Source organism: Poecilia formosa, unplaced genomic scaffold (genome assembly GCF_000485575.1).
Source record: "Poecilia formosa unplaced genomic scaffold, Poecilia_formosa-5.1.2 Scaffold128, whole genome shotgun sequence".
Classification (NCBI taxonomy): domain Eukaryota; kingdom Metazoa; phylum Chordata; class Actinopteri; order Cyprinodontiformes; family Poeciliidae; genus Poecilia; species Poecilia formosa.
Window position 1 is genome coordinate 331,993 of NW_006800067.1, and position 72,089 is coordinate 404,081.

A 72,089-nucleotide genomic window follows, 5' to 3' on the forward strand; every position below is an offset into this window, starting at 1 on the left:
GTCCATCCAGCAAAGCAGTGGGCTTTCTCTGAAACTGTAATGTTTTACTGAAAATTAGCTTTCAAGAACCTAAGAAGTAATGCAAGCAATGAATAATAATAAGCTGATGGTCAGACATTGCTGGCCAAAGAGTAATACTGATTTCTTTGGCATGTACCCGTGGTGCTTGAAGCATAGCAGAGATGTGACAGGTGCTAATCCACTCCTCAATGCCGTTTGATCACCGAACATCTGAAGGAAGACTTTATTTCACCGATATCCTCCAGACAAGAGAAAGCCATCTGAAAACTAGCCCACTGTGGTCATCAGGAGTCCGCCATGGACAGCAGCAACACTCAGGCCAGCTGCAGTTCAACTTGTAAGAGACCCAACGTGTGCTATGAACTCCCAAACACCTTTATACATTAGCAGCAGTCTGAACTGTTGCTGCAAGGCAGGACGGATCTGTGTTTTTATGTTGATTACACCAAATTCTGACCCTTCCATCCGAATATCACAGCTGAAGTTGAGCATCATCAGACATGGTAGCTCTTTGCTAATCTGTTACATCTCAATTTGGTGAGTCTGTGTGAAAAGCAGTCTCGTTTTCCTGATCCTGGCTGACAGGAGTGTCTGAGGTATGGAGTTCTGCTGCTCTAGCAGATTCACTTCAAGTTGCTGTGCATTCAGATATGGTATTCTACACACCCTGGTTGCAATTTGAGCTACTGTCTGCATTTCACTGTCTTCATCCAGCATGCCCATTTTTCTCTGAGCTCATACATCAGCATGGCATTTTCTCCACATACCTGATGCTCACTGGAAATTTTCTTTACCATTTTCTGTAAATCTGTGGAAAGCTTGTAAAAGATAATATCCTAGTAGATCAGGAGTTTCCGACATGCATAGACCAGTCCGTCTGGCACCAACAACCATGTTCAAAATCTCTTAAATCTCCATTGAGTTGCTCAGTTTGAGCTTTAGAAAGTGTCGAGATTCCTACACGCATAAAGTTTCTGCCACTTAACGCTTTGTGTTAAGCAGTTACAGATGTGCCTAATAAAGTGTCCAGTAAGTGCACATAAAATGACAATGTTGCTAATTATTATAAAAGATAATTATTGCTAACTCTATCACATCAAAGTTTAATGCCATTTTTCTTGCCAATAAAACATTCTCAGATTAAGGTTTGAATTTAGTGCATTTGGATTATTTCTGTCTGTGTTCTTTTTTTTTTTTTTTCTAAAATATATGCTTGTTTTATAAATCTGAAATCTAAAGAATCTCATAATGATGCTTTTGTTCTCTCAAATAGTGGCAGCAAAAATAAAATAAAAAATGTAATAGGAAAGGGAAGATATGAAAGTGAAAAAAAAAGAACGCTTTTGACAGAAAAACAACGATGTTCGGTTCAGGTCAGGTAGAAACGTATTACTCTGTGAAAGGGTTGAGAACAAAGCCAAACACTCATCTTGAGAGCATATAACCTTCAAGCTGGAAGAAATCAGGACTGAAAGGTAGAACTGTGGGTTGTATTAACAAACAGACTCTAAACTAAAATTACGAGGAAATAAAATTCTGATTGCTGCCTTGAAGAAGTCTATTAATTTAATATTTCAGTCCTGTAATCTATATCACTAACCTGCAGGTTAAAACTTCACGTCATTTGCATATCAAAGTAATGTTTTATAAGTAACCGCTTTGATGTGGTCTTCTGTGTCAGCCTTCGATGCTCCCGAACTGAAATTTTGACTCCAACAAATTGGAAAGATGCACTTACTTATTGCGATGCCATATGAATTAATTCGAGAAAAAAAAAAAAAAAAAAAAAAGTCAGGTGCTGCGAAATAAAAAAAGTCAGGTGCACAAAGTCTGAAGCCAAATAATCAAGTCAAAAATTAATCATGCAGCCACCAGTTTCCATTCTACGCTGACTTGCACAACATTTAGATTTGGCCGCAGGAGAGAAAGAGTGAAATGAGATGTGCAGCGGCCGGGCCCCCCGTACACAGGCGCATTCCAGGTTGTGTGAGGTTATTACAGGTTTGATTATTGAGTTCCACAGGGCAATTGGCTCAAATGAGGGCTGACAGCTTTGGAGGGCAGCAAACAGCTGGAGAGCTCATCTCTGCCAGCAGCCATATTAAGACCATTTCGCTCACAGGTGCCTCAGCTGCTATGATCTGTGATTAAGGCATAACTAATGAAGAGTTGATGAAAGTAATCAGGTGCCACTGCATCTGCAGATGCTTTCAAGATGCTGGAACTGTGCCCTCATGGCTTTGGAAGAAATAAACAACAACAAAAAAAACAAACTAACAGGAGCTGTGTTGACGATGACGATGAATTGAAAATTTAAGGGGGAGAGGCAACATTAAAAGCAAATCTTTACCTTCAGCTTATGATGTCATTACACCTTAAAAAGACTCATCTGTCACAGACATTTGAACAACCGCCAGTATACTTCAATACAGCATCACACATGCATTAGTCCACTTAAGCAATTATTATCCGTAACTTAGCAACTAATTAACCAGCTGGCAGCTGACACAAAGCGATCACTGCTTTGTTTTCATGGCAATACAGCTTCGGTAACCTTTTTAAGGCAAAGTCAAAGCATGTTTGGGCTGAATAAGATTATGGCGTAATGAAATCATTCTTTGTACACAGGTTTTTGAGGAGATGGCTCAAATCCAGCTGCATAAATTTTTGAGAGTAGCACTGATTGCGAAGTGATGTCAAAACCTGTTGAAAATGAATTGACATAATCTCTGCTTAGTGCAATATGTATGAGCAACCACTCACCATGACAAAATGAAATCTGGCCTGATCTGCTCTCTGCACAGTGTGGGTCATGTAATTGCGCTTCGCGATGGTTATTTCCCCCCCTCTTATTTTCTGAAATAAGTGAGATAACAGAGATCTGTGTAGAAATGGACCCATAATGTGCTTTTCAGGTTCAAAGGACTCCTTGTGATTTCACCTGTTGCAGTACTTCCCGCATGACTTTGATGTAGCTAAATAAGCCACAGACATCCTGACATGCATTGGGCATAGAGCCACTGATATTAGCAGCAGGCTCCATTCATCATTTAATTCCTCCATGCTGCCCCTTCAGCCTATCACCTGTCGTGTTGGCACAGCCCAGGAAATAAACGACACACGAAATTAGGTGGGAGTCGCTACAAGTTAAGATGTTTGCAGCTCTAACGTTGCAGTCATCAAGAGAAAGTTGCGGGATCTAGGTATTTTTTTTTTTGCTTTTTTTTTTTCCTGTAGCGTGTGTTATTTTCCTGTTGACACACACTACATCACTGTAGAGGACACAAGGTTGAACTGCGTCTCAGGGCTGTTCCCATGTAATATTCATTGTCGTCTGAGAACACAGCAGCCTCAAGTTTTAGATCAAAAGCACTTCAATTCAGCAACAAGGGAAAGCACTTGAGTGTGGAGGAGGAATTCACAAAACATCGTGGCCTGTCTTTGATATTTCAGTCTTCAATCGGCATCTTTGCAAGAGGAGAAACAAGGTCCAGGCGCTGTCGGGCATACTTTATGGCCAAGAGCTGCATATTTCAGAGTATTGACTTATTTCAAGTTGTGTGATCAATCAACTTTTAAGCTACAACATTACTTAAGGACTTTACTGTTGCATATTCTGCATTTAGTGAAGTGCACTGTAAACTCTGTATAGGCTTTCATCTTCTTTATACTTGTCTCATGTTATTTCTCAACTTTCAACATTCTTAATGTAACCATCAATCGTTCTATGGCTTATGAAGCTTAAACAACTTCCATGTAAAAGCAAATGTTTACTATTAAAGTGGTTTCTGACAAATCGGTTTTTATTAAAAATGGCTCATTTATTGTGTAAAGAAAAATCCTACAACAATATGAACCCAGTTGCCAAAGTGCACCAAGTCAAAGGAAGACCAGATTTAATTCTCAAATTGTGCAAATGAACATGACTTATCTGGTGCATTTCACACACATTAATAACATTCCCAAAGTATGTAAAGTGAACATAGTGGCATGCTTTCCATAGGAATTATTAATTGTCTCTTAAAAAATTGAGGCAGTTTTAGATGCAGGGGGAAAAAAACAACTTCTGGACAGCTAGCTTTACAAAAAAGAAAAAAAGCTAGTTAATATATGCCATTGAAGGAGTGAATAAATCTAGTGTAATCATATTTAATACAAAGTATGATAATGAAAAAATCCAACAGATCAAATGTTTAATACCGTAATATGGCCTCATTGAAAAGAATGTTGAATACATGCTGAAGTTTTATTATGTTTTGAACTTTTAATTAAAAAAAAAAGCCTAATAAGAATGCATATACTAATTCATTAAATATGAATGTGCTGTATATGATAACTGGCATTATACTCAAACAAACTAAATAAAAAAAGAGGGGAAAGATAAATCATCTCTGCGACATCCCTGAAGAGGAAACATCAGTTTTCTGTAACAGATCAGCCCACCAGGGTCTAACACTGATGATACTATAAGTTGTTGAAAAAAGTATCAGATTGATTGGACGTTTGGTCCATAACAGAAAAAAACCCCTCAACAATAGCCGGAGCACAACACACCTTCAACAAGCACAAACTCAATAATAAAGTTGACTTTAGCAACTGACAACTTTCACACCACATCAATGTTGCACAATTTAAAGAGCTGCAGTAAATTTGAGACAACCGTCTTTCTGTCTATTGTAATATTTTATAAGTTGCCAGTAAATGATATAGCACAAGTAGAATAGTTATTGTCTTTATTTGGCGAGCAAATAACTGTGGACATTTTAACCTTAGAAAATACTTTTTGACAAACAAAGCTCACCAGAGCTCTCTATGTGACCCACATCTGATGTTTTCATGGCCCAATTCCAATCTTTCGTGTCCCCCAAAAATCTGAATTGTGTCACTTCACTATGTGCTACTACATCGGATATGAATCCGATTGTTTTCCTAGTGTTTGCAGTCTGAATGGTCATGTTGTATTCTTTAAGACTTGTATGTCACTGATGTGAGACATACGTTATAATCCAGACGCGGTAAATGCAGATGAAAACAATGATTGAAAATTATGGTTATGAAATTAGGAGTCTGTGACAGTGGAGTGCTTCACATCACAATCTCACCACTCAGCTCTCACTATGAATCCAAACTGATTTCTCTACAGAAATTTCAGTCAACCCTGGACAAAGCCATTGTGTTGTTTTGCTGTTTTATTAGGTTCCCTTGTATTGTTATGATTTTGTGACGATACTCTTAGGTCTGAATAACTTTAAAATTGATTCACAGATGGTGGCATCCATTATTAATTTCATAAACAGTGCGCTGCTGTGCGAAATCTACATTCTTCTTCTGCATGTCGATTGCTTTGGAGTCGTAAGCCGTTCACACAGCGGTTTGGATTTAATTTGTATGATTAACCAAGCAAGAAAAAAAAAGCCACATCACTAAAACCAATAAACAAACTGTTTAACTGTATTCTATGATTTCTTAAAATGAATTATTTAAAATCTTATTACTTTGAGATAATTTGTCTCTATGCAAAAAATATACATATTGATTTGACTGACAAAATATTTAAACACTCAAATTGTATCATGAAGTTTTACTTACGTGGCCTCTGGAGTCTTGAGGGCCACATGAACAGCTTTGTTGGAAGGGGCGCGCTCCCGGTCTGCGTAGTTCTATAAAAGGTGTGTGCGAATATGAACCGTCTACTGCTGGCCTACCGTTCAGCTTCACAGCAAATATGTCAAGGCTTTCAGAGTTTCATGTTAAAGTTGACAGTCTGTTGGATCGCTCACGTTTGAACATTTATCCTGTAGGAAATATCCAAAGGAACTGCAGCAAAGTATGCTAACCATGCTAATTGCTTATAAAAAATGCTAAAGATAACTCATACTTTCACCTCTGTAATCAGTTTGTCTCTTTTTATACAAAATCCTGTTTACTTGTAAAGCTGTGTAACACAAGCTGCTCTGTGCTGGTGGGACGTTGCCTCTGGTCCAAGTATAAATCATGAGGGATTGATGCATCTCTAATTGATAAAGACAATAAACTTAAATTGTGCAAAGTGATTTACAACAGAAAGTAGCAGGACCCTATGCATTATTTAGCATTACATTACTCCCATATGTTTCTCTCTCTACAAAATATTCAGCTGTATTCTAATAAATCTATGAGCATTTTTCCTTTTTTTATTATTATTCACTCCAATAAATAGATATTTGATGGATTTTGTTTAATTTTAGAGCTTAATTATAAACTTCAACAAGTCCGGCAACACAAACCGCACTTGGATCTCATTTCTGGAAAGTGCACTTAAGCCGATAAGTTCATGCTCCTTGCAAAATAGGTTACAAAGTGTATCACTGACTGTGTGGAAGATGGAAAGTCATAGGGATTCAGCTTACAGCAAAAATGTAATAAATGTGTACCCTTTCCATTCCTATGCTCATGTCCAATAAAAGCCATCGGGATGAAACACAGTCATCATCAATGACATCTCTCAGTGAAAGTAATTTAAATAATTCCAAGATGCAGTTTTTCTCTTGGGGGGAAGCAAATGTAAGTGTTGCCAGCCAATCAGCTCTCTAGGCACGGGAGGCTGTGGTAATAGTATGCATGAGGCAAAAGGACAAAGACTATGTCGGCAGTGGTTGCCCTGAGCTGGATCTGCAAAGGAAAGTAAACAGCATGAATTGGGATGCTGGTTATGTGCCTTATGTGATATACGTGCACAAGCCACTCTGCCTACCCTGCTCTGAAAAACATATGGGCGAAAAGGACATCCACATCAAACGCAGTGGCTTTTTGAACAAGTTAAAGAGTCTTATGAGTAAACAAAAATCTGGTTCCACTTAACATATACCTCTGCTGGAACATAATACAAAAGCTAAAGAACAAAGAGCTTGTGAAAGTTAAGTGTTGTGTTGGCAATTGTGCAAGCCGAAAACAGAGCAGGTTAAAGATAGTATAGTTCTGACATGTTGAGGGCAGTATTTCAAGAGGGGACTAATAATGTGCACTTGAAAATACAGTTTGCTGACAGAATGCTGAACCGTCTCACCATTATGTTTCTCTACTGGACTGAGAAGATCTTCAGGTAAAGCACAAGGCAGACAAACTTTAATTTTAGATATGTTCACAATTGTTACCAGCAGCATAAGACTATAAATCTGCAATGTGACATTAATTATATACAGTAATAATAATAATAATAAAAAAAAACACACACAGTGAATACAATAATTAATTTAAAAATGTCTTCATTCTCAAACCAAAGAAATTCTGGTAGATTGACTATGCTGCTAGGGGCATGTTGTTTATAATCTAATTTCTTTTTAACATGCTAATATAGTTCTCACTAAAAATCCAAATAAATTAGTTTCCTTAATTTATTTGCATTAGGAAAAATCCAAGATTCTTTGACTCCGAGTTCAAAGAAGTTAGCAGTATGATTACCCCAGACCATTAAAAGTTAATCACACTGAAATTCATGTGTAGGAAATTAGTATTTACTCTGAAAAACCAACAGAAGTGACAACGTGTTTAAAGTAAACTCAGTAGCTGGGGCATTTAAATTTATACAACACAAAGTGGAAAAGCAATCTATATATAAAAAGTAAAAAATCAGCCACACAGATAGGAAATGGTCTGCTTATCCTACAGCAGGAGAAATGCTGATACAGCAATTGAATGCAGTAAAGCATATTGTTATTAGTTGGCACTGCTAATAATAGCTAGCCCGGAGCCTGAGCACCATAATAAGCAAATCCAAAGCTTTTCCTAGCTGCAACTTGAAGACGTCTTGGTTGGGTGAGACTCTATTTCCCAGCCAGTGGAAGCCGGCACAACTAAAAGGTTAATAAATCACACAAAAGTACCAGCAGCCAAATCTACAACTGTTTAAGGCTTGTATTGTTATACTGTGATAAAAGGAAGTAACCCCGACATTTAATAACTATATAAATTGTTACACTCCCAGAAACCTTATCTCATAGTCAAAGCACTAGTGATGGGAAGTTCGACTGTTTTCAAAGAGTTGGCTCTATCGGCTCCCAAATGGCTCTTAATTTATTATCTGCAGCCTCATATTTTATCTTAACTTAGCAAATATAGATGTTTAGATGTATAGATGTTTTGTATAAATAAATCTCTTTGCATTCAGTGTTTTTAATCAGACGCCTTACTCTGTTACGAAATGTGCTACTCTTGCTTTGATGTAGTATTTTAATAACTGGTTCTTATTTAATACAAAAACTAATTCATCAAACTGAACCATAATAATTAATTACTATATTATATAGTATCACAAAGCTAGAGTCAGGTGCTGCTTCGTTTACATCTTAATTATGTTTAAGGGCTTTTGCCATGCACTCTCCTCCTGACTGTTGTCTACCCACAGATTCTCCACCTGACTCTCACGTTTGAGCAAATCAAAACAAAGTATAGAAGCTAACATTGACAATCGTCTTTATCTCCACTCTGGGGAAACAGCCAGCCGGCGCAAGAAAAAAGAAAGGCGTTCCTGGATTTGCTGCTTTGCAAATGTTAGTGTCAAGTAACATTGCGTCTAAGTGTTAACCTTTCCAAACAGGATTTTTTTTTTATATTGAAAAAAATACATCAACATATATATTAGCATCTTTTCCTTAATAATTTGGAGTTTTGTTCCACATAAAAAACTGTGAAAATGTGAATACTGAACCACAAATAGGTTACCTGCACTGTAAACATAGGAAAACTTTGTATATTTGATCAAATAGTTAGTATAAATGAAAGAAAAATATTTTTTTAAATTTATTCCATTATTACATTTATGATTGATTATTTGGAATTATTAACAATCAAAGAATCAACAAATTGATCACGACATCATTAACTTCTCATCCACTCAACAATTGGTAAATGCTACCAGTACACTATAACGCTCTGAAGAACCAAAGAGCAGCTTTAATATTGAACATCGACTGATGACAAAACAGGTACCAGCTGCTGGATAGAGCAGCTATCTCTAGGGAATGCACATTCCCACAACCACAATGAGAAAGAAGGAGGAGGAGGTGGAGTCTGATGCGTCTTTGAGTGAGCGAGGTTAAGACTCTCTCTTTAAATGGATCACAACCTGACGCAAACAGGCCTGTCAGCTGAAACACAATGGGACTTAGCTGTCACACTGAAAGCCGGCTGAGGGCTGAACAGTCTCTAGCGTGGTCAGAAAAGGTGAGTCTAACCCGTCCAACAATTCACAACCCCAAGCTCTCAACATTTTGCAGGCTTTTTGTCTGTCACTGTTTTCGTAACTCCGATCTGAAAAGAGGTTCAGAAAAAGAAACCAAGGCTCTGCAGAAGGAATTTCTAACTCATGTGGATGGAGAGAAAAAAAAAAAAAAAAACTTGCTGGAAAAGCTTGTTGGAGAACTGCCAAGCTGAAACACACCTGGCAGATTGAGCCTTCACCTGATGAGGAGTGGTTAAAGGAGCAACTTGTACAACCAGTCTGCCAAAAAGTAGAACTGCATGACTAGTGATTGACAGACGGTGACGTATCTGGCTTCCAGTACAGCAGAGCAGCAAAAGGTCAGCAGCAGAAACCAAACTAGCTGCCTTGCAAACATCCTGCTTTATCACAGCTACAATTACGATGTTAAAACATTAAAGGGAGAATTATTAGCCAATGTTTCCTTTCAACTGTGTTCAGAGTGGCAGCTAATGACATGTACAGCACCTATTGCCTTAACAAATCAATGTCAAACATTTTTATTTATTTATTTATTTATTTTTTACAAAAAATAACCTTTTTAATAACTGAGTTCTAAACAATTCTGACATTTAATTAAAAGACACAAAACATACCGTATCATATTAGAACATCAAATCTCAGGTCTCATTCGTTTTAGTTTGTATGTTAATAGTCTTCCTGACTTTTGTCCTGAAATTAACCTTCAAATTTATGCTGATGACACTACTGTTTGTGCATCAGACAAAAGCAGCATTACAGTCAGCGAAAAGCTTAACAACAGCTTGCAGAGATGATCATCACGGCTAAATGATTCTTGTCCAACTCTTAATACAAAGGAAAAAAAAGTATTTGCTTTTCAATAAAGAGAAATCCATGACAGTCCGTGCATATTCAGATCAGTGGAAATTCTATTGAACAAGTATCACGAGAAAAAATATTTAGGAATAATTTCAAATGCTCAGTTAAACTTTAGGAACCATGTTGATAAAATCAGCAAAACTGATAAATCAGATACAAACTCAAGGTTTCCCCCAGTGCATTTTAAGCCTGGTGGGCCACCAGGCTTTACTTGTGCCCCCACCAGGCTAAGTTATGCTTATTTATTCAAGTCTTTTTAAAATGTTTGCATTTTTTTTTTTTTTAAGATTCATAGTTGGCGTTCAGGTATTAATCTTCCAAGCTTTCAATAGCACACAATTAACAAGTGACATTTTCAAATTTCCTGTCAACTTTAACCATTTTTTTAAGTCAAAAACACGACAGGCTGCTGGATGAATGACTCCCCTAACACCCAACCACCTTGAAAACTGTTTCAAAATTATTAGACACTGTCTAACACTTCACTGTGCAGAGATGTTCTTTAACTTCATGATCCTCTCACATCTGTCATATGGAGTCTGTCTGGTCACAGAAAGTCTCTATAATTTGGCCTTAAAGGTTTTACATCAAAAGCAAATCAGATCCCATCACTGTTACAATCTGGCTAAATTTTATTCTGGATTCTCTAATTTTATAAGTCATGAACTTTTGAAATTGACTCTTAAATGTTTAAACGAACTTCCACTTAAGCCATAAAGCGATTGCATACAGAAACTGCACAGTAACAGTAGATCCACCAGAGCGACATTTCCTTTCGTAGAACCACTTATGTTCAAAGTGCTCTCTGTCTGAGAGGATCTGCAGTTTGGAACTCACTTCCTGCCAATTTAAAGTCTGTAACCAGTTTTAATATGTTCGAAAAACAAACAAAACTCTGGTTATGTCAAAAACAGAAGTGCATCCATACTTAATGGTTTTATGTTTCATTGTTTTACATGCATCATTGTGTACATGTTGTCAATATCACGTTGCATTATTTTAAGTTTTTAGATGTACCGTTTAAAAAGCCCATCTAGGGACAAGTGCTGCGAATTAGCTTTTGCTATCAGCACTTTGATGCAAAAATGGGTCCCTATCAAATAAACTTAAATTAAATATCTGTTCAAAGCTTTTACCTTTTGTCTTTATATTGAGGTAAATATTTTTTACTTCCACAAATATTACTCCAAACAAACTCATTTCCATCTCTCTCTAATATGTGCCTGCAGTGCACGCATGCATGTAATCTCAGACGCTCCTGTGGGTTTCGCAAGTGTGACCTGGATTATCAGGATGGTGTGTCCTGCCCGAGAACCGGTTCTGCCTCAACTGAGCAATTTAGCCCTTGGTAGCTGTCAGCTGCGCTTCTAAAAAGCTTTATATACATTAACAACAAGCTTCTCATTTCACACACTCCGCAGGCTGTGTATTAGAGTGAGAGCATGATTATGACAGATGGAGGAGGGAAAAACTCTGAAGAACTTCCCGTGGGGACATCTTAAGGGGATTCATTTTTATTCTTTGACTGCATTTCTGAATAGAAAGGAAAGTAATGAGCTGACACATCAAACATTATCATGGCAAGTTAAAAGTAGAGTTAAGCTTCTCTTTTTCGCTACCTCTCCGATTTGAAGTTTAGCCGAAATCCTTACCATGAACTCATTCTTGTTACATTTTGTCTTTACTTCCTGTCAAAATGAGCATTGTCTTTCCTGCTTCTTAAGATCTCATCTTTCACTTTAAAAGGTACATTAAATACACATCATCAGACATCTGTAAACGTTTTGTGCTTTGCTTTCCCAGGAAAACCCCTCCTCTTTATTTATCCGGCAACCTTGACTCGTGATAAGAAGCCAAGAGTCGTTCACTTTTTAAAGACATCCATCGGGGGCATCAATCAGTCAGAGTCGGCTAATAACTCCCACAGCACTGATATCCAGATGTCAGAGGAGTGAGGGGATGAAAATAATGAAGGCAGACAATCTCTAGTGCTGCTCACATTACACCAAGGATTTCTCTTAAGTTCAAGGGAGAGTGACTTGGCGTGGAATTTGGAGGGAACCGAGAGTTCGAGGAAGAAAGGCACTGTCCTAACATGGCACATCAAATAACTCAAAGAGACTTTTTTCAGAAAGTTAGGTTGTTAACTTCTGACTGATTCACTTCATCTCCGCTGGCATTGTTTATTTGCATGGCAGATGGGTCGCATAAATTTCATTGCATATCTCACCGTCATAAACCTAACTCAATTAGCCAGCCGGGGTGTTAGCAGACACTTAGCAGGATCCATCGCAGCAAATCACAATAGGCAGACGGGTGATATTATTCATTTTTTGGTGGTGAGGCCTCAGACTCATTATTTTTCCTTGTTTGTTTGAGTGCCTGACTCATTGAATAATCTGTTTGATTAATAAAACCCGTATCTGTCAGCATAATGTTTTTGGTTCACACTATAATATGAGACATTATGTCTCTGTGAAATGGAAGCTTCCTTAGCACAAAGTACCCACACGCTTGGTGAATTTGTATTGTAGATTTTCACTCTTGTTCAGTACAGCATCATTTGCCTTGCAAAACTTTTCACATCCCTTGAGCTTCTTGCGTTTTGTCAGGTTACGGCCGCAATCTGAGTGGAGTTTATGTAACAGACCAACACAGAGTAGTACATAATTCTGAAGTGAAACAAAAAAAACAGGGTTGTTCAAATGTTACAAGTTACTCAATTATCAAATAGACTCTATATACGTGTATGAACATCAATTAACGAACCAGATAAAGCTGTTGATACGTTTAAAGCTAAGATAGGTCATGCAGCAATATGCTGAACATCTCAGTTTGTGGAAACATTACGTAGCGACAAACAAACATGACAATCCACCTAAACCGACACGTATTAATTAGAGAATCACTCTAGAGGTCAATGGTAAAGAAGCTGCATACATTCACAGCTCATGTAGGATAATTTGTTCACAGAATATTCATTGGATATTCTGAGTTTCCCAAAAAGAGAGGCAAGAAGTAAGTTTTGGTGAAAAAAAAGGTCAAATTTGATGTTGAAACCAAAATTGATAATTTGCCCTATATAAAAATATGCCTCAAGACACTTGCAGATGTAACTGCAGCGAACGGTGGTTGTAAAAAATGTTGATCGTTACACATCAGAGTATGACTTTTCACGTGAAATTCCAATAAAAGTTGTTGTAGTCTGTAATGATAAAGAAGTTCAAAGAGTCTACAGTCTATTGGTAAATTCTTCATTATTTCCACTGAAATTAACTTTAGTCCTCACATCATCTTTTCACAACTTGTTGCACTTATTAGTCTCTTTCAGGCCTGGTTTCTAGAGTTTCCTTCCAATCATCCAATTACCGGTCATCTCTTCAATCGATCCGTCTTTCATCTGCCATTACTCCTCGTTTTAAATATTTCTCACGTCCCCGCTTCATCTACAGGCCTCTGTTCCACGCCTCCCCATCCATCGCTCACTTTATATCTCCGTCTTTCTCTTTCCCCGACAGTGAGCCCACCCCACCAGCCTTGGCCCCCTTAAATGCATCATTTCTTCCAAGAGATATCCTTCTGCGCTGACCTCTGCGCTAGCTGGCTGCCTGCCATCTCCACTCAATGGACTCATCAATCCATCTTAGTTCTTGGATGGCCCTGATTTTATTGTCTCACATAGCCCTCTGTCATCCTGTTCATCTCTCAACCTTAATGTCATCCTTTCAGATTTTAACATGTCTGCATTTTCTGAGCGCACGCTGTTTGATTACACTGAGCTGGGATGGCAGAGTGTAGGTGGGTCGTCGTCGTCAAGTCCTTGCCCGGACGACGGCTGCACAGACGCTGATCGACTTGTCTTGCAGAATTAATCATATGAATTGACGTGGAAAATATCATCAAGCTTTTATTTATTTTTCCGCCTTTTTATTCTAATAACAGATTGCACCCTTAAATGTATTGATTCTTTGCATTAAAGACTATTTGCACATACTCAATAACACTTAGCCACTAAACTTCAACACTAAAAAAGCTGAAATAATATATATACCTTCTTGGTTGCCTTATGTATCAATTCAGATTCTTGACATACATATGTTAAGAAGTTTGCATATTTAGTAAAGTATATCAGTTTATTTCTCCTGCTGGTTTAAGCTTTTCAGTTGTAGAGATAAAAATTTATATAACACTGATAATTTCACATTCATGGATATTCGTCCATTCATCGATTGAAGGCTGAGAATTGGCATGATATTAATTGAAATGTATTTATTTTACCATTACTCCTCATTGGATATTGTAAAAAGACCAGAACCAAGGAATACCAAGATTTTGAAAAGTTGCTACTTCAGAATCACTCATATTTTCTCCCATACACAATATAAAGTTATTTTAATCATTTGTCAAGAGAAAGTGCTCGAGTGAACATTCAGAAACACAGTGCTGCCCCTTCCTCACCTGTCGTTTTACACTGCTAGTGTTTCATTTATTCTTAGTTAAAAAATAAAAGAGACATACTTGGAAAGAAAAATGTTTGGTCATGAAAAACACAGACAAAACCCCACATATCACTCTTATTTATTAAATTAACTCCGTTTTAAAACTCCATTTGGCCACCATTGGCATGTTCGTCAAGCAGTCGACAGCAGGCTCTACCAGCAGCTTCACTAATTAAAATCTGATTTCAGATTGCCATGTTTGAGATGTTCTAAAGAAAGAAGAATGAGGAAATAGGCAACAAATATTCTGCTCAAACAGCATTTCTGCAGTTGCAGCGAAATTTTGCGAGTGTTCATTTCTTATTTTTATCCTGTCTATCAAAATCAAACCTACAACAAAGATATGCTTTAGATAATATTTGTAGCCATACTAGATTGTTTATTTTGGGGGTGAATTTCAGTTTTTTGTGTATTAACGCAAAGATGCTTCATTCATATAAATGTGATGAGCAGCACAAGAAACTGGCTTTTTTGTTTTTTTTACCGTGAACATCATTGAAGCTGATGTCCTACATAATTATTTTTTTAAAGGAACTGTAAAATTGTTGTACTCCAAAGTTGTTGAGCTCGGTCCAATGTACTCCATATATAATTTACCTGCCAAGCTCTTTCTCTTCAGAAATGTGATCAACACGTTGTTTTTTAGGAAGTGAGTGACTAATTGTCACAGGAGCAGGATACCTTCATTTAATGATGTTGAATGAAGTTAAAAATAGTTAAATTACACAGCAATGACACAAAGAACATACATTCCAAGTGGTTAGGATGCTGTTAATTATTCATTAAAAGGCTAGTCTCTCCACTTTGTTCACCTGCTTAATCCTGTTCGGGGTAGCAAGAGGGCTGGAGCCAATCCCAGCAGTCATTAGGCCAGAGGCAGTGTCTGGACTGGTCCCCAGTCTTTCACAGGGTTAACAGACAGACAAACACGAAAAAACACACTCGCACCTAAGGGCAACATAGAGTGGCTAATTAACCTGACATGGATGTTTTGGACGGTTTGAAAACATTTGGAGAAAATCCACAAATGCACAGAAACAATGGACAAACGCTACATGACCCTGGCTGGAGTTTGCACCTGAAATGTTAAACAACTTGCATAAATAACTATTAGTATTCTACTTAAGGCTCATGATGTGAATGTCTGGAGGAAGTTCAATAATAGTTCATCAAATGTTTTTGAATTTTGCGACCTAATACATAGCACTCCATCTGGTTCAGGCATAAAGTCCTGTATAATTTTGGTGACGTGTGCAGCCATAGTAAAAGCAAAGCTTCAGATGCAAGGTCAGTAATCCCAGACATCTTGCAAATTAAGCAGGCTTGGGCATTCCTGGGATAGGGAAAGTCACATTGTTTTTCTCTGGCTTGTACATGAAAACATCTTTAGAAAGCCTTTGTTGTGCTCTGTGGGTTGAATATGCAGCGAAACATCTTAAACGGGATTGAACTGAGAAACAGTAGCATATTAACAGATACAGTATGGTAATTGTCACATTTGAAATGTTATAACTGATAAAACCAGGAACATTTCTTATCCTTAATTAGAACTGATGTGTTTCTCCACATTGAGATAAGTCCCAGTCCTGTCTACAGCAATCAGGAACCCAACTGTCCATGACTTTGACTGAGTCCTAATAAAAGGCTGTAAAATACCTTTAAATCTAAGACCATTGGAATGAAATGCACCATGATCTGTCTACCAGCTGCATTTTAAACATTAAAACAAGCAGCTCCTTTTTTTATTCACAATTATGAACACAAATTTAATCAACCTACAACTACAAACACAATATTCATTTCACCGTTATCGCATGAAACCAAAATGTGTCGAGGAATCTGTTTATACAAACAGCAGAGTTCAAAATTATTCATACCCCTGGAAGACTTAGAACTAGAATAATCTTTTCGTTTGACTCGCATGTTTTGAATAGAACGCATTTTCAGAGGAAATGGCAAGGTGATAAAAAAAGAAGTCTTTCGATCTCAAAGCTTGCAGCTCCTTGCAAAAAATACTAATGGAATGGTGTAAAAAAAAAAAGAAAAAAAAAAGCTGATTCGCAATTACATACAGATAGCTCTGAGCTTAGCTGCATACTCCAGAAAATGCTCCAGCAATATTGTGGATCATTTCTAAAATGTTTACTAAGCCTGCATGTTTCTAAATCTTTGGTCAAAAGTGCTCACTCCAGTAGCTGAGAAGTGTCATCAGCAAAATTTACAGCTATTTACAGTTGGCCATGTTTGCTGAGAAACGATTTAATGGGGCTGCTGCTGACCAGAAAGTGCCACATTGCCAACAGAAAAACACAAGTTCAGAGGGCTTTCTGCTACATACGGAGATGCTAATAGTCAGTCACGCTCACAGAGCCAATGCAAACATTCACTCCTCACTATTTACAGAGAGCCTCCACATGTTTAGTCATGAAAAATCTGACCCTTTAAAGTATTTCTCACTTAGTTGAAGATTGAAAGGTTGCTTGTACCACTATTGTTTTGTTTTTTCCCCATCTCTAGAGCAAGCAGCAGGAGAAGTTTAACTTTTTTTTTTTTCGGAAATCTGGGGAAGGTATCCACCTGGAATTCCTTTTAACCCTTTCATCTCAATCATTTGCTCAATGGATAACACCTTATTTTCTTTTTTTTTTTATCCCTGAAGGTCTCAAGCTACTTTTGTTGCTCTTTAACTCTAGCCTGGAGCACCCGCAGAGGCAGGTGCTCCCACCATCACCTTAAACTGAAAACTCATGTTTCGAGTCTGTGATACAAACATTAAGCACATCCACCAGCCCCAATGTGATGAACTTTCCAGACACAAGACAGAGATGGAGGGCACTTACAGCCTGCACTGTGAAAAAAAAACAAAAAAAAAACAGAGCCTCCTTTCGATTTTACTGTGATTCAACTTGCATGCACTCATAAAATTATTTAAAAAGCTCTCCAGGCATTTTGACACTCACTTCCCATTTGAATCCGCCTGCATTTTGCGGTGTAAATGAACGGAGACTATAAAACATGCATATTATCACAACAACTCAAATGTGTTTTTGTTTTTCTTTTTTTCTGAGGGTCGCATGAAAAATCTATGAAAAGCACAGATACTCTGAATGAAATCACATTTCGGTGCAGATGCATTGCAACGGCTTTCTAATCACAGCCTCTGTTTTTCTGCCTACAAAGGCAAAATGGCATTTAATTGCAATTGCAAATGTACATCTGTGTGTCTGAATATAAATGAGACTGCGAAGGCCTCTTGTTCTCATGGTAACACAACCAGAATGTGATGTGCTGATTGACCTTGGGGCTGTGGAATTTCCTCTTTTTTTTTTTTTTACACACAAATTTAGCTGCAAGGTGAGACTCTGCGCGATTTTGCTGCTCTATGATGGAGAACCGTCAAATTCGGTTTGTTTTAGCTCATCTTCACTCGACTGCACGCAGACGTGAAGAACGCGAGGAAATAGTTTATATAATGAGAAAACAAATCTGTCAGGAAAATAAATAGCATTCATTTCATCCACCGCATTTATCTTATTAGGAAATGATTTCAACCGTTCAGGTGATCGTCGTGTAATGTTTCAATTTTCACAAGCCATGCATTATAATGATACATGAAGTTGGTGTTTTATGCCAGCAGGCCTGTTGGGGGCACTCCAGCTCTTTCCCCCCCTTGTCTCTAACTCTTCCCTCCATCTTCACTTTTTACCCTGCTCCCCATTTTCTATCATCCCTTTGTTCTGTGACTCTATCACTCCTCAGTCTTCCCGTCTTTCTTGTACCAATGTGCTCTCTCATCACTGCTTCTCTTCCCTGACACACACACACCCTCACCCAAGTACTTCTAAAGCTCCCACTCTGTCGTTCGGTGGACACCCATTTTTCTACATTCAGTCTCCTCGGTTCCCCGTGCACATTTCTGCGGCGTGTCCGCTGTTTTGTTCTGGAGTTTTAATCGATTTTGAAAACTGCGCACTCCCTCCTCTTTCCCTTTGTGCTCATCTCTAATTCACTGCACTTCCATATTGCAGCCGGTTATAATTAGCATGGCTATCCATACACCAGCATTATCAGAGTGCTGTTAAATGAAAAAAAGAAGGAGGAAAAAAAAATAATAATAATAATGAGAGCCCCAATGACACCACACATTCATTTTTTTTTTCCTTTATCAGGCCATAGTCGGTTTGACATCAGCTCATCAGTCACACCACTGAAATATATTTATTTAAAGCGTGTTGGATCCTTGGGATGAAGTGAGTAGATAACTGGTCTTCAAATTAGGTGAGTGCAATAACATGAATCTGTCAGAAAAAGGAAAAAAATCTTACCAGATGTTTCAGATGGGGGAGAAAAAAAATCAATCCACCGACTACTCTTTCAAGACCATATGTGACATTTTTGCTTTTTGCTTCAAATCATTTACAAATTCAAAATTACTTTGCTATCTAATCTTGCTGGCGCTGCAGGCTCAAAAGTGTCTTTTCAAGTGGACAGATATTTATCTAAGACATGTCATCGTGCCAGGAGTGCTCATTCACGCCAAGAGTTGTAATCAAGTTGACAACATCTGCACCTGCAGATGAAGTGAAGAATGGCAAATTGGTATTGATAGATTGGATGAATTAAATTTATCTCACTGGCTAAGGACGAATACAGTCGCTTTAAGGTTTGACAATGCCTTTCTATAGAAACAAACTGGGAGTATGTTTAATAAAAATATGCATTATTGATTTCTCCTTCGTCAGGTAATTAACAAGGCTAGCTGAATCACCAGATTTTAAATGATGATTGGGCTTCATATGTATTCGTTGTCTGGTCATGGCTGCTTGATGGCAGACGTCCATGACCTTGTCTGGAAAATTAAAGGAGCATACCAAAAAGATACATTGCATGAAGCACTTGTTTCTTGATCGCAGGGTTACATATTTTGTCAGATCATGTATAAATTATTTCACAAAATTATTTTTCTCCAGACTATTCACTTTTGATAAATTATCTCACTCTTGTCGACCCCTTTTCGATATTTTGAGTGTTTTGCTTCATATGTTAGTTTTAAGAAAACACATGCCAACGGTATACAAATAGCCTAACACTTGTGGATTATTAGGGACCCTAAAGCGTTATCTGTTAAATTTTTAAAACAAATTCCAGAGTGAAAATTGTGTATATGTTGAAAACAATCCTGTGTGGATGCAGGTCTTTTTAATAACAATACATCTAAAAAAAAGAAAAAAAAAAGCAACATTCTTCTGTATGTTGTGGTGCACGGTGGTGCAGTACGCCACACCGCCGCTCTGCCATCCACCAAAATTATAACCCAGTCTTTTTTTTGCCGAACACCTGAGCAACTTCCAATGTTGCCCTGTGTTTTAATTATTCACTAAAGATCATTCAACTTACTATTTTGTGTTGGTCTTTCACATAGAATATCAGCAAAAATACAGTGAAGATGGTGATTGTGTGGAGATAAAAATCAAAAGGTTTAAAGAAAATGGAGTCCATTGCAGGCTGTAGCAGCGACGAGGAACAGCAGAAAACCTTCCTTCTCTGAATCCTTCTGGTAATGTGATTGAAAATCTTTAAGGTCAAAGCACTAAAAAAATGTCTAAGGCATGTCTAGGCTGTGTTGTACCAGATTTCTTTGTCTGTTCTGTGTATTATTGTTTATATTCAATGAAAAATCTGTATGTCAACACAAGCAGCAACAATTTACTCAGAAGAAACAGTTTCACCTGAAATACAAGTCAGTTTTTGAAGCTCTAAAGCTGTTACACTAGCTATTTATTGCCTGAAGGAGCAAGAAAACGATTCCTTTTATGGTGCCGTTTTTGATCGAGAACTACAAAATCATAGGAGAAAGTCATGTGTGGACATGAAATATAAAAAGCTTTTCTTTTATGTATTAGTCGATACCTCCCACCCGTACATTGTTAAGGTAAATATTTTCTCTATTTTTAAATGCTGGCAACAAAAGCAACCGGGAAACCCTGAAGGGCCAAATAAAGCATATGTATCTGTGAATAAAGACATTTTAGGTTTGTTGTTAGGTAATGTTGGCTCTTCTCTGAACACAGGAAACATTGCCCTGGGTCAGTGAAGGAGATAGAAACTTCAGCAGCTGAGATGGAAGAGACTTTGCAAAAATGTTCAGCAGTCAAAGCTTTACGGGAGAATTGAAATGAGAAAGCAACTGTTGAAGAAAACTCATTAGAGCAGTTTTCATAGAAAACGTAATATTTGTTTAGCACAATTCAGATGAAAAACTACAAATCTGTTTGAGGGTCAATGTAAAAGATAAAACGTACTTTAATTTCACCGCAAAACTAAAAGTTAGCAAAACACAACACCAAAAGAACGCAGCGCTCACAGAACAGCTTGGGATGGGGTTTTAAGTCTGTGAAATGATCCACAGTTCAAAATGTCAGTCAGATTTGACAGAAAACTTTCAGTTGTCTAGTAGAAAAAAATGAAAGATGAATTTAGATGGTATTTTATCGCTCTGATTCTGAGTATATGTCCAACTGTACAAACGAATGACTTTGTTTTTTCAAATTCTTCGAGCCTAGAACTAAGTTTGGCAGAAAATCGATGACACTGTGAGATATTCGCACAATCTGATAAATCTGACGCTTTGCAAGGTGAGTGAGGAAATATTGGCAAAATGTGACTTATTGATGGACCTTTAGCAATGAAATTGGAATAGTTTTAAGAGTGTGTGCACTTAACACAATCGGCTAGTGTAAAGTGTACACTTTTATTTAATATATCTTGTTCTTCGCTTGTGTTGCACATGATAAATGTCAAATGACGAGCAGAGAAGATTTACAAATGACTTCTCTTATTTTCACATCAGACTCTTGAAAGTCACAGCGTAGAAATAATAAACCACAGAATTAAAGATGGATAAGAAAGGCAAAATGAACATAAAAACAATGACAAAATTCACAGCAAATAAATAAATTAGGTCGGTGAATCCAGACAGAACCAATACAACAAGAGCGACTGACACTAACAGTTCATGATCTTAAAACACTTCATTTACATTGTTAACATTGTTAAACAATGTAAGTGAAAATTCATGAAGATCTTTATTCAACAAATTGCTCAAAACGCCAATGGAGCTCATAAGGACTTCAGATCACGCAATCTATTTAAAACATCCCTTTTTGAAATACTATTATTGCTAAATTACTTGTTGAGGTGTTTAATAAATAATAACTCACTTCAATTTGTATCCCAAGTCGATCAGCTTGGATTGGACAAGTGGATGATGATTCCATTTGATGATCTCATTTACTTTAATTTAACACACTCTTTCATCAGATTGCGTTCTGCAGTTTGAGTTATGGTTTCAAAGCTATTTTTTTATTAATTTATGTCGATACAGTTTGATTCCCTTCACAAAAACGGATAATTCATTTGGAAATTTACACAAATTTACAACAACTCACCGTGGACATATATTCTGATTCATATTCGTTCTCTAATTTTCATCAACATGATTAGTTAGCCAAAGATCTACAAAAACTGTTTCTTGAACAAAAATAAAGTTATTAGACGTGTAAAACATTCATACACTACTGGGTAAATGGTGACTAATCACACGCAATGCTCACTAAGTTAAAGAAAGCTTCGCCAGACCACTGGCAGGGGGGTAATCCTCAGTGGAGGTGAACATGGACCAGTCCCAAAGTGCGGATCAACTGGTTTAGGCATCAGAGGTGGATAATGTCCGTTATGCAGTGAGGGATTACCATGTCAGAGCACGGATCGCTTGCCAACCCGCAGGCCTCTGCCCACATGGTGCGAGGCTTAGACAAAGGCAGTGAGACATTACCGAGACAGGTTATTACTGTGCATCAGTCTAGGTGGAGAGGAAGGAACGCCGGTACAAATGAGTGCATCGCAAAGTGGGTTTTAAACAGCCTCCATATTGAGACGATAGATAAGACCATCTCTGTAGGAGTGGAGCTGCTGAGTATAAACTCTTTGATTTTGAAAACACTTCTCCAAGAAAGGAAAGAAAAGAAAAGCTTTTAGCTGGAAGCAGAATTGAAAAGTAAACATTTTTAGAGAATAATTATGGCAGAGCATTCAGTCAATTTAGATCAATAAACCGCACTTCTTTGATTCTGTTTAGGAAACACAATGCATGTTTGTCCTTCAATGCACAAGAAAACAATTCAGAAAATTATATCTATGTGCACCTTTTAAAGAAATTTTCTTTTTAGTTATTACTGGCCTGCAACACTTGATCCAATAAATAAATATGCACTTACACTTGTCATTGTAAATAAAACCTCTGCTTTTATTTTTATATATATATTTTTTTTTAATATCTGCCTCTCATATAACTATTCTACATCTGGTCGATTATTTTCAACTAGCTCTTGGAGTAGGAGGCTAAAGTAAACTGAAATGCCAAGGGGCACACATTACTTTTACCAAGATGCCGTTTTGTCGTTGTGGAAGCATTTTCTGCAATTACATGCAATTTAGGATGAAGAAAAAAATTATCCAGGTTGCTAAGATCAGCAGAAACCAGTACCCTTACAACCGCTATTAAACAAATTATAGTTCTGGAATATAAAAAAAAAAAAAAAAAAAAAAAAAGCAGAGGGCTCCTTCGCCTTGCGGACCATTTGTTAAATAACCATCCAAGGGTATTTTTTATAAGAGGCGTTTGTGTCTCATGTGGAAGAAGGACCCTCCCGCATTGTCAAATTCAGTCTACTACTGTTTTCGTCTTTTTAATACATCCACTTCTCTATTTTTAAAGACAACAAAGATTGTGCTGACCTGGCTTTAACATCTTTCTGAGGCGATCTGACGATGCAGGTGTTTCCAACAGTCCAGGCCACCTATCAGGAGGGCATGGTGTGGGTTAATGTGCACGCATACAACAAAAACACATTGTAATCCGCCTGTATCAAGATGAACCCATAATTCCAGCATACTGCTTATCAAAGGTAGGAAATTGCATGTTGACAGGGTTTATCTTGCAGTGTATCTGTTACCAAGGTATGCTTAAATGGTGCTGGGAAGACAGAACTGCTTTCTAGTTGTACTGAAAATTAGAGTTTCGTAATTTCCACTCGGAAAACGTCCTGAAATAGAGATTGTAATGTAGAAATGCAGTTGAAGCTAATGCAGTAAATCCTGTTGAATACAGGTGTGAACAGACTTAAAAGAGGTTACAACACTGTTGAGCAATTTTATCTGCATCAGCCTTAGAGGTCTAAACACAATATTAGGCCACACTTGGAGGTGTCTTGGTTTAAAAAGATAAAATAAAAACAAAATGTCTGTAAAATGAAGTTTAAATAAAATACAGCTTGTATTAAAAAGCATTAAAAACCAGCCAGAGGGAATATTTTTGATTAAAAGTTTTATTGAGCTCTTTGCTGGACTTCTCTCCAACTTAGAATTTTATTAAATTATATCATGTGATTTAATGACGCCGTGTGGAGTTTATACTGATAATTTCTGGAGCTGAATACATCTTGTGGTCAATGTACCTTAATCTTTCTCCTGCAAAGCACATTAAATCATATTCAGCAAATTAGAATATGACTTCTGATGAGCCATGTTTATCAGATTAAAAGTATCTTTTGAAAATAACCTCTAGACAGGCTAAAACACTTTTCATCAACCCCACATTTTTGTGTTAAAATGTGCTTTTGAAAAGTCTGATGCAGAATTCTAATCTTACATATCTTGTTTTTGTCAATCGTAAGTGGAAACTTGTCATAACGAACATAAGAAATGGCTTGAGTGAAATTAATTTATATATGCGTTTATTTCCTTTGCTTACCCAGGTAAAAAACACCTTAAGATCCAGATATAGTTTTCAAGAGGGACTTAGATCTATATAATGTGTTTCACTTTTGAGTTACTGCACCTAAATAAGGAAAAAAGAGAAATGTTTGAATATATGACATGATTTGGTTGATCTCCTTGTTGATCAGCTGAAGGCCGACTCTGTGCTTTGGCTACATCTTTATTTGCATATAACTGTTATTTGACCTCTGGACAGATTTTAATGGCCGTCTAAATGCACCTAAATCAACCAGAACAAATGTTAACTCTAAGTCCAAACAGAACCTTAAATCAGTGGCTTATATAGTAAAGTGTCTTTAAGTTACATTGCATGGTCCACCGAATAACAGCACAGCATTTGTTACATGTGGGTAGAGTACGCAGATTATTTTTAAGCACCTTTAGGTTTTAACTCAAATAGAAGTAAATAGTAGTCATGCAGAAAAATTACTGAAGAGTACAAAAGCACATGAGTTATAAAGCTAATCAAGTACTGAGAACTGTTTAATGATTAAATCTGATTAAATTTGATAAATGTCGTAATAAGAGACAAAAATATACCACGTGGAAATTACTTCAAAGCATAAAATAAAAAGAAAATCTGTAAAAACAAACAACTTGATTACAAAATAATCAAATTAGGCAATGAATAAACTCTTCTCCAAGCTTTATTAAAAGTATAAGAAGTGTACAAAGTCTTACTTTAACATAAACCATAAATGTGTCTGTGTCTGGTGTACGTTGCAATAAAACAGTCAAATTCTGATAGCGTTGCCACAAATTGTACTCAAGTAACAGAAGCATTACTTCAAAATAATATTACTTAAGCAGAAATGAAATACAGGGTGAAGTAAAACTACAAGTGCTTCATTTTTAAATGGTTACTCAAGTAAATGTAACTGAGCAAATATTACTACTCAACTCTGGTTCTTGTACAGCAATTGAAGCTCTGTCTTTTAATGCCAGAATTGTTTTAAATTTGTTGAAATAAAGTTGGTTATAATAAACTGAGTTATATGTGACTGAAGCATTAAACCAGTCAGCAACCTCTAAAGGAGGATGTGATGTACATTTACTTGTCAGCTATTTTTGGAGGCGATGGCAGAACATCATTCTTGTATATTGATAAGTCTGGCAAAATACCATTGAAGAGGAAGTAGCTGCATGCATAAGCAGTATACACAATTACACTGACCCGATTTGTATTCTTAAAAGAAGCAGAAAATATCAAATGTTTATAGAGCATAATACTTATTTTTTGTGTGCTAACCCTTTAGCATGAAATGACTCCTTTTGAGTTTAATCCCAGCTCCCACATAAGACGCTGACCAGCCTCCCCAGCTCCTCTTCATCTCTATGCTATGCTGTCATTTGTAGCTTGCACTGAAAATCCTTCTGGGAAACGTTCAGTTTCCCAAGCTCAAAGAGACTCAAAGTACCAACAGAAGTATTTGCACAAAATCTTAAAGTCTGTTCTTATTGCTGTCCAGGGCTGAGGAGCTGCAAATAGTCAACGTTCCCTCCAGCCTGAGGCAGCCCAGTAAATCAATGAGCAACAAAGTGTTCACCAAAAAAAAAAAAAATCAAAGCTTTACGGCTTCGGATCAACAAACTGTCTGATTTAAATTGGACTGAAATTTTCAGAAGATGGACGGTGAGATTATATCAGTGAAATTTGAAGTAAACAAGGCACTTTGGTTGAACCGCAAAACGCAGAGAGGCTGGCACACAAACGTTAGCCGAAGCTAAGCGCTTACACCAAAACGGGGAATGCTAAACAAATCCGGCTCAAACAAAAGGCCAGTTCTGTTTGCTTTGTTATTAGCAAAATAAAGAACCAGAATCATGATATTAACTCATATTCCGCTGAGCTGCAACAGCAGCCAGGCTGAATTAAATGGACTCAAGCTTGGTTTAATGCCTAATCCAGAAACATGAATTTCAACAGAGCTCTTGGCTGCCCTGCCTTTGTGTCAAAAGTTCGAACTGTGAAGTCAGCAGGTAGGCTTTTACACATCTCGTGGAAAGCCCATTAACTATGCTGCCTCCAAAGGACAGAGTCAGAAATCTGTGATCATGCCAGAAATCAAAGTCAAAACCAGCCAAAATGACTTTGCCGGCTATCATCTTCAGTATGTGGTTGCACGCCATGATAGTTCACTTAGACATGGATGTTGTTGCAGCCTAAGGCCTAGATCTTAAAGCTTCAAGCTAAACTGGTAAGTCTTAGTGCAGATGTAAAAGATATGCTCTTGAATGACTTTATATACTCTGATGATTTGCCTCAAGAAGAATTTCCAGCTTCAGATTAATTTCTAAGATTAAGCACCCACCATTCCGAGTGGGTGCTTAAAAGATTTCAGATCATATCTCTCGTCTTTTGTTTTCTCAAAACGTGACACTCTTTGCAAAAGTATTCACACTCTTTTTTGACTTTTTGTAATAGTACAACCTCAAATTTCAACACAGTCCATTGAAATTTAATGCGACAGTCCAACACATCATGTATAATGTGCAAGTGAAAAAAAAAATATATACATGTTCTTTGAAGGCCACAAATGTTACATAACATTAGTGAACAAACAGCATCATGAAGACGAAGGAACACACCACTCAGGAATAAAGTTAAGGAACCGTTTAAAGGAGGATTAGGTTATAAAACAGCATCCACAGCTTTAAAACAAATAATGGCTGTAGAATCCGTCCTCTGAAAGGAGAAAAAGTATGACATTTCTGCAGCTTCTCAGAAAAGAGAAGCAGTCAAGATGCAAACACACACAAAATTCTGCACGATATTAATGGCATGGTATTGGTATTGGCTGATATTAGTTGTAAATTTTAATATCGGAGATCGGCCGTTCTGTCGAAACAATCTACCAATATAACAGGCGTTGTTTTTATATGACAAACCAGCGACAACGATCCCTGCAGCACAGCGCGACATCATAAGAAACTGTTAAGTGTTAATGCATGACTGATGTGCTTTTCACTTGTTGCTTGTGAACAGGTTGAGAAATTTTCAAATTTGCACTGTTTGAGTTTTGTCACTGTCTTACAGAGAGCAGATGCCATGAATAAATATGACATAAAACATTATGCAAGTTGAAAGTGTTACATCATTTTCAGCCTCTTTTTTTTAGCATTTGCATTTGGTAGCAAGTTAAATTGTCAAAAACGATGCAGTATTTTAATGCCACAGTAGAGAAAGCCGTATAGTTTCAGTAAAAAAAATATTGGTATTGATATTGGTTATCGGCCAAACGAGTTTTAGTATATCAGCATATTGAATATCGGCAAAAAATACAATATTGTGCGTCCCTACTTTGCAGATTTCCACAAGCCATCAAAGGAAAAAAAAACCCAAATGCTTAAAAGACTATGGTGAGGTGACAAGACCAATGCTGACTTTTTTGACGTAATGTGTACCATAAACTTTGAACATCCAATCCCTTCAGTAAAACATGTTGGTAGCATCATGAGGTGCATATAGTTTTCTTCTGGAGGGATAAGGAAGTTAGTCAGATTTGATGGATGGAGCTAAAAATAGAGCTAAAGATGGAGCAATACTAGCAGAAAACCACTAACAAGTTGTAAAAACCTTGAGAAGGGGTTCGAGATTCAACTACTGGAAGAACAGTAAAGTTAAAAATACATATATGATACATGGTCCAGTCAAGGTCCAGATTTGAAAACAATTGATGATGTGCAGCAACATTTCAAAAACTAATGTTGACAGACTCTATTTAATTCGGCTGAGTTTGAGTGATGCTATAGCAAATGATGAATCAATAAAGTTTGTGGTTGTAATTTGAGAAAATATGGAAAAGTTTAAGAAATATTTTCGCGGGTGGCTTTATTGCTCCTCTCTAAATTATATCTTCTCTAAATATCAGCTTTAGCTTTTATCAACCCTGCTCATTCTGCCTTTATTTTACCAACGTTAAAGCATGTAGGCCAATGATAGCACTGGTTTCCCTCATCCATTCTACTCCTCCAATTAGGCGCCACGGCAGAATGAATGACATTAATGGATATGACTTCCCTATCTGTTCTTCCCTCAGCACAAAGAAATTTGTTACACAGGAATCTAATTTATTTCAAATGTGAACCGTGCCACTGCTAGACAGCAACAAAAACAATAATTGTCACAAGTGATGTTTTTCTTTTTTAAATTGTTAGCTGCAGCAAATAGCCAGTGTCAACCGTCTAATTTCCTTTTTCACCAACAGAAAATCAACATGTCAGTAGTACGGAAAAGAAACATGGTGCCTTGATTTTAGATGGGTTTGGTTTTTCTTGTGGTCACATGAATTAGGAATAACTAGAATAAAGATAACCAGAAATCTATCCGAGTCTTTGTTGAATTTAAATGCACAGAGATTGCAAGCTGACACTAGTTTCAGATGTAGATTTATTACAACATGTTATTTCTACGTCTATTTCATCTGCAGAGCCCTGTGAGTTTGGCAGTGGGTTTATGTAGTAGAAAGCTAGACACACTTTGCATTTATGTAGATACCATTTCTGGATAAAGTACATATTACACACTGACCTACAACAAGACAGGGGGAAAACTACTAGGAGGATCCTGCTTACTTTTATAGTTATTACTGAATGATCAAGTTTAAATCACAATATTTTACTCCCTCTTTCCATTGAGGCATCAGTATCTCCGGCTCAGTTTTGGTGTATTTGTCATCTGTTCAATGAAAGTTGCTGGAGACAATTCAGGTCATAAATGCAGCAATAAACACGTCTCTTCACGCTTGGTTGTCAGTGATCTTTTCAACCTAATCTGTTGCAAAATTTACCAAGGTGACATTTCGTAACACCTGAAGATATGCCAGCTAAGCTAACTTTATAAAACAAGTCTCATTCACTGAGCAGACAGAGGGCACTTGATATTATTCAGACAAATTTCCATCCATAAAAAATTCAGACTGCAAATGTCTGACCCGAGTCGTGCTCTGGACAATAACAAGGTGTCCTGTACAGCTGAAACTGCCACAGTCTTTATGATGCATCTCATTATCCGACCGTCTCCTCTGCAGTATTCCACCACAAGGGGGGAATGTCTAGGCTCTAAGCAAGATCTACAAATGTCACTAGGCCTTCCTGTTAAGTTGCGAGCTGAAGAATCCCCTCCCTCTCAGTTCCTTGCTTATTAAGGAATGAGTAGTAGTAGGTAAGGAGTGACATTCTCTCAGACGAATCCTTGGAAATGGTGACGCACTCCAAGTCTAGCATTTGAAGTCCAGGCTTAGTCACCACCTGTTTCTTCCCTGCAGATAAAAGCCACACCACAAACGGAATAGCTTATTGAGTTGTTGCTAAGGGTGATAGAAATGTCTCTTTGCTGTAGAGCATTACTGTTTTAAAAATAAATGCAAAAGAGGGCAAAAAGTGAGGGGGGGGAGGAGTTCAGTTCTAAAAAAAACAAAAAAAACATCAAGAGACAATAGCAGCTCATTGGCAGCATCAGTTTATGTTGTACAAAACAATATGTCAATACACTTTTCAAAATGTCAGATCACCGAGACAGAGACAACAATCTACTGCTGTATTTAGGTTGACGCCAGATAAAAATAAAACATCCAGACAGTATAATTCTTCAAGAATCCAGTATTTCATAATTTTTATTTTACTTTTCAAATGATGTAAAGACTTTAAATGCATGTACACATATGGTGCTCGTGGACTCACATAAGGAGCTTTAATTTACTTTAGCATACGTTTAGATGACAGGAGCAAAACTAAAAAAATAAGAAATAAATAATGTAGCGAATGTCATCAGACTAGTTCAAAGCGGTGCTTTTGAGGCTCAGTTTGCTGATTGGGGAACATGAAAAAGGGGCCCAGGGAGACGGTGGGTTTCATATAACACCATGATTTATGAGCTACCAAAACAAATCAACAAGTTTAACTTTAATTGTTTTCTTTGCGATTGAAGGTGGGGGTAGTTAATACAGAGCAATGATTGATGGCACGGGGCACCGTGGTTGGCTGAGCACTTTGTCTTTTCGCCATGTAGCTGAGGAACTGAACCAGCTGATAGAAGCGATTAATTTGAGGGATTTTTTGTTGTTGTTGTTGATTTAGGAAATGGAAAAGTTCTAAAATACACAAAAATTGTACCAGTTTTTAGAGTACTGCAAGTTCTGGTCTTACTGTCTTGCTTTATGGTTTCAGAGGAGAGGCAGTAAATGTAGTGCCTTTCAAAGGAATTTATACTTGGGGAACTCCTCATTTTTTCAAATGACAGCCGCAAACTATGATGGATATTATGTGATGGATCAACACCAAGTAGTGCATATCTGTGAAATGTGCTGCAAGATCTAAACTATTCCTTCGTAGCTCTGGCTGTATGCTTAGTGTCGTCCAGCTGGAACAGTCTGAAGAATTTTGAAACCTCTGGCATGTTTCCCTCCTGAGTTGCTCTGTATTTAGCCATATTCACCTTGCCCTATCTGATCAACTTTCCGGTCCCTGTTGGAGAAAAGTGTCTCCACAGCATATATTTGGGCAGGTTTGGTTTGTTTACAGGGTGACGTGTAATTTTTTTTTATTCACCGTCTTCTTTTTAGGACCCGTTATGGCTTTATTCAGCAACACCTGTTTTGCCACTGACTGTTTTAAAATAAGATTTTCTCTCCAGCTCCTCAAGAGTTACCAGAGGTCTCCTGGCTGCTTCTGTAATTAAGACTTTCCTCTCCCACCTCTCGGTTTAGGTGGATATGCTCTTTCAATTTGCATATTATGGATTAAGGGTCTTCACCTCCTGTCCTTGAGAGCTGCTGTCCTGCAGCTTTTTGAAGGATTCAGACTCTAACATGCCTGGATCAAATGGCTTAATTTTCTACTCAGCATGTCATCAAGTTTGCAGATGCCTGGCTATATAAGCCACTCATTGGATTTTGGTGCGTTGGAACAAGGATGCATTTAGAAGTTGCAGTAGCTGCCATGGACTTGAGTTGGAGACCGTAGGTTTAAACATTTGCCAAGAGATGGTCAAACCTTGAGAAGCTTTAAACCTCGTCACAACTTTATCCATTGGTTTTTCTTCACTTTTTAATATGTAGAAGACTTCTGAAGGTTTGGATTTTTCTCAATTTTATTTATTTATGGAGTAAAGGAAGCTAAGTGCAAATCCACGTCATACTTTGGATTATTTGAGGAAAAAAAAAAACTGAAAATTATTTTTCAGATTTTCTGTTTCCTTCACTGCCATCATTATGCGCTAGTTTGAGTTAGCCTATTAATAATATCTCAACTGAATTGCCTTGAAGTTGTAATATTTCAAAATAACAAAAAGTTCAAGGGTTACAATTAGTTTTGCAAATCGCTGTATTTTCAGAAGCTTTGCATTTGTACCCAAACAAATAGATATTTATCTTCTTGTGGAAAACCTCTGAAAGATTTACCGGCTGGCGTTTTGTTTAATAAAGTTATCTTGCGTGTAAGCAACATTGGTTTTCTAAGTACATGAGACAACCATTTAATTCAATGCTTTGCTGATGATGCTTTGCCTGGAATAGTGGCTGTTAACCATTAATCAGCGGGGCACACCTAATTTACAAGGACAACAGAGCAGGAATGGGTCCTGCACAGGAGTGAAAGTGGTCACGCTGCTACATTAAATCACCATTAGTAATTAGTGAGGCTCGTGGCTCTGCAGACCATGAGGATGTGTTGTGATTGTACAACAGAAAGATGATGAAATACTATGTCTAGGGCGATATCGAAACTGATCAGCTCTTCATAGATCATATCACCGTGCTTCAAGCTGAAATTAACAGTGTTAATTGTGCCCATGTGGTGCAAAGGTGCTTCAGATAGTAACCTTGCAGCTCCCGCCAGTAAGTCAGGGCATGCCAGCGCAGGTTTATTTATTTTTTGCATTTGTTCCAGCTGGCTGGCACCCGATGCAATAGACTGCAGATGATTTACTTGTGCTGATAATTACATCACGTTGAAAGAAAAAAAAAAAAAAGAGAAAGAAAATATGCGTAGAGAAATATGTTTGACTTACGTACTTTTAGTTAGGCTTGAAGAAAAAATAAAAATAAAAGCTTGGCTTTCCCCTATCAATTCATATGCATGACCTTCACTGTAAATTACTATAATAAAATATGATGAACACCACTTGGAAGTGGTTCCTCTCCACCACAAAAAGACTTTGGAAAACAAGGATTATGGATCTGTGACTAAGGCTTCACAGAAAGTTTGCCTTTTTCTTCTTAGAACAGCTACACAATGCATACAGAAACTGCAAAGACAATAAATCACACATAATTGATTGCAGCACTGTCTTGGAGTGTTTTCGCAAGCATCAATCACGTTTACAACGAATTAAAGGGACTGCTCCAAGTGCTTATGATGCAGAACAAACTGAGATGGACTCACAACAAACAAATTATATTGTTGTACTTGCAGCTGGAAAAGTAAACAGCACAACCGGGTTCATCAATTTTGTATTCAAATGAATGTCGCAATTGTCAAAATCATCTCATCAGATATATTAGTCAGAAATTAAGTTTCCTGGTTTCAATTCGTTACATTTTTGTTCTTTATTGAGGGATAAAGAAAAATGGCTTTTTCGCATTTTTTTGGACACTCATGCACTTTTGTGAATATTGGATATACTTTGTTTGAAGGCCTTATTTATGGACCCAATGCATGAAAGCAGTGCAACACTATCCTATTCTACATGCTCATTTAAACACTACCATTTTTTTCCTTGGCTAAGAATATATCTTGGTGCTATCCACTAGGTACCTTTTCCAGATCTAATCGCAGGGATCTATTTTACACAAATAACTAACAATGCACATGCTAAAATAACCACTAAAGCGATCATAATGGTCATAACTTAACTTTGGGTGCAAGCGAAGGAAGTTTCAACATGGTTCAAAAGTTTAATTATATCTACTAAATCTGTTTCAACAGTCATTTATATCTAATAGTAAGCACAAAGATAGACTGTAGCAAACAACTTTAGACAGATTTTTAAAAAACTATTTGTCTTTCATGTGTCTGAATTACACTTTTCAAGAGCAGGTCAAACACTGGGAGTAATGAAATTGTTACCCAAAATACATCTTCTCTTCTACTTCAAAGCCATTTATTTATGCAGTCCACTGTCTGAACCCAACTCTGTCATTTTCTTTTGAAAGCTGGCAGATCACAACAGAGATCAGTAAACTGAAACCTGCAAAGAACCTAAAGCAAAAACAACCTTTGACGTTTTTCACCCTTAACTTGACAAATTCTGCACAACTCAATTGAAAAACAAATACATTTACCAGAGAAAGAAGAGGTTTACTAGACTGGCTGCAAGTGTGCACACCTTGAAACAAATTCTTTGTTGAAGCATCTTTTGATTCAGTTTCAAGTTTCAGCCTTTGGCGGGAGTCTATTAAGCATCCCACAACGTGTCAATATTTGACTAACTCTGCCGTGGACAGCTCTTGTCTACAATCTTCTTTTGGTGACTGAACAGATTTTCTGTCAGAATTACCACTGGATTCTAACTAGGCCATTTCAGAACTTTAATTTTCCTCTGGCAATGCTATTCCACTGTAGATTTAAATCAAGGCTCTGTAACCTACTGCTCCAGAGACCTTCCACAATACCTCTTAATAGCTTTGGCTTAAAATGCCAACCGAAAAAATAAATATTTTTAAAAATTTAAATATACACTGTTTATACTAAAGTGCATGATTCAGCAGGTTTTCAGATTTCCATTATTTTCCATTTTTCTTACATAACTTTCTGGAAATGTCGACATCTAATGCAGGAAACTGTGTTGATTCCCTTTTTACAAAGGTCTCATGTTTTCCTTTATTGTAAAATACAAAAATACATGTAAAAATAGTGGTGCTTTAAAAATGACTACAAATTTCCTACAGTAATTTAAAATTATACGTTTTTTTTTAAAGATCAAGTAAAATTATAGTTGTAAACAAGTTGTATTTTGCTGGATTGGGGTTAAAAATGGACCTAGAAATTTTATGAGTAGCAAACCAACGATTTAGAGACATGTTTGAAAAAATACTACATCTCTATGTCTTCAGTTTTCTGGCAGACAGCAGAAGGCGAACGATGGGCCAAAACTGACTGGTATTTTTTTTATAAAGTTCATAAATGGCCCCTTGACAACAAAAACTCTTGCCATCTGAAGAGGTAACCCTCAAAGAGTGATTCTCAATTATTTTAGTATGTCTATGGTCTTTTTGTGTTTGTTTTGAGCGAAACATATACAGTAAAAATGACAAAACCCAACATTTCTGGTACAGCCCTGTTAGTTTGGAATACACATGAATTGACAAATTATTTAAAGGGGCTGTATTATTTATTTTCCAGGCCATTTGACAACACAATCAAGCTGTTTTCACTCATTATGAAAATGCTGTATATATCAAACAAAAGGAGATTTTGATTTCCCATCAGGCACTTTGAAACTGGCCTCCGTCTCTTTAAGAAACTTTTGCTCTTTCTGACACTCTAGCAGGTCATCACAACAGTGTTTCTCCAATATGTCATCTGCAACCATTATTCTTCAGCCCATTGGACTGAGAGATAATTTGTATGCTAAGCTCAACAGTAGCAGGAGACTGCAGCTCCAAGGAGAAGCTTTGTGGAAATAGTCAGTGCTCAGGGAGAGCAAAGGTGCAGACAACCCCAAGTGGCTGCCACAGAGCATTCAAAGATTCCTCAAACATACATGAATGAGTCAAAACAAAATATAAGGTATGCCATTGATGAAGATATCACATATTAACATGACACAAATCTCCAGAAAGTCGCTTTAGCATAGTCCCCTACTAATAACAATATGCAGAATGCCTGTGTGGGGAACAAAGTGCCCATTGCAACGTTCTGTGGTGCAGCTTTTAAAAAGTGACACAAAAAGAAAACACAGGACTCCCAGCTATTTAAACTTTGTTGTTTGGGAACTTTGCGGTTTCTCATACGGCTATAATGACGAAAGAATGATGGACCGAACCGAAATGTCAGCATATAGCTACGCATTTTCGACAGTAATAAAGTGCACTTAATTGAATTACTCGCCTGAAACGACCTGAAGCTTAATGTTTAACGACACTGCTACTGGAGAAAAATCAGCTTACGTCCAAATGGCTTCCTATAGCATCCGGTCAGAGTCCTTGCATCCGGTAAACTTCGTTCGTAGCATAAAAGTGAGGCCGGAGGAATCTCCGCTAATGAGAGGGGATTTTCCCAACACCTGTTCATGATGCATTTACGTACAGCTGGGATAGTACAATGTCGAAATTTTAGCAACTCAAAAGTGATTTGAATATGTTCTACTCTCAAATATGGGCACAGCCTAATTTTAAAAACTCTAGGCTTAAACACTGACCGTTTTTAAGTGGTTATATTTTTGAAGAAGTATCAACCCAGGCATTGGCTATGTCTGTTCTACATCAAGATCCAACCAAATTTCAATTGAGTTTTATTGTTTCCGCTGTTGTTAGTGCTTAAGCAGAATAAAATCTAATTACTTCAGGAATTGAAAAAGATTACTCGTTTACTGCTGTAAATATTTATTTATTTTATATTTTTATTTATTTTTCTTGATTAAAAAATTCTTATCTGTGACTTTAAAACTTACAAACTACGATTGTTGTGTGTTTTATGCCCCATAACACATTTTGAGGAGGCATGTGCTGAATAATAATGCAAACTCAGAAACATACAGACAAACATGATAAGGACCACGAACAATGAGGAGCAAGAGATCAAGGGAATCCACAGGTTGCAGTAGTAGAATCCAGAGAACAGTAATTAATATGAGATAACTAAATACATAGTGGGTGATAAGTGGTATGGACAAAACTGATGAATCACAGCTATGAGGTAAAAGGGAAGCCGAGGAAACAGATTCCTGTTTCCCATAAAATTATATTTAATGCACAGGAAGCATGATGACATAAATGCACAAAAGTTACAGAAAATGCAAAACTCAAGACAATGAACATAAACCAAAACCAAGTGAACAACCACAATATAGGAAATCAGAGTTCAAAGCACAAGAATAGACTTGAGACAAAACCTAACTCCAATGGATCATGGCAACATATGCATACGAGTACAGACTTTTATTTTCTTCCAAACAGATTTACATGATTTGTTAGGTTGCACAGAACGGATCTCGCATTAAAAGTGGAAACTGTTTTGAAGTGAACGATCTTGGTTTCATTCCGTTATACAAAAACATGCCATTTTCACAGTGCAGTGTTTTCTACTGAGATCAGTTGTAATGAATTAATTTGACTATGTTTTTCCTCATCTTATTCTTTTATATCATATTAAAGTTAGGTTATGTCTTTAACATTCATATTGAAAAGAATTCAAATAGTTCAGAGCATGCCTCTTTTTTTTTCAAATCTCATAATTTTTAATGACTTTCCTTTTGTTTTGGTCCCTTTACACAGATGTGTGAGTCACTGCGTCCTTTAAAGTGAAAACTTAACGTCCCAAGTAAATCGGGAGGATTTCAGGGGATTTCTTCCTCCTGAATTATCGTATGCAGTCCCCTTAAGTTTGTATCCTCATGGTTTGGTAAGATTTACACACTCAGAGAGAGCCTCAGTCTTTAAATGACAGCACAGTGGGGACTGGGCTTTGACCAGGCTCCATGCTTTGTAACATTTGATTCAGCTCTGAATGCAAGCACTGTATTTACGAGTCTTTATGAAATAGCCTTCTCTATGTCAGGTTTCGGAACAGAAATAACAGTGGGCCCTTTAATTACAGCAGCTTATATAGCTACATCTTTGAAGCAATTCAATTCAGCTCCATCTATTCAGGTAAAGAGAAATGGGACCATAGTGAGTCTTACATGGGAAAAGAGCGATAATTACTGTAGCAGTTCTAAAGAAATTATTTATTTTTCTTTAGTTGTTTTATCTGATTTTCTCTCACAGACACACACACACACACACACACACACACACGAATGGATGTTGAGTTGCCTTTCAAATCCTTAGACAGCAACTAGGAACAGCCTCAGGCTTATTGGCTAGCACAAGAACTATTCCACATAATGGAGGAGCTGGAAAGCAAAGTGCAAATACGGAAATCTTGTCGGATTGAACAAAATCTACACTTCAAAAATAATCTTTTGCAGAGGTATCAGTAATGTGTCTAGAAAAAGTATTCTTATCATTTTTAAGCCACAAATTTCAATGTTTTTCGTTCAGATTGTATGAGAAAGGTCAAGCTTGAACATTCCTACACTCTCTCCTCATCATGGTCTCTAAGAACAGGCAGTCGGTGCTTTTTGTGGTTTGGGTCGCAAAATTTGTACCTGCTCTGTGTTTGGTGCCACCCTTTCACTGTGGTTTTTATTACTGCTCATTATATACGTAGCGTGGTCACAGACCTCAGAGCTACACATGAACAACTGTGCAAGTAGACCCTGGTGGTCTTAAACAAATAACAAATTTACTTTACTCAGCCCAAAAAATACCAGAGTCTGGAATGGAGGTTCACCTTTAAGCAAACCAGAGGCCATAGCAGTACAACCAGAGATCAAAGTATATTCATGTGTCAGAGTCCGGACCTAAATCCACCTGAAAATCTGTCTAACTGGGCTGAGCTATTTTGCAAAGATGAGTGGGAAAGGAAATCTTAGTCCTCAGGTGTTCAAAGCTGGTAGACACATACAGTACTCCAGAAGACTTGCAGCTGTAGCTGCAACAAAAGGTGGTTCTGCAAGTATTGCATTTGAGGAGAAAAATACAAATGTACCGAATGGCACAAGGATTTATCAAACATGCATGAAAAAAATCTAAGCAAATCTACATCTATGTTTTTGATGAGGGAATAACTTTGTAACGTGAAATAAAGCTCTAAAAAGTTGGCTTTTCATTATACCGCCCCTTTAAAATGTTGCAAAACAGAGAAGAAAAAGAAAATGAGAATTAATGTTTCCATCTGCTGGTTTGGCAACACAAAACATAATTTTGCCAGATGCTGACATTGTTTGTGACTGTAATAACGTGGAAATAGAGGTTTGCAAACTAGCATAGACCACACATCTCAGAAAAATGGAAAATTGAGATTGTCAAGTGCTGAACACAATAGCTTTGTATTGTGAAGCTATTCTGTGGCCAAAATTTACTAGAAGACAGAGCTGTGAACTACAAAAACCCTAAAGAGTTCTGCATAGAAAGGTTTTATATGGCCCCGTGTGTTGTCATAGGCAGCCTCACATTGCTATATGGGAATATTCATTTATGATGGTAAGTCATCCTTTACAAAAAATAGTTAAATCTACAATAAAGAAGTATTTCTTCAATCAACCAAGATTTTCAAAATTGTATTTGCTTCTCTTTATATTAACAAAAAGAAAATGTCAAACCAAAATTTTATTCATCATGAGTTACATGAATTTCCAGCAACTAAAACTGGAAAAAGCTTGTAAATAACATGTTGTCTTCTTTAAGTTGAGATTTTGTACCAATTTATCATTTGTGATAAATTGTCAAACACTTTGTTTGCAAATTAAAACAGCAACTGGACTTTGCTAATTATGTGAAATGGCAGCAAACACAGACAGACTTTGAAATCCTCACAAACAATAAGCAGCAATAAAAAACAAAAATAAATAAATAAATAAGCTGCCTTGGACAGGCAGCGTGGTATGTCCACCCACAAGAAGCTGCACAATAAAACGGAGGAAATGGACTCTGCAAAAAGAAAAAAAGAAAAAAAAAAAAAGAAAAAATCATGTGGAACCGAGCAGTGTGAGTCAGGGGAAGGCTGGTGTCAGGAAGATTATCAGCTAAAGGCGCAAAAGGCCACTCTGAGGTAGAAATGTCGACTTATATAAATGTACACCTGATGGAAAACCTATTCTAGAGGGGGTTTGACATAAAAACCGCAAACAATTTCACCCTCTCCAGGTCACTGGCCAACCTACTGGGACCTCTATTACCAACATCCTCCACCTCTAATTCACACTTATCTTAGCTCATCGCAGCCCCTCTCCTCCCCTCCTGTCCTCAGTCCTGTTCTCTCCAGCTGCAGTCCTGATTTCATGAGTTCCACAGCTGTCAGTCATGTTGGGCTTCCAGCTAAATGCGGCAGCTCCTGTTTGAACTGAATGCTTCTTTAATCCATACCTGTAGGATGCGCAAGTCCTCAAAATTAAATTTGATTGGGCCTCATGACGTCTTGCCTACTAATGTTTCATTGCTTTGTAACTAAATATTGCTTTAGCACCACTTTGTGCTCGTCATATATTTAAGTACCTGTCATGTGTAGATTTCTATTACTTTGACTTTAATGCTGATTAAAGCTTATTTAGGGTTTTAGGCTTTATGTGCACCTGCAGTAACGCCACTGAACTGAGCCAAGCTTTTTCGAGTCCACGTATTTCTATTGTGAGAAAATGTGATTTAGATATTTTTCCCCCTTTTTTTTTTTTGCAGTAAAATACCAACTCTTTCATAATTGAACTAACATTAAAATAGGCTCTAAAAGATTCAAATGCGATGACTAGACTCCTGTCAAAAACATGAATTCATCATTTCATCTTACTATCCAGACTAAAATTAAAAATTTACATTGACTACTACAAAATGAAACCTCTTTTTACTGAGTTATTTGGATCCATGAGTTGCATATTTATTTATTTTTTTCTTCATAATCTTTCAAACATTTTTAGCACCTCCAGCGGTGCTAGAACTCCTCTAATCTAATTGCCTCAAGTATGTTGTAAAATGCACACTCTGCTCTCATCAACCTAATTTCCAGCCACAAACAAAGAGAAAACAAACAACAAAGCTCTCTACCGAAATGACTGCTCTCTGTCTGCACAGCCTGCTAGTCGCTGGATGACTAACCACCAAACTACCTCGGCTCACAAAGAAAAAAAAAAAAAAAAAAAAAAAGCAGGACAGCCACAACGGGGCTGATGCATTTTTTTTTTTTTTCATCCGAAGACTACCCATCTAGAAATACTTCTTTTATCTATTGCTCTTCTCCATTGAGCTGCATCAAAACAGCATGCAGAGGTCTGAGTGGAAGCGCAGCTCAATGGCGTATCCTGTGTTGCGAGTAGTTTTATGTTTGTCTCTTTGTGAAAACAGATTCAAGTAATTCTTCATTTACACAAAGTGCCTTATGTAGATATTAGAACTTTTTTGTTGTTTTATTTTGCTTTCTTTTTATTACAATTGTAGTTTTCTGTGGAACTCTATTGAGATATTATGTAACAGACCAACACAAAGTAGTATACAGTCACGAAGTGGGAACAAAAAGAAACATGGTTTTGTACTCAGCCTCCCGGAGTTAATACTTTATAGAACAAGCTTTTGAGGCAGATAGGCAGCAGATCTTTTTGCATATCTCTGCCAATTTTGGCCAACTGCAGACTAAACTCCTATCCTGTAAGATGGGATTGAAGCATACATTTCCAGGTCTTGCCACAGATTCCCATGGGATAAAAGGGTTTTTGACTGGACCATTCCAACACGCATTTGCTTTGATTTAAAATAGAGCTTCACAATATATCAAGTCATAATTGTCATCACAGTATTCATTTGGTAACTGGTTGCTTGGATGCAATTTTCAGCAGAATAATTTAACTCAAGTGCCTTGCCGGCCAATTTCTGCATGCCAACAATATGTCTGTTCTGGTTGATGGAGCTGCCCTGCACCTCAATGCCCACATTAGACGAGGCGTGGGGATTGGTGGGGACATTGCGATGGAAGAAAATGAAGAAAAGACCCAAGGAAGTGCAGGTTAATCACAATCCAGATGAAGAATATAACAGTGTTCAACTTTCAGCATTGCAGCTACATGGTTTCCTGATGCGACACAGCCTCCAATCTGAATCTGTAGTAGTGGCACCATCATGATGTTTTGTTTTTGTAGCCCGGGAAATATTTAGCCTCACAGGACACAATAACTGGGGTTGCTAATGTGCAACACGTTTTATTTTCAGTTGAGACAGATTAAACAAAGCTGTCTTGTCTCTTACTTTTGTTCAACAATCATGCACCAAACATTAGGTAACTACTGATGAAATGTGGCAGATATATAAAAGAAAAGATGAGAAATACGGCAGTGGCCTCCGGCTGCACAAACAAAATACACCACACTGATTCAGAGCGCATGGAGTTGTGATATGACTTATTTTATCAACACTTACATGCGACAGAAACGTCTCAGTTCACTCTTAATGCTGGAGCACCGATGACCGGACATCTTATTGTCACGTGAAGGAAATGGCCGCCCTGCACAACCATCCGTTTCAGAAATACACCGTCTTATTAAAATACTGACTGCTTGTCACATAAATGAGAACTTACCTACATATTTCAACAAGTGATGTATATATTTACCGATTTTCTGCCAAAACTATCTCCCGTTGATAAACTACAGTTCACATCCAAGTTCAGCACGTAGCGTAGCAACACAGGGAAAAATAAGGAGCATTTCCTGCCTCGTCTTGGGAAACAGTGACCACTTTGAAATACTGCCCTCTAGTGGTCAAAATGTGTAGCACCCGAGACCAACTACCGGGACATATTTAAATGTGCGAAACATACAGATAGGAAATAAAATTACATAACCAAATCAAAATTATTCAGTAGCATTTCCACTGTAGGATAAAAGGAAACCAACACTCTTAAACAGTACAATTACTCAACCAAAAATGTACCACCTGGCTGAATCTTACCTTATAAAATACACAGATGTTTGCATTTGGAAAATTGTCAAAAACTTAAAGTAGTATGAATACTTTTGCAGGACTCACCACAAAGTTTCACTGACATGAGTAGTCCGTTCATAGCATTATCCATGGAGGTAATATTAGCTGGAGCTAAGCCAAGGTGAAGAAAAAAATACACCTACGTCAGAGTCATTTCTGTCTTCTGCTTAGTAAAATACATACATGAAAGTGGTGCAGTGAGAGAAACCAATTACCCCTCCCACTCCCATTCATCTGTACAACAAACTCTTTTATTGATCTGGTGATAATTACCTCAGTCACATCATAAAGCACCTGGAACAGATTGGTGGCTCAAATTATTGATTACCCCAGGGCTACCCTTCGTTGTTCATTGTATTGGCGCTATACATTACTTGATGAGATCTGCTTTGCCGTGCTTTCGCCTGCATTTCTCAATGCTGCTGTGCAGGGGTACATTGACAAAGGAGGTTGGTGGGCAAAAGCACTCTTTCAAAGTCATTTGTCATCCGCTCCTGGTCTGTGGGGTTATCCTGCAAGGTAAGGTTAATCCACAGTGTAACCTACTTATCATTAAACCAAAAAAAGAGAGAGAGAGGAAGAATCCACATTCTCATTAAATCTAGACCAGCTTTTAGTGTAAAATGACCTTTTGTTTGTGGTTGTAACTCGAGGGCTGCCCCTGGAAGCACCAGCTGCATCTAAAGGTTCATTACACACATTCCTAAAGGCTTGTGTGTGACCCTAAAACCTCTAACCCCCCCACCGGCGAAGTCACTGACCACACTGACAACAACATTGTAACACCCTCTGAGACCAATACAGTCTGTTGGCAACATACAGTAACACTGGGATTTTTGGCGTTTTGTTGATGTTTTCCTCCATTAAAGCTAGAGTTTCACAAAACTTACTAGAAGGTGCCAGTATTATTCAACAAGCCTCAATTTTTCATGGATCGCTGTGGCAGCATGTCAAAAGTTTTCTCCTGCAGCTTGTTCCAGCTGAAAAGGGAACAACACAAAGACAAAGAGGAGATGTTCTGCTCTGTTTCTGTGTGGATCATAGCTTTGAGCTCGCCTGGTTATCAAATGAACAATGGCTTCTGGCGTTTCCCCAGATTCCTCCCTCCTCTGCAGAAGAAAAAGAGGAAAAACATCAGGGTTGGAACCAAAAGTGAGTGCAAAAATCGCAGGATAAAAGTCTGTGGTTAGGAATGCTGATTATTTATAACACTTCATTTACTCTGATACTTGGCGAATTGTTGACCGACGCCTTGAAGTCTCTCACATTTTGCCATAGATCGACACAAGTAGCCTATAAGTATGCAGTGGGAGAGAAATCACACACGTTTTTCATCATTAGACTGAAAAAAAAATCTGAAGAATACATTTGTATTCAGCCACTCTTACTCTGATATAGCTAAACTATTGCATTATTTCTTTTTTTTTCTTTCTTTTTTTTTGGCAAAACTGCCCTTTCTGATTGAGCCACTACTGAATGAAATCTCACTCCCGTGATCATCAGAAATGTAAACAAATGCAACGCATTTAATTTACAATGAAAAGTGGTCACAGGAGTGACTTGAAATATGCTGAAAGATGTAAATAACCCGTCAAATTTGATTAAGCTCGACTTCATTTGCAAAGAATAATGGGCACAAGTTTCAGTGTCCAAATGTGCAAAAATGGCAGAAAACAAATCCGGATGGCTTCCAGCTTGCTATGTAGCCCCCACCCCCCATGAAAATCATGTATTCCTCTCCCTCTTTTTTGCCATTGTGCTCTGCTTTTTCTTAGATAATCTCTAAAAATGTGACAAAATCTAAAAAGGTTCAGTGGCCATAAAGGTCTTTGTACATTATATTTACAAAAAAACCCCACAAGAATTAAAGTATTTTTGAGTGACAATAGATTTATCTCTTAAAAAATACCAACAAATCAATCAGAGAGAACAAATCTGTTTTTTAAAACTAAACATTTAGCATTTTGTAAGGCAATTTATTCCCAGGATATGTAATTACTGCATTCTGCAAGTGGGGTGTGTTGTGTTGAGATTTAGTGGAAAACAAATTCCTAGTTAATACAAAATCATCCCTGCGATGTAATCTCCTGTGTACTGTAACAAGCTTATGAAATGAATAGTTTATAATAAATAGCTGCCAATCTGTATTTTTGTATTCATGCCACCCTGACAAAAGCTTTAATTAGCGGAGTGAATGACAGGGAACTAGTTCCCCCCCGAGAGCGTTATCCTTAATACTTTTTTGAACCACAAAAGTTGCATTGATAGCTGGATAATAATCTAACGTTTCACACAAAACGGTCTGATTAGCTGTGCGCAGAGTGAATACCGTTTATGTGGGAACAGTGCACAGAAAAAAAACAGCACAAACTGGTTTAAGGCCATTTGTTTCACCATATTATCCTATGAGAAAATAAACATAATACAAATACGCGATATTTGCCAACATTTTAATAAGGTAAACTCTGGCTTTGTAAGCAAACATTGTTGATTAATCTTCTGTCCGTGATCAGTGCTAAATCTATCTTCTTTGCCTTCGACTCTCCAGCATTCGATAATATCCTTGGACGTTAATATCGTAGGAGAGGAATTACTGTGGATCACCAGCAGCTGTCTGCGTCGCAAAGGTTGCTGAGGATAGAAAGCTCACCTTATCCATCTGCACTGAACCAAACTGGCTCTGGGCAGGTGTTCAACACGGCCAGGTGCAAAGCAGCTGACACAGCCATAGCTCCCCGGTGCTATTTGTCACTGTAAATAACATTTGTTTCCTCAATATTAGAATTGGACATGAGTGAGCATCCAGCCGGTCTTTCTCATTCTCCTCTAATTTAGGCTGTTAAGAGAAAGGTCATTTGGTGGAAACAGATGGCCAAACCCTTTAACTAGGTGCTGAGCATGAAAAGCTGAGAGTGGCAATTGGCATTTTATATGCCCCATTCACGTAGTCGGGATATATGGGAGACAGGGAGTGTATGGCTAAATGACAAGATATTTTATTTATTATAGGCATCAAAGTTTATGCTAAAATCTTCACGATTCCACTGCAGGAATTCCCGTGAGGACCTGCAAGCTGAGCCACCTTCGTCGTGTTTTTGCGATGAAAGCTGATACCACTTTGACTAGACAACATATTTATGTTGCACCTAAACATACTTACAGCCCTCCGGCCTTCCACATAGCGCTGCATTAATATAATGAAACAGATTAAATGTCAAGCTGTTTGCTGCCGTGTGAGAATGCTGTTTCAGAAGTAGTTTGAACCTACAGTGTTGTTTTTTTTTCATTTATTTTGCCTTTAATCCTCCGCTGCAGCGGGAGCCACTGCAGCCTACATAATGAAAGAAACCATAAAACCAACTTTAAGTGCATCTGAGGGAAGAGGGGGAACATTTTTCTGTGCACTGGGACAGGACAATTAAACTAAAATAAAGTCTGGTAAAAGTTATAACAGCCCGCTGAACCTCCCAGGAGAAACATCGGAAGCCTGTATGGGCGGTGAGGTGCTGCTGCTGCTGGTGGTGGTGGTGGTAGGGGGCTGGCAAACAGAACACTGTCACACTTCCACTCCCTGCGGAGCAAAGCCAAAAAGGGGAGATACATAGATCTGAAAACAGTGGAACGCCTCCGGCTTCAGTTATTTTCTATCACAATGTTTGTAAAATTCCTGCTGATGAGGTGATTATAACAGAGCACACACTGCTTTTAGTCTGACTAGTAAAGACATTTTCTCCTATTTCCATTAAAAATACAATAGCTGGTCCCTCCAGCGGGTGTGTGAGGGGCTGCCGCTGTTTCTTTCTTTTTGTGTGCGTGTGTGTGTGTGTGTGTGTGTATGTGTGTGTGTGCTTTAAATATGGGTTCATATTTATTCCAGCAGCTGACCTCATTGTACGTACAGTGCGGAAAGCATTTTTGCTCGAGGGATTTTTGAGAAACTGTCCATGGTTGTTCAGGTTCAGTGGGCCTTTTGAAGTGAACAGAGGCTGCATGGTGTATCCTCTGTGACCGACCATTTTGTTTCACCAGTTCACCTTGTAACACGGCCGCTGCTGGACTTGACGAGGGATAAAAGTCGTGTAAATCAGAATCCAGTGCGTGCGTGCATCCAGTCTTCGGATTTGAGCAAAAGGGCTTAGCAGTGAGCTTTTGAAGCCGCTCCGGTGTGTCTTTAGGGGACGTTAACTTTTCCTGTTTATGAAGCATCTGACAACGCTTTGCTGGCAGGGCCAGACACGTTTTTAATGAAAGGTGCCTCTTGGGTGCTTACTCAGTGAGTAGGATCTCATCACCTGCTCCCAGAGAATGGGTATGTCTTCGATTGTTTGTGTGCAAAGGTTAACCTTTCTGTACAAGGCCTGCAAGTATGAATCTCTATAAACTGGACTCTGATCGTTGCTTCTTCAAAATATGCTTGTGCATCACTGTTTAAACATGTGTATTTCCCAGCATTTTTAATGTTAACTTGATCAGAGCATTCATTAGCGATACAAAAATCACCTTCATATCATACCACAGACAAAGGATTGAAATAAAAGGTTGAGGAAAATTATATATCAGTATGACTTGAAAAAGTTATATATATAGATATAGATGTAGATATAGATATATAAAGTCCATTCACCATTTACAAAACATAAGAGAGAAAAACTTCCAATATGAATTTGAGACGTTTCCTTACATTTTGGTGTTTAGGTTTCATATAATAAAAAAAAACACAGAGACATTTGATTACAGTAAGGTGTTTCTAATTGTCATCTTGCAATATTCTTCCACCAAGTTTTTACAAGCTTCAAGTTGTCAGCCAATATATTAGCAAAGTCTCATGCTGACTTTAATGGTGCCGTCTATGAATATCATCTCCTCAACATATTTTGCACCCATGCAGTGCCATACAATCACACACCCACATTCGTGCTGTCAGTACTATGCATCCACAGCGGTTGTCTTGGCTAATGGCACACCTAACCTAATAGATGTAAACAGATCATTCTAATTGAGTACGTGCAATTTCTGAAAATGCGACGACAATTTGTGCTATTAAAGGCATTTGTCTTTCTGACACCTTATGTAACGTGATTAACATTTTCAAGAGCTTTGGTCGGATTCATGCAAATAGAATAATAACAATAAAATGATATAAAAAAAACCCAAAACAATGTCAGATAGACTTACAATCATTAGCTTCTGTAGGATAGTGATTTAAGCTTTGTTCGGTTGTAATCATTCGGTGAATTGGGCAGTAAGTTTTTGTTGTGTTCAACACACCAGACTCTATCTAAGTATAACTGCGGTCTCATCTTTCCAGAGGACATTTTGACTTCATTCATCCTCCTGTTCTATGTTTTTTTTGGAAAGTTTTATATTGCAGTTTTTATCCAAAGAGAGAATGATTTTTGTTGTGATTTTTTTTTTTTTTTTTGAGGCTTCCAAAATGGATCAGAGTGCAGTTATCTTTGTGTGCTGCTTCAGACATCATGATCGTCACTTATAATCCCTGCATCAATTTTCTGTCTTGCACTTGTATTTTCAGAGCTGCATTGTGCAGATAAATTATCACCTATGGTGTAATTTATGAGAAGAAACAACAAAAGAAACTTCCACTTAGGTTCTGAATAATATTCTATATCTGTGTTTTCACAAATTTGTTGTCAGTCACTGATTTTCAAGTGTCTTTTCCATATTTGTGAAAACAAAAACGTGGATTTCTGAGACATTTCATCTATATTTTGCATCACATTGCCTTCCAAAACTATTCACAAGCATTGAACCTGTTCTTTTTTTACTTTTTGCTACAATACAGCCAGAACTTTTGAAGTATTTTTATGGGATCTAATGTAATAGAACCCATTCTTTCCACCTCATAATCAGTCCTTGATTATGAGGTATACAAGAAAAGTATACACAAAAATATTAAAAGTGTGGAATGCATTTAAAATGTAGCCCCATCCAGTCACTGTTCTGGGGTCCTTTGTGTTTTTTTTTTTTTTTTTTTTTGGTTTTTAGTTCTTCTTAGCTTGATGGTATTCCTGGGCTGCATTGGTGTGGTTTCTCTGCTTTACACCTGAGAAACAAAAGATAATCAACCCATTTACCTACAAGGCTTGGAATAAAGCCCATTCGCAACTGAATGATCAATGAGAGCGATCAGCTTTCTTTCTAGCCCTCTATGTGGGCTAGAAGACATAGAAGGCTGTGAGACACAGGTTACCTTTGTGTCTTCTTGTTGTCCTAGAAACCAGCTTTAATCTTACCCTGGCACTCTTTGCAACTGAGTTCCAAAACAACAACAATAATAATAGTGATGTTTTATGTTTTTCAGTTCATTTTTGAAAAAAAAAAAAAAACAACTTCCAATCTGAAGCTTTTATGCCTATTTCCTGATTAATATCCATCCATCCATTTTCTTTACACCCTTGTCCCTTAGTGGGGTTGGGAAGGGTGCTGGTCCAGGTGAGAGGTGGGGTCACCCTGGACAGGTTGCCAGCTTGTTGCAGGGCAACACAGAGACACACAACCATGCACACACACACTCACACCTAGGGACAATTTAGACAGATCAATTAACCTGACAGTCATGTTTTTGGACAGTGGGAGGAAACCGGAGTACCCGGAGAAAACCCACGCATGCACAGGGAGAACATGCAAACTCCATGCAGAAAGGGCCAGGAATCAAACCCAGAACCTTCTTGCTGCAAGGCAACAGCTCTACCAACTGCACCACTGTGCAGCCCTGAATAATGTCCATGTAGAAAAATACAGTGTAATTAGACACTATAGCAAAACCAGACAATATATTTCTGTCATGTTCAATTTCATATTAAGGTGTCATAAAAATTTTTGCTTTTTTTTTTTTTTCATTAACTTTTGATAAACACTGTAATTTCACAGGTGGATACTATTTCAGCTCTGACAAGGTAAAAAGTGGGAGAACAGGTCTGCTATGTTCTGTGTTTTCTGTGTAGTTATTTTTGAGGTTTTCTGTGTTTAGTCCTGTTCCTGTCCTGTCTTCCCTGTTGATTGCTTCCCAGGTGTGTCTAGTTACCTGATTACCCTCCCTGTGTATTTAAGCCCACCTGTTGTCTTTGTCTCTTGTCGGGTCCTGAGAAGTCCTGGTATGTTTAACCCTCGTTTTCAGTCTTCAGTGTATCAGCTGCTACCGGTAATGAGCTGTGTGCTATACTCTCTGTTGTGCCGCCTGTGTTGGACTGTTTGAGCTCTCTTTATTAAATCATCTTCATCATCATCACCATCATCTGGGTCTCAGCATTCGTTTATCCTCACCACTTCGTGACAAGGTCGTTTATTCACTAAAGGTCCGACGGACCATGTAAACACAGAACAATTCAGTGGAAACAACCAATATTCAAACTGGAGAGTAACTTGCTGTAAACGGTGAAAAAAGCCATCCTTAAAATTGGAAAGTTAAGAAGAGGTTTCATCAACTTTAAGGTAGAAGTGTTCAATTTAAAGACTGGACCCTTTTCCTTATTTCTACTTGTGAGGGGGGAGCAAAAACCCTGAAGTGGAGAACAATAACAAGCGTCGATTATGAGCCCCTGTCACCGTGAGATGTAAACTTCAGCTCATGATTATTAATGGGTTGGTCTGATATGGAAATGAAGACGCATCTGACTGATGGCTGTGTGTGCCAACAAAGCGAGGCCAACAGTGCACCGACAGATACTTAAGTTTTCTATTTTCATTCATTTTACCTTTAGCATCTTTGATCCCCCACAGTGCTCAATCAGCAAAATCCCCCTTGCTGGGAGCCTATAACCTTTTCCCTTGATTCTATAAACCTTTTCATATTCAGATATTTTTCAACAGTACAAAATTACAGTTGCTTACATAAACTATAGGCAACCGTTCAGACCCAGGGAGGCTTTCAGTGCAAACCTGAAAGACTTATTGTGGGACTTCAGTCTGCAAAGCCCCGTTGGATCTTTTTTGACAAACCCAATCGCACCCACATGTGCCATTGTCATCCAGAGAAATGTATCTTCTGTTTTTGTTTTTACTTCCACTCCAGGCATGTTGCAGGCATCAACATCCCAGCCAGGAAAAGTCTTCTCAGTACATATCATGAAAGGCATATCAGTCTTAAGAACTTTATTTGAGTTCTTCCTCATGTGAAGTATTATCTGGCTGAATTGTCCAAAGCCATAAAGTTTGGTTTTCAGATTTAAACAAAATAACAAGATTTTAACAAATAGCTTTTTCAGTTTGTCTAATGAGCAAAAATAATTGTAACAAAGCAGGAGACATCCTTTCTTTTTTGTAATCTAACTGGTGGATTTTATTTTTTCATTTTGTGTTTTGCTTTTTCCAAATTACCAACATCTCTTAGCAGAAATTATTTATTGCAGCCTGTATTATTCAAACCGTTTATTGGGGTTTCTAGATAACGTGATATGATTTGCTGTGATTTGCCTAAATGTAGGCAGATTTACCCACAGATTGATGTAACGTGTTTAAAATGTGGTGACGCTGTCTTAACACAGTTTAAGGGGAACATGTTCCTTTGTGTTTTAGTTTGAAAATCAGACTGGTATCAGCACTCTTCTTCACTATATGTGTACAAAAGAAGCTTTAATATCACACAGTGTCCTTCAGAAATTGACTGTCTACAGAGAAGCATGGCTAACAACACCGTGTAAATCATCTGTCAGATAAGGACACTGTCAGTCACTCCAGGTTCTCAGCTCTCTTCAGGTCTCAAAGTCACAAGACAGCTACTCGCTGTCTGTATCTGAAGTTTCAACAGCAACACAATGAATCTTAATTATTGGAGGAGTGAGACACCAGCTTCTGCTAGTATTAAGAAATGTCATTCATTGATAAAACGTGGACATGGCTCCTACGGTTGGACAGAGCAATTTGAGAAAGTAGTTTATTATCCCTCTACCCTTTCAGCTAGATTTGACCTTGTGAGCCCCTGTACCAGAGGACCAGCTGCAATCCATGATTCATTTAACACCTTCTGGGCCTGCAGAAGCACTCGAAGCACATGCACTGTTGATTAAACGCTTTGTGGGAGAATTCATATTTAAAGCATAGGCACATGAAAATTAATGATAACCAGCCAAGCAGCAAAACACCATGCAGAAGAGCAATGATGGGCAATTTATGAGAGACTCACTCGAATTTACAATTTATTCTGTAATCACAATGTCTCCTCCATACGTACACAGCATAATGCTATGCACATTTGTGAGTGGGTGGAATTCTAAGGGATATGAGTAGGCAACTCACAAAATGATATAAATGTCATTACAGTGCATTCAAGCAAATCTAGCACAGGGAACCAGAGATTAGCCGCTGGGTGGGAACACTTCACACATGCCCATAAGAGACTGACAGCGTCACCGAGTGACTAAATGGGTGATTGAACAAACCAAAGCTTTTGTTTCGGTCCCGAGTATAAAACCTAGCTATGGCTATGTCCTTGAACTCTGCCACAGAGGGGGGTCAGCAATGCCCAAAGCCTTGAGAGGAAGAGAGAGAGAGAGAGAGAGAGAGAGAGAGAGAGAGAGAGAGAGGATTTTTAAAAAAGTTCTTTGCAGAAATACAGCTACAAATATAATGCTGCAATTTCTGTGTTTGCCTGTTCCTGTGGATGCTTCTCATGCCCATTCTGTCAGCTTTCAAGCTTTGTGTGCTCTGGAAAATGTCTTCAATTTCTCCCGTAGCTTGTACTTGCAGGAACATTGCACATCTTGAGCTCGCTTTAATAAAGCATTACGAGCAGCCTGCTGATAGAAGCCATCAATCATGTTGGGTTCAAGGGTTGTACATCAGGTCTTTGCTTTATGGTTATGCCCCTCAGATCAAACTATCTGCTCCCTATCTGCTTTGCACCTCCCTCAAATGTCAGTTTGCATCTGGCTGGCTGATGGCTCTGTTCATCATACCGCAAAACTCTACCCCCGTGTCAGTTCTTCAGAAAAATGTGTTGTCTTAAACTCTTGAAAGAATCGCAGTGATGCATGAATACATGGTAACCCTGCTTTACTGAAAAGAGCGCTGAACATGGAATGATGTTTGCCCCTCACACTGGTTTTACTACACAATCGGTATAACACACACAAAAAACCCCATCTACATGGCATTTGCTCTTTTTATCATTTCATTTGAGAATCTGGCATCAATTTGTTGAGGAATTATAGCATCAACTTTGCCTGTTTGATTAAATATTCACGTGCCTGGGTCTTAATACCTACATGTGCTATGCATGAGCTTCTGACTGAATTGCAAATAGCCCTCATAGTGTTTTGATGCAATTAGGCTATGGGAAGAATATTTGAAAAGCTAATGAATTCGTTTTGATCTTTTAAGATTGGATATTGCAGGGTGTAATCATGCAGAATAACATTTTCATGTGTTTCTAAGAGTTTCTGATACGTTTGCTACTGCAAACCCGGCTTAATGTGGTTCTAACCACAGGTTTACAGTACACACACTGATAGTGTAGTCTTATGTGCAGCACCTGCAAGCTATCTATTTCTGTCTATATTTCATGAACTATTTGAGCAACAAGAACAGAAAGATGAGGCTGGTGATGTTATAAATGGCAGCATCAAAAATGAATCTACATACTATTATTTCCCAAAATAATTCTAAAGTTTGCACAACTATATAAAAACACTGGGAAAGGACAACAAATTCCAAAGAGTTGCACCCTTTGTTTGGACAAACTGTTTGCCACATAACAGATTCCTTGTTTAGTTTTCATTAAAATATATATTTTTTATCAAAGTGATTTTAATATCAAAGATAACAAAATGCATAATTGAAACAACAATTACCTGGAGGCAACCTGACCTCAACTGACTCCCTTCAGTTGAGGTCAGGCGGATGCGGTGGATGTGTCTCAGTCTCCCCCTGGATGATGGAGCTAAACATCTTTTGAAAATCCTGAGCTTTTCTACTTTCTTGTGACATTATTCCGCAAACCACAGCATGTCTTACCTGGAGTTTACATGCCAGACCAACACAAATCACTATATTTATGTGAAATGGAAGGAAAATGGAAAATGCATAACTTAAAAAAATGACCCAAATTTAAGCTCGTCAAAGAATCTCCCAGACTTTTCAAACCATCACAATAAATCTATAACAGAGAGACTGGGCAAGGAGATTATTAATCAGAGGAGAGCCCCAAGATTTATTTTGGTGGAAAGGTAGAGATCTACAGAATAGGTGCAAAAATTTGTTGATTCAACAGCTATTGGTTTGACAGTCCACAAATCTGGCATCTAACAGAGGAGTGTCAAGAAGAAAGACTTTGTTTGAGCCTTTTGAAATCTTATTGGCAGTTAGGGGTCAAACTCTGGTCCTTCGTCTTCATAGAAACTCTAACTTTTTGCTAGAAAAAAAAAAGACAAAGCCTTAGTAAACCTAAACCAAACATTGATCCCAACAGTGTAAATGGAAATCTCTGCTCGGAGCTCAAAGCCACATTCCAGCACTGAATGCCCATGATCTTTGGACAGCTTAACATATTTAAAGAGAGATTTGTAAATGCAGATATGCAGAAGAAATTCTGTTTATGCTGAAAGATACACTAATGGCAGCCCATACATTTAATCCATACTGCAACACTGATGGCTGGAAGACAGAGAAATTAAAAATATATTTGTTCTAAAATTAACCTCTCCGAAAATAAAATGCTTTCATTTTTTTGTGTCTATTTTTACTTCCGAAAGCAAGGTTTTATACACTGGCAAAAACCATTTTAAGGCCAGGCATTTCAGTTTTCTTTTCAGATTTTGCCTGTTTTAATTTCTTTTAATTACCAGTTGTCAGACAGGAAAGTGGGTTAGGATAAAGGGGGAGGACATGCGACAAAGGTCATGAAGCTGGGACTTTTGACGGCCACGTTGAGGACTAAGGGTCACTCTTTGGCACTGTTGCGTCTCTTTCCCGTTCGTGTTCATGGATGACACTTAAGCTAGTTTTTCTCTCACACTGCTAATGACGTTTAGCTCCGACTATCATGGGACCTTGATATATCGCGTTTGAGGGCCTGTGACCTTCCCTGGATATGGCCGAGAAAGGTTTGTCCACCTGGTAAGTTGCTAGGTGACGGCTGGAGAGAGGAGCCCTCTCACTTTAGTGGCGATGAATGTGTTTAGAGCTAAAACAGAACAGCAGCAGCTGTCTATTGATTTACTAATCCTGCCTAATCCATCTTCTGTTCCTATACATGAGCCGACATAGAACATTTTTCAGTGGGAGAACATGAGATGGACAGAAACGGTGTTCCCACAAAAGCAGCAGGAAGACGGGGGATAAACAGCTTACTAACTAGATTTCAATTAGTCTTCTTCTCAGTTATAAAGTGTGTTTAGAAGCAGCTATTTTAGATTTTGGCTGAACATTGCTCATGTCTACCTCCACATGAACAAAAATATGTAAATGCAAACAGTTACTAAACAGGGGTACTTATGAAAATGTAATTTAATTTTAATGAAGTGAATTTGACAGTAAAGCATTTACAAATCTCCCTTTAAATATGTTTCACCTGAATTTTGTGTTTAAATAAAGCGATTTAAAATTTCTTTTCCAACTATTTAAACCAGAGAATCTTAAAGCAAATTGCTCCTTGTGCTTTGCTTGTCATTGTATTAAAGAAAGTCGCTGCCTGTGTCTGGAACTAGTCCATTTACAATTAAAAACAATCAGTTTCATAAATGAAATAAAGCTAAAATTATGTAAACTTTGAGGATGACTAATTTCCTTTTATTATGTAGTCAAGTCATTTCATTGACCTTTGACCTGACTAGATTCTAAACATTGTAAAATGATGTAGCTGTATTTTGGTAATAAGGTGCTTATGACTAAGTCATTGAAAAGTTGAAACATGTCAAGTTTTAATGTCTTGTAATTTGATGATGATGATGATGATGATGATGATGATGAGTTCCAGAAAGTGAAAACCTAAACAATCAAGGGAGGAACTACAAACGTTTCCAGCAGCCAATCACTGACGTTCACCACGAGGACGATTAGCAACAAATTCTCAATGCTACTTGATTGTGGCATAAAATGTTCATAGCTGATAATCAGCAAAGAACAAATGACAGCGGCTGATGAACATAAAAAGTAAACATTTGTTGTTAAGACTAATAAACACACTGAGCGACAAAAGTTTTGGATTACCTGATAGAGAATTGTTCCAAACTTCACTTCCTGTGTTGCAGTCGCTACCATTAACTTTATCACTATAGCGATCCAAAACTTTCCTGATTTTTCTGTAACTGAGGAAACATTTCCAGCACCTTAAAGACGTTAACTTCAGCAATGGTAGTTGGAGAAATGTTTATAATTTTTTCCTTTGCAGCCACACAACACAGGTTTTTTTTAGCTCCACTTCTGGGACTCTAGTTAACATCTCCCCAAAGGAGAAATGATAGGAGTCTGTTCAACAAAGGTTAGTTGGTGGAAATGTTGTGCAAACAATTCAGACTGCATTTCTGCAAACACTATTAACACTATTGTTTGTGTCTTAATAGCTCCTCGACTTACCTCTTAATCTTTGCACCTTGCATAATGGATTTTGGTGGTTACGCCACAGTGTCTCAAATCCTCAAACACCAAGTCTATGTTGGTTCTCCTCTGGATTCCCTGTGTTCCACAGTGGTCTTCCTCCACCTCCATCCATCTTCCGCTGAACTGAACCCACTCAGGTAAGAAACAGATCACACACAGTTCAACCTGCACAGAAACCTGATTTGCCCTCCACACCAAAACCTCTCCATCAAACCGTAAAGTCAAACCTACCATCCGGTTTTCTGCACCATCCCTTTTATCACCCTGGCTCTCTAATGTCACTTCTTTCCCTCTCCAGATGTTCCTGAAATATCCAGAAAGCTAGTCTGCCATTTCTCTGGACATTTCACTTGCAAATAAATCTTTTGCCTCCTGCGTGTGGTTCAGGAAAATTCCTGAAATTATGACAGAGAGGGAACAGTCGCAAATGGCCTTAGGAAAGAAATGCATTGTGTCTTGTTCTGAACATACCACGCTGTAGCACAAAGGAAGTCTTAGACACAAGACTTCATTTTACTTGATAGCAGCTCGTGCAGGTAGAAGGTAAAATTGTAGCACTGCACACACTTGGGGGCACCTATGAACTAGGAAGAGTCTGTCCCTCGAGAGAGGCAGGTGTGATAGTTTAGCAGCAAGCTGTGAAAGTAGCAATAAATGGCTGTTATGGGCTACAGTTTGTCATAGACTAAGTGCAATAGCTCCTTGAATGAAGCAGAGCTCCCAAACCCTGTTCACCTTAGTGACAGATAATAACCCCGAAGCTTGCTACAAATACACCCAGGAGCTCAAGAGGAATCTCCCCTGTAGTTCCCAAACACAGCTTGGAGGCTGAAACAGGTTGTTTCTTACACCCTAAGTGATACTGCCATTGTAAAACCTGCTTAATTAATCTCCTCACAGTTGCTTAGTACTCGCAATTTATTAACCTATTAAATAAGCCCTAAATTGTTACCAATGGATAGGACGTAAACGTTACAGTCAGAAATAGTAAAAAAATAAATCTAATCTATTTAATAAACTTAAATCTCACCAGTCATTACAGTTACTGTGATACTTCTGTAATGAACTGATGTTCATTACAGAAGGGATAAAGTACAGCCTGACTTAAGACTGTGCCTCTTTTAACGAGGCTTACATTTTTCTGTACAGTCGATCCACACCAGGTGGTACTGTGTGTTCAGCTGGTGAGCAAAGCAGCTGTGAATCTGGGTCTATGCTGAAATACGGACAGTGTAACACCGAACAACAAGATGTTTTGTTTTTTTTTTCCAAAGAAAAAAAAAAGGTGAGAAAAAAAATCCATTTCAATTGAGCATGGGTCAATTCTTGGACTATTAATTCAATATTAAATTGGTCATTTCATATTCTGCTTGGGACTGTGTGAATTTTCTGCGTGTGTCTGAGCTGGCTCACAAAAGACGAGCGTTTCAATTTAAGTCATTATCAGAAATAATTGATTTTTTTCCTCCTTTTTTTATACCTCTTAGTGTTCTTCCTGTGATCAAACTTCAGCCTGCATTCACAACATCAGCCCTGGTGTCTTTAATGGGCTAAGAGGATGTAGGAGAGAACATGGCCTGATAATCTTACAGAAAATCATTGACTGTCTTGACTAGATCCTCTTGTAGAAAATTTCATAAATGCTGCATATTTCCAAACTTATTTGTTTTTCAATGGAGATTCATCCGTTTTTGTTTTTTTTTAGACATGACCTACCTGGAAAATATACCTGAAAGAGAAGTGTGTCCCAAAGAGATGTGACCTGCAAATCCTCCTGTTCAGTGTTGTCATTGGTCCTATTGTGGAAAAAGATGCTTGTAAGCCAAAAAGGTGTGCAGTTAGATGCAAACTGATGTGTGGCTAGTCATCTATTTCCTTGAAATCATGTTATTTTTGCTAATGATGATAATATAGAGGCTACTTATGCATTACTACCATGTCGTGACCTCAACGTCAGAGTGGACTTCAGGTGTAGCTGTTCGTCTACGTCACAAGACGAGGAGATACACGACAGTCCATCCTTTTGTCTTCAGAAATCCTAAACTGAATTTGATCAAATCTTAGTGTAAATATTTGAAGTTTTCATGCCCGTCAAATCAAAATGCTTCCTTTTGTATTTTCGCAAACAGAAGAACGATTTCATAAATCGCAATCTTGGTTTAAAAGAATCCATGCTTACCTAAGAATTAAAGATGTGGTCACAATTTCAATAAACCCACGCGGTTTTGGTTAAAGCATGTCTGCAGGACGAACACTGTTGTGGCTGCACCGACTGTTGGCTGTGACATGCATTAGCTCAAATACACTTTGTAGGCTCATCAGGACATGCATAATCTTAAAGGTTTAAAGACCTACCCACTCATGGATGTAATTAAACCAAAAAAAAAAAAAAAAAATTGAATTAGAGTAAATGGTGGCTCAAATAAATTAGCTGTAACTTACCAATTGGGCATCCAGCTTTTACATCTCTACACCTCTCCAACCTCAAAACAAATCTATGGGCGAGCTGCTAATGAGAATAAGTACAAGCTCAAGTCAAATATGACCAAGGGGAAAAAAGCAATTACGAGGAAAGAGGCTGCAGTCTAGACCAAAAAACCCCCCCCAAAAAAACACCATGGTAGTTTGAGATGCTTTCCTGTTGACCATATTGATCAGTGCTTTGTTAAACACAAATAGTTGTTTTCAGTTTCAGACGAGCGTTTCCACATTGCAGCGAGAAGTAAAAGGCTCTCTGGTAATTACAATGTAGGCACCGTGTCCATTACGAGATGTGCATCTTTCCCCAGACAACATGTGTTTGCCACAAACTGTGTGTGCATCTGTGTCCTTAAGACTTTGCAAACATTTTAAAGTGTTTCTCGTCTGTCAGAGTTGGCACGAAACATTCTGTGAATGATTGCATACAAGAGTGAGCTGGTGAAAGTGCTTGTTGTTTATTTGTCTTTGCTTTTGACAGAAATGGAAAGATTACATATATCCTCGCAATGCTTTTTTTTTGTTTGGTAATATTTGGTTATACAGGAGTGTAGAAAAAACAATTTATGCTTCTTTTACGAAAGTGTTGCTTTGGCTTTTGCACATCGAGAGTTCTCCACAGCTTCAACAAAATTCCAAGTTAATGCTATGCACCTTTGAAACTATGCCAAGTTTAAATATTACAACTAAATGCATATTGCCCCATGACTGTTAATTGGATGACACCTCTTTTCCAAAGATTGCTGCAATCATGGTATCCATGGATTGTTACGCCGATTGATTTTTCTCCAGGTTGGCAGTTTGATCCTGAACTCTGCACACACACCGATGTATTTAATTGCTTCGTTCATAACAGGCTCGTTGGTGTGACTAGAGAAAAAGTGCCCCAGATACTCACTGCAAAATCAAGGCAGTATGTTATTTCCAATTATGTCTAAAAGACTAAAATATATGAATGGAAAAAAAAGGGTTAAACACTGATTGCTCTGGATATACCAGCGAAATACAATTTGCGTTTTAGAAAAAGAAGAAGCCGGTAATAAGGAGAAACATAACAGTTGTCACAAGTCATAGATAACACTTTAACCTTTGCTGTCATATCATAAATGTTTTTGCCATATTACTTTATTTTCCCAACGAACCTCCTTTGTCTGGGTCTTTAGTGTCCGAGGTAGTGCTGTGTTACTGTAGCCTCAGGCTCACATGTCACCTCTGCAGTACGTCAAATTGAGTGACAAGTTTTGGCTCAAGTCACAGACCTGAGGGGACAAGACAAAAAACAACAAACATTCTCGATGTACTCTGTTGCCTCAAGGTGAAAAGTTGCATATTATAGCCTTCAGGATTTTAAGTGCTGTCTTTGTTGATGTTTTAAAGCTTTGGATTAAAATAAGGAAGTAGTCATATTAGGAGCTTATGTTGTTTTGCTGCAGCATCATGCAATCAGGTGTAAGAGTAAAGTGGGCCAAGAATGCAAAAGTTTTGCTAAAGAGCAAAAGTTCGGGGAATTGTTTTTGCTCAATTCTTTTGGATGAATTTCCACAATATTACAATGATGTTTGCTAATATGTCCCACAGACTTACATTTCTGGTTCGATTTTAGTTTCATTCAGGTTCTTATCAATCTTATTACCACCTCCCACATCTGCAGCAACAAAAAAAAAAGTGATGCATTTGCCCTCTTTCTAATAGATTTTAAGTGTCTGCACCAGTGCTTGTGAAGTTGTTTTTCTGGGAGCCTAATTTTACTATCATTAAATAGGAGTGAATCACCACTTACGCACTATGTAGACATTTTATTCATTAAAGCCACTCTTCACAGAGAATAATTAAACTGATAATGATGGCACTTTGTAATCTGCAAACTGTAAGTAAGGCCTTATCTTTTTAAGAAGGAACATTTTAATGAAATCACTAAGTGGTGCCAGATCAATCAAAGTCTGCAGTTTATGGAAATGTTACTTTAGAATTGTAATGTGTCATTACTGATGTACGGAAAATATGTTTTCTATCTAATATGTTATAAAAACCAATGTAAATCTGATGGTATCTAATATTTTGTCATCATAATTATCATGTTATACTAACTCTGGCTGGAATCCTTTTTTTTCTCCAATACTGTGACAAAGTAGCTGCGCGCTGATGACTTGAAGAGACTTTAGGCCAAAGCTAATATCTTCTTATAACTTATACAAAAAGAAAATTTGTATTAATATAAGAACTCATTTTGCTGGTGATGTGTCACTAAGAGCAACTTTAATCAGTGTTGCCAACTTTTGAGCTTAAAGCGAGACAGTGATCTACTCAACGTTAAACGTAGTTGAATGAACACATTTAAGAAAGAATAAGACTGTGTGTCAATGTATGCACATGGGAGTTACAGAATTTATAATTTCAGATAACTTCTACTTTATTGTTTTATTTATCAAGTTAAGATTTACATAGTTCTTGGTCAAACTAAATCCTTCTGGAAAAGATACAAAAGGAACCCTCTGCAAACCTTATGTGGTTCAAAACTTTAAAAATTGTACACTCCTAGCAGCTCATCAAAATGATCACATTAAAAGTGTGAAACAATTTGTGATTGCACAACTAATGAATCTGAGATTTGTTGAAAACTGTGATGAGCTCTAATGCAATTAGAGCTCATCACTCCATGCAGATAAGACTTTTATGATTGCGTCATAAATCACACTTTTCAAACATTAACTTTAACTGTGATCCCACATACTTGTCAATGACATATTCAGTAGTTAAGGAAAAATAAAACAATTTTAACAAAATCTCCTCAAATGATTTTAAGACCCATAGCTAGAAAAAAAGTCTAAGTGAGGGAAAAAAAAAAATCAGATTCTCAAACCAATACCAAATCCCGTAACAGCGAGTTACCACCTACAGAAAAAAGAAAAGAACAACCGTGAAGTTTTATCACTAAATACTCTATTATACAGAGGGAAATAACACTGTAATGTTATAAGTGCTCTTTTTGCACATAGTACAAAACACTACCTCCTTAATGTTTTTGTTCAGAAAATCAACATTACATTAATATCAGGACTTTTTAGGAAGAGAACTTCAAATAGTAGTAGCATAATCAGGTAGAATATTTCTTTGTCTGAAACAAACATCATACAAAACTTCTATGCTTGGGGTTCATTGAACAGATGCAGTTGTATGAAATGTGGAAACTTATAGGCAAAGAAACTATTTTTTTGTGCTCCCCTCTTTTAAAATGATTGTTAGAAAGTTTGCCTGCACATGTGGGTTTTCTCCAGGTACTCTAGGTTTCTTCCACAGTTCACAAATACGAGTTAGGCAGACTGGAGATGTTAAATTGCCCCTAGGTCTAAGTGTGTGCTTAGTCTTTTATTTCTTTCTGTTGGCCTGATGGGCTGATTTGTTCAGAGTGTATACCAACTCTTAATGATGACTTCTGGAGGCACGTGCAGGCAAAGACCAAGCAGGCAGGAAAATGGAAAAAGAGATTGATGGATGATATATTGATCACTGAAAGGTTGAGCTTAAAGGGCAGAGTGGAAGTATTTTCCAGACACATAATGCAGTTTTATAGCACAATCAAGAAACTATGGTACCTTCATTTGATATAAAAATGCTTTCTATATATCAGACATAAGTTCACAATTTGATGGCTCGATATTAGCCTCTGTCTCTTCGAGAAGCTCCTGCACTTTCCGGTACTCCCCATTTAGTGCGTCATTACAAAAATGCTCCTCCATTATGCTTTCTTTATACCAGAAATCTTAGGACTGACAAGTAGTAAACTCAACACATACAGTTCCACCAGGTGTTTGTTAATTGCTGCTGCCGCTAGTCTGCACTAGTCTGCACTGTGCCTTCCCCTGAGTGGGGAAGGCACAGTGATCTGAGGGGCGGAAGAAAGTATGGAGACGGCCGCTCCAATGAGTAGCTTTGGGTAAATATGTGGCACTTTGTTGCAACAATCATTTGTCATCAAAGTATCAAAGCAACATTCTAGCTAATTTATTTGATGAAGGAATAACATTAAACATGATGTAAAGCTCAAAATGTTACATGATATTCTCCTGTAGAAGACCAAACTACAAAAAAAAAAAGACTGAAGAGGAACTGCTGCATTCAGATCTATAGATGGCTCCCAAACTGGCAATCTTAAAACTTTGCATGTACAAATATTTTTCCAATTCAGTCCAACTTTACACCACATTGCCTTATTTGTCATTTTTAGCTTGGTAGATAAGCTATTCACATATTGTAACAAGAAAAATGTGCTGTCCCCCTTCTCAACCTCCACACATTTTGACAGCAGCAGCAACCCTCGTATCACTGACTCTAGAATCAATAGAAGCATTCATGTCACAAACACAAGGCTTGGAGTTAAGAAAAGAATGGTTAATGGACCATTTGCATCTGCCTATACTTCTTAATATCACAAACGTATGTCATAACGTTGTTACAGCACACATTCATGGGTACATAACACAACAGCTTTGTTTGGGTGATGTTATACTGGGAGCTTTGAACTTTTTCCCCACATTGGATAGCCTTCTTTGATAGCTCTGAATGTAAGTGATTCTATTTCCATCACCGTCAGCTTCTTTGCTGATATTGTGACAAATGCAAGAAGAAAAGAGAAAACACAACAGGAAACATATAGCATGTAACAGCGACACATGGAGTCCATTGGCTAAACAAAACCACAGGGTGCATGAGAACCATGGAGTGGCCTGGCTGTAATTGCAGTGAAAGGCGGCTTGTGGGATTGTTGCGCGCCTGCACATTTGTGTGCAGCGGGAGATGTGTGTTCTCCTATGTCTTATTTAGACATTTTGCAGTGTTCAATGAGACACTATTTTCTAGAAGTCTCAGAAAGTGCAATTTTGTCACAAAATTACTACATGCTATCATAAAAATTTGGATTATACATACATTTTGAATGTCCAAAACATGTATTCTTAGTATTAGCTGACAATAATATTAAGTTAATTTATATATTAGAGATTCTTGCTATGTGAATAATTAACCAGCATCTTACATTTAGTTAATAGCTATACTTACTGTAGATCACATTTCTAACACTTATTGAGATGATACAGGGCTGGAGAGAACTATGGCTCAATAAAAAGAGCAGTTCTCTTGCAATCTGAAATCTGCGAGTTCAATTTCCTTCTGTCACATGGTAATGTGCCCCTAGGCAAAGCACTTGCCCTGAAGTTACCCACCGATCTGAATATAAGCCTATTGATTTGATAGTGCAAAGAGGTTAATATGGATATAGTGTAAGCTTGTTTGAGTAGTCAAAATAAGAAGAAAAGTGCTATATAAACTGAGCTGATTTATCATAACTTTTTGTAAATATTGGTGTAACTCTCATATTACTTAGATACATTGAAAAGAAACTAGGAAATGTCACATGATCAACAAACCTTTCCGGGATTAGCCGTCACTGCTTCAGGGAAGAGCAATTTAGTCAGCTGACAATGGGACGTCAAAGTTTGTTTGGCGTCTGTTTTGGCTCCTGCTGTGGCTGCTGGATGAAGACTTGGTGTACTTAGCAGAATTTACCGTCTATTTCTCTGCAGAATCTATTGCAACACAACTTATTATATATTTGACTCAGTGGTAAGTTTTTCAAATCCTTTGTTATTTAAAATCCTTTGCTGTGACGCTGTTACCGCAACGGCAGAACTCCATTGAGAAAATGTTTATCAAATTTGAAGTTTAATTTAATTATCTTATAATTACATTATAACTGATTTGTGCACATGGATGTACTCGAAAAAGCTCGTTGTTTCATTCGGCTATGATACCTGATTGATTTTCGATTTTATTTTTGTACTTAGCTCATTTTGTGATTGCCATGCTAACCGGAAGTAACATTTATTTTTAAAAATAACTGCGCAGTTAAATTAATGAGTTTTCCTAAGGAATACGACATTGAATGCACCATATGATTCCTGAACTGCTACTTTGGTTATTTAAAGTGTGCATTGTGCTAATGTTTACCAGTAAATTGATTTGAATTAATGATGTTGTTTACTGTTCTTGCCCTTTACAGGTCAGGTTATTTTTTTCTACCTATGAAAACTGAACAGAATGGAACTGAACTGATGGCGAGCTGATAGGACCTTTTTCTTTTTTTCCTCTTCCCTTTTGAGTTTTTTCCAGATTGGATTGTAGTCCTGGGAGGACACTTGATTATCAAGAAGAAAGAGTCGCCAGGAGCGTTGGAAGAAAATAAAACCCCAAAGAACAGACATTTTGAACTGGAATCTGGGACTGCACAGGAAGTGCTCTGAACATTTGTTAGTTTGAATTTATTTTTGAATTGTATAACAAGCCCTCTGAATATTCTTGAACTGCATAACAAATTCTTTGAACATACTGTTAAACTGATATATATAGTTCTTTTGGTGTATAATTATTTGTATTTATTTATTCACTATACACTTTTACATTTTTCCCATCCACACTGTTTACTGTTCATTATTTACTTTAATCAGGCTCCATATAAAGCTGTTCCTCTTCGTTCCGTACACTTGTGTTCATTTAGTATTGCGTTTTCCATTAGCCCAAAAAACTATTAACAGTTTAAATGTTACAGTGAGCTATTTACTGCTATCTATGCCAAACACATTTTATTAATTTTTCCATTTGATGTATGGTGAATGGTTGGAAAATTCTTACCTTGTCTTGATTTATTTATATGGCTCATAGAGTAACAAGGCTGAAACACAAGACGAGAGCAAGCTCCATCTTCCCATCGACTCTGACCAGTTTAAATTTTCCACTAAACAAAAGATAACCACATTATTATATTGAAACTATCCCTTTCTTAGTAGTTTAGCAGTAGTGCTATATTTTTCTATTTCAAAATGACAGACTGAACCGTGGTCTTTCAGAATTGTAATGCTTAAGAATATGTCTATCCCTGCTTTCTTAAAATTTCTTAAGAACTTTTTCCCTGACCTGCTTGCTGTAAGCTTTGATCTTCCCAATGCAGTTTGCTCACGGATAGTTCCAAACAAGCAATAAATCCTTTTTCAAATTTGTAAAACAGTGCTTGATTTTGCCGCCGTTATTAAAAAAATCTAATCGTTCCAGAAACTCCTGGTTCTAGTTAGCATAAAGCCTTTTAAATTATGAGCAAATTGGTGCTAATTGTCAAAATTTTTGTTTTTCCCCATTTACCCAGTATTTGTCATGAAAAAGATTTAAAACCAACCTTTTTCAAAAGAACAAGGGTCTCAAATTTCTACATCTTTTAAAAGTTCCTGCAACATATCTGAAGACTATGTTGCAGGATACTTTTAAAAGACAGTTCTTTTAAAAGTATTGTGACTGTTGCTGGTCTCACCAGCAGAAATCGAAACAGAAAATGAGTGATTTATGTTAAGTGCCGGCTATTTGCTGTACGTTGCAAATGACTATTTTTTTGTCCTTGATATTACAGCTCATTAGACATAATGATTTAATCATCACCTTCCTGCTGTGTACTTACCATAGCTGTGAAATGTGAAAAACTATGATCAATTTGTTTACCATAGGGATGACCATTAAAGTCTTACGACAAAAGTGGAAAGCCAAATAGCTTACTGTGTTTGTCGAGGTCAGAAGCTCCTGTGTCTTCTGTAAATTACCGACACCTGATTAACATATCTGTTGCTGGTGACTACACAGCAATTTGCTGTTCTCCTGCTGGACTGCTGACTAAGTTTGATCTTTCCCAAAATGACTGAGCTGCTCTTTTTTTTATTGAGCTACACATTGCCAGCAGATACTCGGCTGCTGACACTCATTAGTGTTATTTTAGAAATAACTAATTTTCCCACATTAATAAATGGTCTCCTGTCAGTGCTGTTCATTTTACCTTCCAGTGGCTGAATTTTGGGACAAGTGCTAAACGCCGTATGGAAACAAAGCTGGAGGTGAAATATTTTACAGGTAGCCACACCTCCAGACTGTTGAATAAATTTAACCCTTTTCAAAAATCACCTTTCCAGCCGAACCTGATGGGCTCTTTATGCTATGATATATGCAAAAGTGCAGAGATAGGGTACACTTGATCCTCTGCTACTCATCTGCAGAGATCAGCTTGGTTTTCATGTGTCTGGATACAGTCAGTTTGGTTAGTCACTACATGAGCTCCATGTTTTTAAAATGATTTATTTTAAAATTGCCATCATGGATTTATGAGACACTGTAAAGTCCTGGACAGAAGTACATGTCTGAGTTGCTTGTCAGCAATGCTACACCCCTTACATCATCAGAGACCTGCTTAGTGTTCCCAGAACCGGAGCTAAACATGCGGCTGGAGCATTTGGTCTGTTCCTCAGCTCTGGAACAAACTCACTAAAAACATTAAATGTGCAGAAACTGTTGGTTCCTGTTATAGCCCTGAGCTTGGAAGAAGTTTCCTCATGCAGATTCGAGCATGGCAACACACACAGACGATTTGCTATTTGGAGCCTTTGGGCCGCCCTCCCTTCTGTGGAAATAGTATTGGACCGGGCATCAGACCAATCACAGCACCTTTAAATTTTTCTGACGACAATTCATTCATGCAGCAACTTTGGACTGAATAGCTTAGTCAGTGGCTTAGAGAGGATTTAGGTTATTGAAGCCAAACTTGCAAATCCACAATTTGTAGAGAAAAATGGTTGCCTTGGAAAATGACCCCTGCTCCGTTTCCTTAGCACCAATTTGATGATGGCCTTTCTTGTGTGTGGTCTTGTTTGCACCTCACCCTGAAAGAGGACAAATTATTTTAAAAACAACCCATGTTAGGAAAGATTTTGTGGCCTTTAGCAAATATCAGAGAGTCGGATTCATGAGAGAAACCTAGCTATTTGTTAATCCAAAAAGCACAAAGAAAAAAACTGGCAGTATGACGTGAGCACATGACTGGTAAAAAGAGGGTGAGGATAAATGAATGTGAAAATAATGGAGTCTATTTGTGCTGGTAAAGAAGCATTCGTTGAACTGAAGATGTAAAATCAAGGGCAGCTGAACTTACGTGGTCACAGTGCGAGGAGATAAAAAACAGTGTTAAAACATAAAAGTAATGTAGCAATTATAAATCTTAACTAATGACAGAAATACGTATAGCAATTGAAAGAACCAGAAGAGTCGCTTCAGAATCACTTTTAATTGTCTTCAAGTCAAACACATTTATACTGACAGTAATGGCGAGTACATTCAGTAAAGTTTTAGGTGCTTAAGTAGAGGGCAAATTGTCTTGTCTTGTTTCCGGAAAATGTTTTACCCGTCATCCAAAGGACTTCTTCAGATCTAAATGTGTTTGGAGGTTTATAAACCATAATCAGAGCAATCTCACCATTAGGACCATTGGGATAAGTGACAGGGCAATTAGGACACTTGCCACTTGCCCTACCCTTTATTCAGCATAATATTTGTCTTGCTGTTGCTCGATGATCCAAACGTGTCCCTAACAATGCTATGTGAATTGTTTTGATTGCATGTTCCAAGGTGTAAATTGCCATAAAACCACCCAGCGAAACGACTCAAGGCAGCAGAGTAGAAAGAGGAAATCTGAGGCCACCTCCTCTCTTTAATGTTGGTTTAACACAGATGGCTTCTTTTACTCCTCCATCAAACCACCTGTCTCCCTTATCCAACATGTGCACATCGCCATCTTCAGATGAGTCAGTAAAGTTAAATATATTAACACAGCAACCATTCAATTCAGCAAGTCTAAGAGTTATGTAAATAAAAATGGTCCTATTTATCTCATGGATCTGCTATAGTAAAAGTCCGATTTGAGTTCAAATTTGATGCAGTACAGCTTAGTGGCATTGTTATCCATCCATCCATTATCCAAAATGCTCATCCCTTGTGGGATTGCGAGAGGTGCTGGTGCCTCGCTCCAGGGGTCAATGGGCGAGAGGCGGGTTAACGGATTCAGAATCTAATCAATTATTTGTCTAATGGAGTATCCAATGACTCATTGTTCTTTTTAAAACGGATGCTATTTTAGTGGTGCTATTAAACTTCAAAAAACTCAATTGTTTTGTGATCATTAGGTTTACTGTGGTAGCTACATGCTGAGAAGATCGATTCTCAGATTCACACCTCGACTCTCTGCTCCGTAACACAGTGATTCATAAAGACCAACAGACATTTGGGACTTTTTTTTTTTTTGTATCAGTGTTTCATTATTGTTTCCTGGTTTACAGTTGAAGGCCAGCAATGTTATTTTTGTATATATTCACTGGATATGAAGTGCTGTATTTGGAAACCTCATCTTTTTATCATTTTAAGGCATCTACAGATCTTCTAAATGGATAAATGTTTCCTGACAGAACATCGTGTAATGCGGCTAAGTGAAATGCAGCTTTATGTCATATTAATACAATATTTCCTAGTTTTAAGCTGGTGGTTTATGCTTACAGCAGAAATGCAGTCATGTGCAAATGAAAGTACATCTTGTTGCAATTCCAGGGAGTTAGTATATAATGAAAATCATGGTATGACTCTAATCCTTTACCTTGATCTCAAATTATTTAAATCTACCTCCAGTGAATAAAATGTATGCCACAAACTTTATGCTGTCATTATTGGTTAAACCAAAAAGGAAACAAAAATCAAAATGCTGCAACTAGAGCTGTAATTTTATGATAATTAAAATTAAACACACCTCAGTGACCACTTCTATTGAAGTAAAAGGTTTGGTAGGTTCTGGGAGAACAGACATCAGCTACTCCTACGAACACAACTCTAACATAGATGACAAAAGCTGGTGCAGCTCAGGTTTTGGTTTTTATTTCAGTGCTTGCTTGTTTGTTTTCGTGGAAATATGCCAAAATACATATTTTGTTTGCTGAGTTTATTTATATATATATATTAAGGTACAATGTGTCTCAATCAGTAACTCTAGCATCTTTTGAAATGGAAGCGGCACACCACCTCTTCCCCTGTCGATTTCAATTTCATCTCAGAGATGCAGCACAAATCCATGTTAAGCAGACAAACATGCTGCCAGCATACTTGCATGCATAACGACCCATCCTGCTATCCTGGGATGAACATTAAGTGGGAAAGGACAAAGAGACAAGTTGACATGGAGCCACTTTAGCAGGATAAAGCAGAACTGTGCCCTGACTAACAGCTCTGTTATTAGGTACATTTGTTAACAATCACCTATACGCAGCATTGGATAATGATTATTCTCAGCCCAATTTGGTTATTCATGTAATCATAAACGACATTGTTTTTGAGCATAACATGACACTGGACAATGCCTCAGAGAAAGTGCAAAATCCTTTTAGCTTCATCTCAGACTTTGCAAGCCCCAGTTAGCATGTTGGATATAAATATGCAAATATAAAAAGAAAAAAAAAGTGGTTTGACCATAAAGTACAAACAAAGAAAACCAAATGGAATACAAACTTTGCTTGTATAGAGGGGTGACAATTTGTGCTTGTATAGCAGCCACCGATTTTTGTCAAATCTGGGTTGTTAACTGGAAAATGATCCCAAACGTAGCAGCAAATGCATTTTATGACTGGTTGAATCAGAAGGTAACCCAAGTGGTTCAAGTTCCCAATCAATATCTAGGGCTGGACGCCAGAATAAGTGTCACCACAGATGCCTGACAGCCAGAAGGTTCTGAGTGTAAATCCCTATCTGGGGTCTTTTGTTGTGGACTTTGCATGTTCTGACTGAACGGGGGGGTTTCAAATTAGGTTTATTAGGAACTCCAAATTACCTGCGTGGTTGTGATGGACTGTCTGTCCATGGCTGTCAGTCACCCAATGACCACTGGGAATAGGCACCAGATCCTGTCCACTACCCTGCACTAATAGGTGGGTTTAAAAGGATGTAGTTTTGTATGGATGGTTAACAATAGTGCTGTCAGAAAAAGGTGTAGAAGTAAAACTGATCAAATAGGCATTTCAGTCACAATACCAGCTGGTACAGTCGGTTTGCTGTTGGATGCATGTATTTGCAAAATTTGCTTTCACAAAATAATGCCAGTAGAACAACATTCAGCTTCTCTGCTAACTTTTCTAAAGAGTACAGCGTTCAAGACACTTCTGAAAACATGCGCCAAAGGCACATTGTATAACAACACTAGTTCAAGTGCTTTCTGAGAATGTTTTAAACCACACTGACCAATGCAGCCTCATGAGCTAATTATCCCATGACTGCTTCTCCTTTTGGGTGGATGGAGAACAAGGCTTGTGAAACTGTTGGATCTTCTGTCAGTCCTCTTGAGGATCCTTTAATTATTCTTCTTTCATTATCAGAGTGGAATTCAATGGATCAGAAGTGCAGTCTGACTAATAAGATCCAAAACCATATGTTCTCTGCAAAGACTAAACCAGAATAAAAAAATCTGACCATTGCCTTTCATTTTTGGCGCAAAAATACCTTTTTTTTTTACCCAGTTGCTAACGTTTGCCCGTGATGTACCAGTTTGATGCTAAGAAGCATACCTGAAGTTGCCTGTGCTGTAAACATAGGTACCCATGCTGTTCTGCATGGAGTTTACATGTTCTTCCTGTGCATTTATGGACTCTCCCCAGGTATTCAGCCTGTCTCTTTCAGTCCGAAATCTTACTAGTACTGCGGTAATTTGAAGCCGAGCACAGCATCAGCTTGAATTGGGAGCACTTTTGCAAATAAAGCAACATTGTAGCTGTATTTGGTGATTTTCAGAGCCCTCCAGCGACTTCTTATTTTAAAAAGCGACTAACGATGAAGCCAGCAGCTTTCGTTGGTTTATTGGAGATGCGGAGAACAAGTGCTAGTTTTTACCAGGCTGATTGTAATCTAGTTCTGATAAACACCAGAAAGACTAAAACTAGTGGTTTTCAAAATTAAAAATTAAAACATGATGCTTGATTGTTTACAGCAAAGTATACACATTTGCATCTTTTTTTTTTCTGTTTACCGTTTTACTGTGATGTCTGCAGGTAGGGATTATTTCTAACTTTTGTGGTACAAACCCTTTCTAACTTTCTAAGAGTCCTTTGTGCCAACATTATTAGAAAGTAACGATTTCATTGTTGGCCACCAGATCCAAGTTCAAATGTCTGTTACTTTGATCTGTTCACCTCAGGGAACAAGTGCCTGGAAGAAAAGTCGCCTGCAGGGGAAGTAGCTGCGCCTGTCTACGGTGTGAGATTTAAATCTGCTCTACCTTGTTTACAGCTCCGTCTCTGATGCAGCTGCTGCACTCCCCCTCCTTTGAAAATATTTGCTAAAAGGGCCTGAACACGACTGGAGTTAATTAAAGCTGGCGACGCGCTGCCCTGATGCGTATGCATGTTTGAGTAATCAGACGCCGATCCTGAATGACTGCGGTAAAACGAGCCTTTTGTAATGTTTTCCTCTGAGCAATTTGGTGTCAATTGTTTATGCATCTCCCTTCAAGACGAGACGAGAACAGATGTGCGGCGAAATGCGACTCTTTCAGACTGAAGGGAAATTCTCAGCACATTCTCACCATAAAACATAGCAATAGAAAATGCATGGGTGGTTGAGGCAGTCGCATAGTGTTTTGACAATTAATTACTTCACAAAAAAATTATTCTGATGTGTTTATTTATCGTTATCGTGGCAGGGTGTGTGTGTTTTCTCTGGACGGAGTGATTGACACGCCTCTGCCAGCACTTCTCAGGCATATATTGTCTTGGCTTTGAAGGCAAGCTGTCATGCATGTTTGATCACAGGCATGGGCAGAAACTCAGAAGACTCGCAATCTTGGCAGATGAGATCCATACTTTTTTTTTTTTTTTGCAAGTGGTGAAATGCTTTACTGCTTTATGAAAATGTTGATCTCACACCACTACTGTGCGCTCAAGGAATATTTGTTAAAAGCCAAACACACCTCCGGAAACGGGCTGAGAACAGGCAGGGACACTCCTCAACATC

At 37.8% G+C, this 72,089-nt stretch overlaps 1 long non-coding RNA gene across 1 annotated transcript; it reads right to left on the reverse strand.

Moving 5' to 3' along the window:
- Positions 1-23,393: 23,393 nt before the first annotated feature.
- Positions 23,394-41,882, reverse strand: LOC103144514 (uncharacterized). The gene is made up of 3 exons (XR_001663280.1): positions 41,791-41,882; positions 41,598-41,682; positions 23,394-23,456 (listed from the first exon to the last, which is right to left on the reverse strand). It is a non-coding gene; the product is annotated as an uncharacterized LOC103144514 (long non-coding RNA).
- Between the last annotated feature and the right edge of the window lie 30,207 nt (positions 41,883-72,089).